This window comes from Ursus maritimus, unplaced genomic scaffold, assembly GCF_017311325.1.
Source record: "Ursus maritimus isolate PB19 unplaced genomic scaffold, ASM1731132v1 scaffold_18, whole genome shotgun sequence".
NCBI classification, from domain to species: domain Eukaryota; kingdom Metazoa; phylum Chordata; class Mammalia; order Carnivora; family Ursidae; genus Ursus; species Ursus maritimus.
Genome location: NW_024424230.1, coordinates 225,275 through 294,551, shown reverse-complemented (window position 1 = coordinate 294,551; position 69,277 = coordinate 225,275). Strand labels below are relative to the sequence as shown.

The following is a 69,277-nucleotide window of genomic DNA, read 5'->3' as shown; positions in this document are numbered from 1 at the left end:
CCTCCCCTCTGAAGCCCTCAGTTTGTTTCTCATAGTCCACAGTCTCTCATGCTTCATTCCCCCTTCTGTTTACCCCCCTTTCTTCTTCCCTTTCTTCTCCTACTGATCTTCCTAGTTCTTATGTTCCATAAATGAGTGAAACCATATGATAATTGTCTTTCTCTGGAAAAAAATACTCTTAAACATGATAAAATTAAACTGCAGGAAAGTTGGTTTTAAACAGAATCAATTTCCATTATATATACATACTCATTAGAGTTTGGTTAACACATAGTTAAACATACCAGACCATCTCATGTTCCTGAGTCTGTATCCACACAGGGGGAGCCAAGTGTTCAGAACCGAGCTCACGGTCAAAGGTTAAACACACAGTACAAACACCTCAGGGAAGCAGTCTAGTCGCACTGACCCTAAGGGTTAGTACTTGCCGCGTGTGACTCCCACGTGTTAAAAGCTGCACGGCGGGGTCGTTTGTGTCAGTGCCTTGATGAGTAGGTGCTGTTCGGAGTAGGGTCTTTCAGGACCTTCTGGCTGGCGCTCTGGACCCCACGTGCAATTTTCCTTGACGTCGTACTGGAAGAAATGGGAAATCGCATTGAGGACTTACAGAAGAATGTGAATGACCTAATGGTGCAAGCTGGGATTGAAAATCCTATTAAAGAACAGATGGTAAGGTCATCATTAGGAAACTAAATATGTTTGCCTTTTGCATATCTTTTGATTGCTTTCATCTTGAAAACTACAATCCCATATTCATTCACTGGGGATTACTGCCTTTGTACTGCATGGAAAACCTTCAGGAATAATAAAAGGCATTTACAAAGGCTCTTTTCTAAATAGACTAACTGGGACATTCCTCATCATAATTCCTTAAAAAGTGTACATTTTAAATGACAAGCTCTATTATTTAAAAATTGGCTTTTATGAAACTACTTTTCACCACTACCTCTCAAGCTGGTCTTCAATCAAGACACAAGATAGGATGAATTAGAGATTGGGGAGTATAACTAGTAGTTTCTGTTTGAGACTCTGTCCCATTTAAAGAAGATGCATGTGCATTAAGCCCCCAACCCATTTCATGGTTGTTCCTGAGGGTCCCACCCTGGCCCCCACAATGCAAACATTTATTTTCCAGGGAAACATCGCACTTAATCTTGAAGAGGCAAATGTATGCTTGGCTTCAGGTCTCAGACTGGATTTATGTCCACGTGACATATGGAGAGACACAACTTTATTTTATGAGGATACTTACCCATATTTTATTTCCATAATATTCTGATTATATAGGCATATTTTGATTGAACAGTTAGGTGCCTTTGTTTTCCCATTTTCTTTTACAACTGTTATCCTAAGTCCACTGGCAAATGATCCATACTTAACCTGCTAAATCAGAGCTGGTTCACCTACCAGCGACTTAGAAATGTCTCCATCTGGTCTCCCGGTGAAAAAGGTAACGGGAAGCCGTGTCCTGCAGCTTAGGGTTTGCAAAACACTGCAGGGGGCACTCTGTCTCCAGGGTGCATTCGGGGTTCCCGTCCCGCCTGCCCTGAGGCCTCCCACCTCCCCAGACTCCCAGCCACGCCTTCCTCCCACAGGGCTGATTTGGTGATAAGATGGGGGCATGAGGGCAGACACTGCCCACTGCAGGCTGGGGTGGCAGCCCAGGAGCCGGTCCATCCCTCCATCACCCAGACCCAGCTGCTGTTTTAAATTTGGTCAGAACCATGAAATATTAGGCATCAAGGTAAATGATTAAGTGGATGTGGAAACCTCCCTGTTTGATGTGCAGGCAGCATGAGAGCTCAGATATCCAAGTTTGTTTAAAAGGGGTCCTGCCTTTCAAATGAATAGAAAGACCTAAATACACGAGATGTTTGGATAAATCTGTGTCTGTTGGTTGCACGAGGTCGGGGTTCACAGAGGGCTTGTGCCGGGACTTGAGGGGAAAGCCGTGTTCCTGTTGTGGGGAGGGATAGTGGGAGGAGGGAGAGTCAGTGACCCCAAAATGTTGGAAACGCTCTATGTTTGTCTGTGTCCCCATTGAACGACACTGTGGCCCCTTTCCTGCAGTTAATTCCACGCACAGGCAGCGTGTTGTCCCAGGTGTTCTCTCCCAGTACTCGGGCTGGTTAGTCACAGCGATGGAATGTCGATGCAGGAGTCGAGTTCTGTAGTTTCAGGCGTCCACACTGTTTACTCACCTCCGGTTGTGAATCCACACTGACTCCGTCGGTGGAAAAGGAAAAGCATTTAACATTTATGCTCTTCTATATACTGGATTTTTCCTATCCACAGATGTTTTAATAATTATATTTTTATTGAAAGCTCTGGATTCCAGGTTACTTAACTGTGCATTAATTGGTATGTAAATCAACCATTACCTCTTTCAAATTTTTTTCTTACAGACCTGAGAACGGTAGACCAGTCACTTGAGAATGTGATAAAATCAAAACTGTACTTTTTAAATAATAATTTGCATGAGTTCTGATTTTTACTACTTAAAAATTCATTCTAATAAAATGAAAGATTAAAAGAACAAACAATCCAATAAGACATAATTCAGAAAGTGATTAACAAAGATGGTTGTGAAACTTTTCAATGTATATCTTGTATTTATAAATCATGGGAGAAAAGCATAAGCTACATTAGGTCAATTTTTTTTCCTGAATTAAGTTCTATATAAATCTTTTTAAAAAACATCATAAGCTGTTTTCTGATTGAGATTGCTTTTTAAATAACTTCATTCCAACTCAGCTTTTCCAGTCACACAGTGTTTGGGAAGACTCATTTTCATCTGTCTAGTTCAAACAGATTCTTCTCCAAACCAAACAAAACCCCAGAAAACAGCTTATCCAGGAGCTCGGTGCTCAGTTCGGAGGTCAACCTCACCCACTTTGCTCCTATAGGGCTAGTTACCAAGGACAAGCACAAAGATCTCACTTCCCCTTACTTTGTAGGTCGTATAGAGACGATCAAATAATTGTCTGATTCACCTATCTAAGCCAAAGTAAAACAGAGCTGTGATCATCTACAAAGGGGCTAGTAAGCGGCTCTCATTGTAAAAAATAACATTATTCCTGCATCTGAGGTAAATGTTATTCTTCACACAAAAGTCAAAATCACCCAGAATTCTGTAATCTAGAATTAACCACTATAAACATTGTTCTGTGCACAATTTTATACATGGTTGGTCATATTGTTTATAATCTCACATCCTGTTCTCTTTTCATATCATAAACATTTTTTCCATGTGAGAATTTCATACACTTTTCATATTTTTTATGGCTGACTTCTATCATATGGCTGTAATAATTTAAACTTTCCCGTAACTATCCCTTGGACATCAAGGTTACCTCCCACTTTCTTGCTATTATAAATAATGCTAGAAGGAGCATTGTTACCATGAATTCTGTGCGCGTTTCATTAGGGTCAGAAGTGTGAAGGCCAAGTACGTTTGGTCAAACACATCTCAGAAAGGAAGCGTCACTTTATACTCCCAACAGTGGGTGCATGTCTTTCTTTTTTTATTTTATTTTTATTTTTTAAGATTGTATTTATTTATTAGAGAGAGAGCGAGAGAGAGCACGAGCAGGGGGAGGAGCAGAAGGAGAGGGAGAAGCAGACCCCCCACTGAGCAGGGAGCCCGATGTGGGGCTCGATTCCAGGACCCTGGGGTCACGACCTGAGCCGAAGGCAGACGCTTCTCTGACTGAGCCACCCAGGCGCCCGTGTCTATCTTTTTAATTCAAAGTTTTAAAATGGCATCATTTAAATTCAGTCTTCTCGGTGATTTAAAATCATGATGGTCCCATTGGATTATGTGAAAAATCTTGAAGCATCTTAGGTGCTGTTATAATTTCAGCAGAAACTAAAGTGGATATTGAATTGAAGTAACCCAAACAGATTTGAGTCCTCATTAATAACAGATCACAATTCAAAAGCCAGGATTTTTAAGAAATTAACTAAGTAGAAAAGAGACCTTCTAGGCACCTGGGGGGCTCAGTTGGTTCAGCGTCTGACTCTTGATTTCAGCTCAGGTCCTGATCTCAGGGTCATGGGATCGAGCCCCACACTGGGCTCTGCGCTCAGAGGGGAGTCTGCTGGAGATTCTCTCCCTCTCCTCCTGCCCCTCCCCCTGCTTGCATTCTCTCTCAGAATAAATAAATAAATAAAATCTTTTTTAAAAAGGGAGGGGAGGAAGCTTCTATTAGTTATTAACGAAAATAAAAACATTAGGGGCTCCTGGCTGGCTCAGTTGGTACAGCATGTGATTCTTGATCTCAGAGTCATGAGTTCAAGCCCCACGTTGGGCGTGGAGCCTACTTAAAAACTGAAATAATAACATTTATGCTGTCAAAAAAAATACTAACTTCTTTCTAAACGAAGTTCCAAGCTGATACCCTTTCCTAGTCTGACATTTAACATCTCAATTATTCACTCAAACCACAGACATCTACCTTTAGAGGTTATTTGGCATTTTATAATATTGTACCTGTTTTAACGTCTTCCTAACATTTTTATAAAGGATTGCTGTTTTCCAGTACCCTGTTACATATATTTAGAAGAAATCAAAATGCTTCCATAAGAAAAAAAGGGAAAGTAGTAGATGGATTTACATACACTTAAACACAGTTATTCTAATATAAACTAGATTAATATGAAACTTTAGTAGCAAGCCGTCTACTCAAAGATTAAGTAAAATGTTGTGAATTCAATATCAAATGCTGTATTCATATACTTGTAATTTAAAACTCATTTAACTCAAATTTTGGGAACTTATGAAAACATGAAGTTTAATAATAAAGGGCTAAATTTGTAAGTCAGCAGTCTGGATGCAATTGTCTGAAGTTTTAAATTCTCACATTTAATTTCCTTTCTTTACAACCGTGGTCTCTTGCCTGATCTATCACCATAGACCTTTAACTCTTTTCCAAATCTCCTTTTAGCTCCTCCAAGGGGACAGAAAGATCTTCTCAGAACTAAAATCTGATCATGTCACACCTGGTTCCGAGGCAAAGCCTCCCACCTGTGCCCTCTCCATCTAACCACACCACAGCTCCCAGACAAGCCCACCTCCCTCCCACTGTGGGTCTTTGCTCCTGCAGGTTCCCTTCTGGAATGCAATTACCCACACACCCACTTAGTTAGCTTTTTAATATCTGACCTCAGCTTGGAAATAATTTCCTCAGAGATTCTTTCCCTGAATCCCCATCTGGGTCAGATCTACTTTTTATGTGATCTCCTAGCACTCTACCTGTTGACTATCACAGTTGTCATTTCACCTTTTACACGATCATTTAGTCATCTTCACAGGGCAGCAAGCAACCAGATTGATTGTGCTCAGCCCTGGGGCCCAGGAGCTACTCAAACTTCTTTAAAAAATAAATTAATGAATGAATTTCAAGAGTTTCGAAATTCTTTGCAATCTTTTATGTGGTGCTTTTTGTCCATGGAGATGTGGGAGAGCTTAACCACTCTACTGAACAAGAAAATCCAAGGCCAGATGGAGGACATGGGCTACAGCAGTGGCTGGGAAGACCAGTGGGGTGTCGCCCCCTACAGTGTGCAAGGCAATACAAATCTCATTAAGATGCTGTTGGTGTTCTTTGTGTAGCTTTTGATGATGAGTGTAAAAATGCCACAAAGGAATACTAAAACCACATGTATTTTAAAAGCCATTAATAAAAATGATGTAGAAAAAACTATTCAAAATGACATCTATATAAAGTGAGTCCTCCCAAAGTTCCCCATTCTGATTTTCAAAGACATGAAACTTTCCCAACTAGCACCTCAACTTTCAGATAAGAAACCTGGTGAGGCCAGGAACACATCCTATATTTTAACTGAGCAACCTAAGGAACCAAACTCTGGGTGCAGTTTTTGTTAACATCGGTGAGTGGTTTTTAGGGTAGTGTGGCTTTGATTCTGTCAGTGCCCCAAACTCCTCATTTCCTCTCTGCATGGGCTCAGAACAGTAGGAAAGAGGCCGTCTACCCCAGGGACCCACACGTAACACTCTACTGCAAACACACATAAAAATCTACTAAAACTGCTGGGTGTTTTAATGTTTCTGATCCTTGTTTTGAATGTCTGAAAACTGTAAGTAAATGACATCATGCCATGGTACCCTTCTGTACCTAGCTTCTCCATCCAGTAGTTTGAAATCTGTCTATGTCGATGTGTGTAGCTCTGCTTCAGTCACGACAGCTGTGTAACAACCCTTTGAATTCTGTTTTCCATTTGACTAATATTATTTCCAAATAATGCTGCAATACACTCCTGCGTATCTCCTCTGTGTCCGTTCCCTTTGGGTACTGGATTACTTACTGCATCCCTGAATCTATTCTGTGCCTCTGAGGCTTGTTGCCTCTGTGTCAGCTGCCAAGACTGATTCCTGGACTTTGCACAAAAACCATCCTGGGGAGGATGGGAAACAGAAGTCATCCAGTGCTCAGAGAACCAGGGGTATGGGTATACTTTCTGCACCAGTTAATTTCAATTTGAATAACGCAACACGGTGCGGCAATGAGGCGAGGTTCAGGAGCCATGCAGATCTGGGTTTGAATTCATGTCCTCTGAATGAGTCATAACTCACGGGCAACCTAAGCTTGAGTCTCCTTCTCTGCAAACTATCTACCTGGCAGGTGGTTGGAAGGATTTGAGAAAATGGCTTGTAAATCACTTAGTTCAGGGCAAGGTAGACAGTAGGTACATAATAATAAGATATAAACTCATAAATACAACAAACTTACAGTAACTACAGGGGTAAATTTACAAATGTGGAGTGTATTTTTTTTTGCTTTTTTTTTTTGTTAACAGCTAATAAAGCTTTATCAATAAGATATAATTCACATGCTATACAATTCACCCAATTAATACATACAATTCAGTGGTTTTTGGTATAACCACAGTTGTGTACAACCATCACCATAATCAGTCTTACAGCGTTTTATCTCAGGAGGAAGCCCCCTCCCATTAGCTATCACCTCCCTCTTTCCCCCTCCCCCTCGTCTTCAGCAACCACTAATCTACTTTCTGTCTCTATGAATTTGCTTATTCCGGATATTTCATAAAAATGCAATTATACAAAATGTAGTGCCTAGCCTCTTTCCCTTACCCTAATGTTTTCAAGGTTCACCATGCTGTAGCCGACATCAGTACTTCATTTCTTATGACCAAGTAATACTCCGCTGTACGGATGGAACACGTTCTGTTTATCCCTCCTGCAGCTGATGGATGGCACGTTGTTGCCTCATTTTGGCTATTATGAATAATGCTGCCACCGATGTTCTGTCCAAGTTCGTGTGGACAGATGTGTTTAGCTCTCTTGGGTATATACTTAGGACTGACATTGCTAGGTCAAATGGTGTTTCCCTATTTTACTTTTTGAGGAACCGCCAAACTGTTTTCCAAAGGGTTCCCCATTCCACCTCTCCACCAGCAGTGTATGAGGGTTCCAATTTCTCCACGTCCTTGACAACACTTGTAATAATTGGACCAGTGGGTGTGAAGTGGCATCTCCAGGCTTTGATTTGCGTTTCCTTGATGAGCCATAATAGTGAGTTTTTCATGTGATTCTTGGCTCTTCTATCTTGGAGAAATGTCAGAAGTAGAATAATGAATGTCTGTTATATGCCAGGTACTTGGGGTCATGACGATTTTCCCACTAGCCCCTCATTTGATATGGCATCACACCCCCTATTTTGTAAATGGAAAAATTAAGGCTGGAGCAATAACGCTGAGGATGTGCATTTGAGTTTTAAATCCACTTAAGGCACCTCTCGTTCGTACGTCTGGTTTGTGCTTGTGTTTCCACCGCAGTCAGTCAATGAGGCCACGACAGGGAGTGCTTTCCCACCACTGAGCGCCCACCAGGCACTATTCTGAGACACACACGGGACAGCAGACACTAGCACCTGAGAGAAAACGGAGTGTCCACAGCAGAGCCTGTGCACACGAGATGTTCCCGGGAAGCTCCCGACCACCCACTGACATGCTGCTGTGATACGGAAACTAGCTGCACGTACTGAAGGGCCATGGTTTCTACAGAAATACAGCTTGCTTGAGTACATTAGATACGGTCTTAGGAGGAATAGGAAACAACTTCTACTCTTTATATTTAAAAGGAAAATTCCAAGAATCATTATTTTATTGCACTGTTTTTATAACAGGATAAAAGACACTTTTTCCCTGAGTGCATATTCTTTCTGATCTCAAGACTTTAGATTCTGTTGTGGGTTGAATTGTGCCCCCACCCCCCTGGTAAATTCCTATGCCGGGAGTTTTGTTTTTTGTTTTTTAAAGATTTTATTTATTTTTGCGAGAGAGAGAGAGAGAAAGAGAAAGAGATGGAAAGAATGGGGGGAGGGGGAGGGCAGAGGGGGAAGCAGGCTCCCCGATGAGCAAAGAGCCCGATGAGGGACTCGATCCCAGGACCCCGAGCTGAAGGCAGACGCTTCACCAACTGAGCCACGCAGGTGCCCACCTATGTCAGGAGTTCTAATCCCCAGCACAATGTGCCTTATTGGAGAAAGGGTCATCACAGATGTAATTAGTTAAGATGAGGTCATACTGCTGCAGGGTGGCCCTCTCCAATGACCAGTGTCCTTATAAGAAGAGGAAATTTCGACACAGACACACATACAGGGAGAAGGCCATGTGAAGATGAAGGCCAGGATCGGGGTGAAGCATCAAGCCAAAGGATGCCAAAGACTGCCAGAAACTAGCAGAATCTGGGAGAGGGGTGGGGAACAGATTCTCAGTCACAGCCCCAAAGGAACCACCCTGACCACACCTGGGTCTGGAGTTCTGGCCTTAGATTTGCAAGACGGCTCATGTCCGTGGTCACCCAGTCTGGGCTTCGTTGTTACGGCAGCCCTGGGAAGCTCACACAGGTCCCCACTGCCAGGCAAACCAAACACAGTGGCCCCACAGGACACACACCTGAATTCCACCCCAATGGGAAAGATGACAAGTAATTTCGGCCTGCCAGAATCAGTAATCTGTAGGGCAAGTTTCTCAGGAAACAAGCAATTATGATTTTCTATCCCTGCATATTTTATTTATTTCAGCTAGGTATTTACAGATATTTGCTAATATAAAAATACAACGGCCGGGCAGGCAGAGAGTTGAGGCCATGCGACCCACACTGCAAAGACCCTCCAACTCCTTCAGCTTCGCATTCTCTTCCAGACGCTTTCTCTAAGGCTTTAAATAGTTTCCGTTATTTCCACATGAAAATGACTCCACACCATTTCTGCGCACGGAGGCTGGGCTGAGCTCAGTATCTGTACTTCGTGGAGTAGTCCTTCGGAGACACGACCAGGCCGCGACCTTTCCGGGCGCCCCGGTACACAGTCTCGATGATGTCGATCATTTCCTGTTTGTCTTCCATGGCCCAGTTGATCTTGTTGTTGTTACCAGTGCCCAGGTCAATCATGATGTGCTTGTTCCTGCAAAGAGGAGACAGGGGTCAATGCTCACAAAAGCTTTCTAAAAGAGTTCCATGAAAAAAATGCCTTGTTTCCCACCATCACAAGCTCGTATTAAACACCAGTTAAGAACACACACAGTCAAGAGGATCCGCCACTATTTAGAAGATGGAAACCTCAATACCATTGTAGAAACACACACCACGCATGGTGCAAGCCCTTTCTGCGTGCGTCGCTGCTCCCTCAGGACGGTACCCTGCAGGACACAGTGTTAGTCACTTGGAAAGTGACATTGTTTTCCAGAGGGTTGCACTAATTTACCTGGGAAACACAATATATGACTTTTTCATGGTGCTCTCCTGAGCACCTAGTGTACAACCTTATTAAAGTCCTAATTGTGAAATTAGTGTATTTTGCATTTCTACATTTAGGGAAGTAAATGACACTTCACGAATTTGTTTTTTAAGAAGCTACTTTAAAAAATGAATTTATGTGTACTTTACAAAGATATTAACCCTGTTGTCCTTGGCGCACTAATTTTTCCAAGTTTGTTGAAGATTAGTTTTCATTTATCGAACTTTTCATTCTACAAGAATGAAGTACTCCATCCTGAAGTCTCCAGCCTGGCCGCCTTTCAACCAGAGCGAGCATCCAAGAGGCAAATTTGATGTTTTTCCTCTGCTGCCAACATTTACTTCCAGGATAACATTCCACATACTCACACGGGCCCAGGAATCTGGGGGTCTGGACCCTGCCCCTCCCTGCTACCACTCTCCCTCCATCACCTGTCAGCCACTCCATGTTCCTACAGGGTCCCCGACACGACCTGTTCATGCCCGTGTGCGCCCCCCCCCCGCCCCGGAACGCACGAGCTCATTCTCAACTTCCTCCAGCTGTCCTTCAGCTCCCCGCTGCCCTGACTCAGTACTTGTGTCTCTATAAATACCCGTCCTCTGGCACCTGTTTCCCTTTGCTCATTTACTCAGCTGTTGCCAATCTGTGAAGTTCGGTGATGGCAGGAACCCTGTGTCATTTGACTTGATGTCCTGGCGCTAGACCACGAAACCTGGCAGGACTCAATATATGCATTTGGCGAAAAAATTAACTCAAGGACTGATGCGCCTTGTCTTAGAATTCTGGGTCACAGAAAGAGCGGAAGGGGGTTCGTCTTCTCTTCTGAGAGCAGCGCCAGACCCAACAAACCAGCATCCACGGTGTGCGGCAGCACTGCCCCGCCTTCTTTCTGCAGCCTCCTCTTCCACCACAGCGTCCGCTGTGCCTCGGCTGGGCTGGCCACAGGCAGCGGGAGGCTGGACCCCAGATGGCTCCCACGAGTTGCACCTGAAGGGTTTGGGGAGAATTTTGAGCAGCACGACAGGAAAGGCCTAGACTGCCTTGAAGAGCCTGTTCGTAGAAGCACGGACTTGGGGAGCACGGCTGGTGGGGCTCCAAAGGAAGCCAGGAATGCGCTGCTGCAGATGGAGGAAAGGGCCCTTGTTCCTTAGTGGCAGGACATCAGGGACACTGTCCTGCAGTTCTGTGGAAAGCAGAAGTTGTAATGATGCACCTGGATGTATACCTGAGGAAATGTCCAGCCAAGTCTTGAAGAGGCTGCCTGCTTTCTCCCTGCTGTGGACGGTCACGACAATGTGGCGTAAGAACCGCTAAGAGAAAGAATTCATTCTCAGCCCCTCCAGATGGCAGAAGAAGCCACAAGGCAGAAACGGCACAGAGACGTGGAAGAGGCCATAGGACCTTGTGCTGAGCCCAGGAAAGCCCCCAAGGCCGAACATTCAGCCACTAGTGAGGGTGCCTTCTGATCTTCGCAGGCGAAAGGACAGGGACCTGGGCTGCAGGGGCCGACGGTGCAGTGAGATGAGATGACGGAGCCCCGAAGTGCTACTGGCTGAGGTAGGCTGAAAAATGGCCCCGCTGCATTCACCTTTCCTGGAAAAGGCAGAAAGCCTGGGCAGAACCCTCCCAGGGCTGGGGCGTGAGCCCCCTTGAGAAACCAGACCTGTTTCCTAAGCTGTACCATGATGTGTGCTGGCAGAGCTGGGGCCACACACAAGGGGTGTCCAGGAGCCTAAGAAGCCTCATCCAGAGCTGACTTTGCATATGGGAAGGATGTGAATCTTTGGGGCCAGAGGGCACACTGTGGTAGACAAAATCCTCAATCCAACCCCGCGAAGTTCCTGCCCTCATCCCTGGGGCTGTGATGTGATGAGACACCAACCACCAGTGACGTTAAGAGAAATGGAGTCTGGCAGATGTCCCAGACTTTAAAATAAGGAGATAATCCTGGATTATTTGGGTGAGTCTGTGCCATTCTCAGCTTCATAGAAGCAGAACAGGAAATTGCGGAGATGGTGCGGGTTGTGGAGACAGAAGGGCCTCCAGGAGCAGGGAGGGCCCAGCACACAGCCAGCAAGGAGTCAGTGACCTCAGACCCATGACCACAGGGAACTGGATTCATCTAACAACCCAATGAGCCTGGGTTCTTCCCTGACTGACGGCCCCAATAAGGGCCCAGCCCGTGACTGTGGCCTCGTGGAACCCCGAGAGGAAACCCACCGAGCCTGCCTGAATTTCGAGCAACAGAACGTGAGCTCATAAATGTGCTGTTTTTAGCCACCAACGCCGTGCGGATCTGTTACACAGAATATAAAGCCAATACACACCTTGGACAATCCACCCAGACACCCTTACCACTTAGGAACGGGGTATGTCTAATGCTTAAGTATTGCTACTTATCAGCCTTTGCAGTAACAATAAACAGAAATTTTGACAAGTAAAAACAATGCCAAATGGTGATTTCTTTCCGAATTAAATCTCCACAACACAACTTTTTTCAACTCATGATGTTACTCAACTTTATTACATAAATGCCATCAGATGGGAAGACATCTTGATTACATCAAACTCCCAAACCAACGATACCCAACTGAGGTGCTAACTTTAGGAGAACGTACCTGAAGAAAAACATGACAGTGCACGGGTCGTATAACTCATACATCTTGTTGAAGTCAGGCACTTCTGTAATATCCACAAGATAAATAACTGCAAAATTCTTAACCTAGAAGTAAGAGAGTGAAAAGAACCCTATAAAATAACACATCAATTTTTTATTCTGTAAAAGCACATTAAAAACAAACACAGGACTTTGTGGATAAGAGGACAATTTCAAACCAACTCCCCAGCATTTTTTCCCAGGAGCGCTAACACACAGGAAGACGATTTAAGCCGTTCGGGGTCCTGACAACTGGCTGTCACACCTGCTCTAATGCTCCCAGAACAGCCAGTTACGCGACTCCCGCAGAAATGCCCAGATACATTAGTCATGCTGATCTAGTAGTAATCCACACGAACTTCCCCAAATCTGTACTTTTCCAAATACTTAATTGCACACAATCAACAACGGCCTTCAAACATGCCTTTGGAATTCAGCCATACATTCCTCCCACTTAGTTTAAACACTGCAAATACTAATAGACTAGTACTCCAAGTAATATTGCGTATAACAAATATTCTTTCATTTTTTTCACTAATTCCAAGTTCATCAGACAGGATTTAGAAAACTCAGAAAACTATTAATAGCATCACCTCCAATCCCAACCACCAGAGTTAATTGCTACAAATATATTTTTAGCAAATTCTTTCCCATTTTTTTTGTTATATATACACACATATAAATCTGTCTATGCTGTTTAAATATGATCAGATCATAGTATCTTATATCCTGCTTTAATTATGGACATTCTCTTATACAAATTATATATTTTCCCCAAACACAGTTTTTATGGCTACATAATACTTTATCAAATGGTTATGTCATTACTTTACCATTCTTCCATTATTTTCTGATCTTTCATGAAAATAATTCAGATTTTTCATTAATACCAATTATTCACCTATAAACATTCTTACCCTTAAATCTGTGTACATATTTCATTATTTCCAAAGATGAATTCCTAAAATAGAATCTTTACAACAAAGGATGTGACATTTTAAAGGCCCTTATTTTTTTTTTTTTTAAGATTTTATTTATTTATTTGACAGAGAGACAGCCAGCGAGAGAGGGAACACAAGCAAGGGGGAGTGGGAGAGGAAGAAGCAGGCCCCAAGCAGAGGAGCCTGATGCGGGGCTCGATCCCAGAACACCGGGATCACTCCCTGAGCCGAAGGCAGACACTCAACGACTGAGCCACCCAGGCGCCCCTTTAAAGGCCCTTATAAACACTGTCTCAATGCCTTCCAGGAAGCTTACACCAATCTGCATGTTGTGGGCTGAGTAGTGTCCCCCATGCAGAGACACGCTGGAGTTCTAATCCCCAGTCTTCAGAATGTGGCCTTATCTAGAAGAGGGTCCTTGCAGATGTCATCAGCTAGGATGGGACCGGCCATTCCGGACAGTGTCCTTTAGAGAACCAGCCATGGATGACTTTTAGGGAGCGAGATACCTGCAAGCCAAGAGCACCAAAGATGGCGGACGACCCCATAGCAGGGAAGATGCACAGAGGCATTCTCCCTAAAAGGTTTCAGAGGCTGTGCAGCCCTGCGGATGCCTTGGTTTGGGGCTCTCGGCCCCCAGAATGTGAGATGACAGACTTCAGTTGTTTTCTCTGCCCAGTTTTCAATGCCTCTGTTATTATAGCCCCAGGAAACACATACAAAACTAATGCTAAAATTCTGAATATAATTTGCAGATGAAATAATGTGGTTCCTTGGATTTGCTTTAAATACTGCAGCATAAAAAATGTCAGGGGTCAGGTAACACAAGACTGACAAAGTATTGGGAGCTGTTGAACCTGAGCAATAGGCCCAGAGGGGTTCACTCTACCCTCCTCTCTGCTTTTGGGGCTATTAACAAATACTCAACATAGAAACTTAAGCCACCATCACCAAAAAAAGTTGACATCTAATGAGGACTCCTTTTGCCCCACAGCACTGGTCAGGGGAAAGCCTCACAAACCCTCAAGCACCAGCTCTCTGTGTGAGGGCGCTGACACCGCCATGTGCCCGCGGTCTACACACTGTTTCCAAAAAGCCTTAATGCAACTCCTTTATATGGTTGTATGGTTGATCCCAATCTCTGAACACATTCCTGAAACCCTGGTTTCCTGTGTCAACAGTGAGATTGTGGTCACCAAAACCCAGTACTATTTTCATGGTTAACTAATCAACTGTATTCTGATTTTATTTAAAAATAAAACAGAAACTGCAGCACAGAAGACTATAAAATCGTGTGTATAAACACACACAAGACGGTCAGGCAGTAAGCCTGACTCATGTTTATCCCTTCAATGCCTTGCTCTGTTGACCGATGTACAAATACCAATAACAATTATTATATTAAATATTAACTTATGGAATCACTATGTAAATATTCAATTAGTCTAAAAATCAAATGGGCAGGGCTATAAATTTTGTACTTGAGGAAAAAAGTAGAATCACAAATTTGTCCTTTTTATTATATGCAAAAAATTTTATTGTTTTGTTTTTTGGTTTTGCTTTACTGATAATTCTCCAGAAACCAAGAATCGTAAAGGACTAACAATAATTTACAAATTATTACTGCAGTCCACTCCACAGTCCCCAAAACTTTTCCTCCAAGATCCACCTCTGGCACCTTGTGTTCCACGGATTCGCTTTGCCACTTTGCAAATTCAAGCCCCCTCTTCCTGCCCCTCCAAGAGGCCTTGAACTGCACTTCCAGGGGACTGTCAGCCTCAGCACACAAGAACTAACCACGGGAGTTTTAGCTACTGCATGGTTCTCACTAACCTCCCAACGTCATTTATTGAACCGAAGCCCTGCCCGTGACAAATCGGACACCCCAAGTCACAATGTGAACTACAGCAAATTTCAAAGTACTCTCTACTCACCCATCCCCTCAACAACACTCGGGAAGCATGAAGCGCCAGGCACTGTTTTAGGTGCTTGAGGTAAATCTGTGAGCAAGAGCAAACTATTGTATGCAAAAAATTTTAAGGAACACAAGGACTCAAACCAATAGACATTTCATAATCAGAAGGCAATCAAATAAAAGTAACTTGTTTAAAGATACAAGTCTGCATCTCCTTTGCCTTCTCATTCTCTCTGGTCTATCTAACCCCCAATCTGAACTCTAGCAGATGCAAAGTGTCATGTCAAGTTCACTTAACCCCAAACTGGAACATGTTCTTCCCTCACCACAGACTGAGAGCCCATTCTGTGCAAGGCACTCCTCACTCCTTAGTTGTAATTCTTTCAACACCCCCAAATAGAGACATTACTAATATTTTGTGTACAATGGAATTAAGGCTCAGAAAGACTAAGTGACTCTGAGCTGCACGGGGAAGCAAGTGGGAAAGCTGAGACTCACCAAGTCTGGCTCTAAAGCCCAACCTCTGGATGGGATTCCCTACCCAGGTGTCGAAGGAATTAGTCTGCCCAAGGGGGGCAGGAGGCCCTGGGGGGGTGGGGAATGTGCCCGGCTACAAGAGCTGCATGTGCAAGATACAGATGCCCGAAAGGACAAGGCAAGGGCAGAGGCAGCGCTTGGGACGCGGGGTTAGAGGTGGAACGTGAGCCTGGAAACGCAGACAGAGTCCTTCTAGGCCTAAGTTCTGGTTATTGACTTGTTTGTTTCCACGTAAGGAGGGGCTGGGGACTCAAGAAAACTAAGGAGCGTCTGGAGAGAAGGTCTTACAAGTAATGCTGGCATGGCTCTGCTCTGGACACCACTGCCGTCTGCATCCAACAGTGGCCGGCCCAGCCAGCCCGCTGGAGAGCCAAGGGCAGAAAAGCGCTGGCCAGGGAGGCACACTCACAAACCAAGTCAAGGGACCCATCCAAGGAGGGAGCTGGGTCAAGTACCAGAGAGCCCATGTCAGACAAAGCCTGTGGGCATTTGTGATTCTGGCTACTGGAAGGTCATCAGTGACCGTGCAAGACCAACACAAGGCATCAAGTACGGACAGGCCCTGCAAGGAGCCTGGCTATGAAAAGGGGGACACCACTGAGGGTCTCAGCTGTAGAGTAGGGCCTTCCCTGGCCACCCCCAATTCCCTCTCTCCCCGGTGAGAGAAGAGAAAGCAGCTGTGCAGTGACGTGGCTGTGCACCACTGGCCCAAACAGCCTCTGTGCACAGTGTTCCTTTCACGTCACCACAGCCCCTCAGACAGCAGCACGCTCCTCTGTAGGGCTTTCCTGGCAAAAGTGACCCTCGAGTTCTTGACCTTCTGAATTTCACTAAGGACAGATACTTTATTACTTTTTACATATAAAACAAAGATACTGTAATTTAAGATTATAGATATTAACATGATAGTATAACCAAACAAACAGGCGTACGTCTGCCTCCTAAACCATAAGCTGCCAATCCAGCGGACGCCCAAGGTACCTTTCTGACTCAATGCGAATTATTTAGCCAACTGGTTCTGGTTCCTCGAACCCCCAAACCTCCAAGTTAAAGCAGAAACCGACACAAGAAACCACATCCTCTTAAAAGTAACCAAAATATATCTCATCTACGTTATATCTGAGGACATTCAACTATCCCAACTCAATGATATCACATAATTTTCACACTATAAATGCTGGTTGTTATAGTGAGACTTTAAGAGCAGGCCCTATTTCCTTTTGCCTCCAACGATGAGGAAGAAAACTGTAGCTCATTCAGGAGTAAGATAAACAGGTGCGCCTGGGTGGCACCGTCGGGTTGAGCGTCCAACTCCTGGTTTCGGCCCAGGTTGTGATCTCAGGGTCCTGAGACCAAGCTGTGTTGGGCACCATGCTCAGCAGGGAGTCTGCCTGAGAGCCTCCCTGACCCTCTCCCCCTCCCACACCGCTAGCTCTCTGAAAAGAAAAAAAGAAGTAAACAATCAAGGGACACCCTAGTACTTAACTCTTTCCTTCCCCTCCATATGAATTACATTATGGTTCTGCAGACAAACTTGAGGCTCAGAACCACGTCCACTGTCTTTACCGATGTGTTCTCAGAGCCAAACAGCACCTGACTCATACAGTACTAGATGTTTACTGAATAAACTTTAACAATAAACTTGTATTTCAAAATGCTAGAAACACATTGTTGGCGCTAAAAATGTGTTTTTGGACAGCATGAGCTTAATTATGTAATCCTGAGTTCAGAGTTCAAACAGACCGGCCTTCAGAGACGGTCTGGTGCTACTTGCTCCTGACAGAGGTTCTCAAGCTCCTGCAGCTCAAGCACTTGCAGAGGAAGGGACCACGCGTCCAGCTGGGTGGCACCGAGTGGCCTTCCTTCAACTCTGTCCCACCCCGCCAGTCTCTTTCCTCTGGAAAAGCTTCCATTTGCCCAAGCTTCTCCCGACATGGGCTACGTGGCTTCTGCCATGATGCCTTCCACAAGGTCTGAACTATTTTGCCTGAACATTTCACACCCATAAAGGAATCTGTGGTTAACTATAAGCCTGAAATGAAGCTAGGTGTCTACTATATTTTCTCCATTAAAAAATGTTCACCTTGAAAATATAGAAATGGAATGGAAAAATCATTTCATTCCATTGTCCGGCCCAGTATTTTTTTTTTAAGTAAACTCTACCCCTAACATGGAGCTTGAACTCATGACCCCAGGATCAAGAGCTGCACACTCTTCTAACTGAGCCAACCAGGTGCTCCAGCCCAGTATTTTTTAAACAAGTTATAGAACTTAAAAATACATGACAAATACAATTAATAGAATATGAGTGTCTTACAGTGAGAAGTGTTTCCCTTTCCCTGGACCCACATGTTCACATGTGAGGGAATCACATACATTCTGCTTTCTCCAGCTGACATCATTAACAAATGCCCACGGTATTTAAAAAGCTTAGAAAATCACTTTTAACGGCCAAATAATATTCCATCCAGTGAAGAGGACATTCCCAGTTCAAATCCCAACTGTCCATTTCCAAGTCTGGACAAATTACTTGGCATACCTACCTCAGGAGTTGTCATGAGGACCACATGAGGGGTGTTTCCTACACGGCAAGGTGACTGTCTAAGTGCTCAGAAGCTAGACATTACAGTCATCACCACGCTCTCCTACCATTAGACATCGTCGTTGCTTCCAGTTTTGCTAGAAATTATAGCAAAAATCTTGTGAAGCACAAAGCTCTGCCTACTGAAGAGGTGGGGGCTGAGTTCCTAAGACTTTTCATACAATGCCCAACTGCTTTCTAAAAGGACATCAGTATTAACTTTTCTACACCACAATAAATACCTTTTTATCTCTGATAGACCTGAGACAACAGTGCACTATTTTAATGTGTATGGGTCTCAAGTTTACTTAACCATTAGAATTTCCTCCTTTTTAAGGTTCTTTGCCTCTCTATCCATGGGAGTCATCTTTTTAAATGGTACTTTAAACTTATTTGCATAAGTCTTCTATATCTAAAGTAGTATTTTCTCTGCTAATTTGCAGTAATTTTAATTGGTTGTTACCAGTATTTTTTAAAAACCAAGAACTCTATGTACAAATTTCATTTCTATTATCAAGTTGTTTCTTAATGTATATATTATTCTGATCATTTGTAATAGTAAACACCCTCTCCAGACCTGTTGCCTACACATTTTATAAGCACGCCCCTTTTTCTTCAGCAAGTCACTGACTAAGCTGTTCAGCAGTCCTTCTGCATTACATGCCACTAAATCTGCAAGTGAAAGTAACTCAAGTGAATCATGGAGACTGAAGGCCAGCCCAGGGTACCAACCACCACTCCAACCTTCTGAACAGAGCTCCTCCTCCAGCTAAGAATCCACCTCATATGCTGGAAAAACATGTTCTGGACTGTTACTGGCTACTATGTATTTTATTTCTGAAGAACCAATTTTTAGGTAATTCATGTCGAAACCATCAAAATACTGCAGGATAACTTTATTTTCCCAAACTATTTGCCAGATTAGCTCTATCACAATAACTCCTGCAAATTTTGTGATGTGAATGATGATGCTGGTAACAGTGGCTAGTGATTATGGAATATGTGACTTGCTATGTGAGAGAAGTGTTCCGGAAGTCTGTTCTATTAACTCCATCCTCACGACTCCCCTATGGGTTAGGCACTACTGTCTCTTTCTTTCTTTTTTTTTTTTTTAAAGATTTTATTTATTTATTTGACAGAGAGACAGCCGGCGAGAGAGGGAACACAGCAGGGGAGTGGGAGAGGAAGAAGCAGGCTCCCAGCCGAGGAGCCCGATGTGGGACTCGATCCCAGAACGCCAGGATCACGCCCTGGGCCGAAAGCAGACGCTTAACGACTGCGCTACCCAGGCGCCCCACACTGTCTCTTTCTTACAGATGAGTAAACGGAGGCACAGAGACAAGTTATTTAGGGTCATATAGGGAGTGAGTAGCAGGAGCTAGCTTGCTGCCCACTGCTAACCAGCACTCCACACTGCCCTCATAGCTTGCTGCGAGCTCCAAAGTTGTCATACCGACACACAAACCCAGAGCAAACATACGCATTTTCTTGGCCCTTATGAGATACCTCACTTGACTGAACATCAACTTCCCTAAGGTTCAATTTACTTTATGCAATGCTTAAGAATGATCCCTTAAAATCATTTCCAAAAGTTCCATACATATATTTGTCTTATATACAACTTTATTAGCATGTGTGATCATGAGTCAATGATAACATTGAGGTTTTGCATATTTTAAACTCTATTTGTATGGTTTTTTTTAACACATAAAAATTAAACGTTCCATTTATTCTTTCCCATCATGGAATGAGCTGTGACAAACTTCCTACAAAACGGCAAGACAGCTCAGAGGTACACAAACATTCTCTCTTTGAGGCTGTGCATAAGATCAGCTGCCGAACAGGACGCTTTGTTATTATCGCTGTACCAAATTCCAGACATCTGTGAAATCGTCACGCACATCTCTTACATCTTCAGTGCAGCTCAAAACTAACCCAGCATGAGGTGAGGGTTGAGAGGCCAGCACTGTCAAAGCATCACGTCAACACACCACATTCCAGGAGAAACAATCGAATCAAGTCCAGCCTGAACAGTGGAACTTTTACTCACTTTAAAACAGCTGGGGTATCCAAACAGGGCTCGTAACAAGATGAGGAAGATCCCCCACTATCTGCCATTTCTGCAGAGGGAGATTTTTAAATAGAGAGTTAAGTTGTTCTTTATACTAAAACCTTAAATTTCAAAAATTCGTCTTGAGCTTTCCCAAAAAGGGCTTCCAGAATTATAAACTCATATTTTGCCTAAGAAGAAAATAAAGCAATAATCTTGTGATGCGTTTGAAGTTTGCATTTTTAATAACTATACTATATAATATTTTATTAAGTTTATTGAACAGAAATCCAAATTTTTGGACAAAAGAAAAAGTACCTTAAAAAAAAAAAAGAAAAATACTCGAAGTGAGCGCAGTTAAGCTGTTCTTATCAACAGGTTCAATACCAAAAAGGAGTGCGTCCACCAACGATAGAGTGATTCAGTCTATAATAACTGACATAAAGGGATGAGAAAAGAACTCCTATAAAAGTCCCTAAAAGCTTACGTTAACACACAAAATCTTGTCTCCTAGCTAAGAGCATTTTGCTGGTTTTGCTCAGATATGAAGAGCCAAATGACCCTCCATCTCTAAGCATCCTGACCTTGTGCTGAGGGCAGCAGGAGCTGGTCATCACCTGGTGTTTATGCCACCACCTGCAACGCAGAATTCAGAACACACACCCTAATTTATTTCAAAAGTAACAGAGCAGCAATGTGGTTCCCAGAAAAGTGCTCGTAGGCAGTTCTTCACTGACCTTGGCAGTATCTGCCCTCGACCACCATAACCCAAGCAACGCATAAATTATTTCCTGGCACCACTTTATTTATGACTTCTGACCGCAACTGGGAGGATCCCCAGTGTCAAGAAACTGCTGCTCTCCTGAGTTCCCCAGGCACCTCCTCAAACTCCCTGAGGAAGGGAATGACTGGTAACCACAGCAGGCCTACTGTGATCCTGACCGCCGCTGAGGGGTTTTTGAAAGTAACATCAGAATTCCCAGGACAGCTTCTTAAAAGGGCTGTTTCTGGACCTCACCCCAGACCAGCAGAATCAGAACCTCAGAGATGCACTTCACCAAGTATCCCAAGTGATGCCCACGGTAACTGACACAAAGAACGGTCTCTAGTGTCCCCAAGGCCACCACCCCTAACCCTCACCTTGCCTCTCCTACCAAATAGGAGATAGTAAAAATAAGCAATGGACAGTCAAAGAGTTGTTTGTTGTAAGTAAACTAACCCCGATGTGGGGCTCAAACTCACGACCCCAAGACCAAGAGTCTCACGCTCTACTGACTGAGTCGGCCAGATGTCCCGGAAGGTCAGACAGTTTCTTCTTTCCTAAATACAAGATATATCCTTACATCTGTTATTCTACCAAAAGACGTTATTTTAACCCCTTATTCCTCTGAAATAGAGCATGGCTTCAATGTTTCCATTACTTTTACTCTTCATTAAAATGGCTTCTCAAATGATTTACGGAATATCAATAAGCTAGATATTTTAACACCCTAATATATTTGCTCTTTGTCCTATTGCTACAATTGCAAAAATCCAAATTAAAGTTACCTTAAAATCACCATGAAGAAACTGCAGAAAAAGCACTAAGCTCCTGGTTATATAAAAGTGCCAAGGACAGCACTTCCCTTATCAGCAAACAAGCACCACTGACAAGCCAGAGTACTGATATTAAATTCTATTTTCTTCTAACATCTCCTGCAACTGAATCACTCGAAGCTATAAACAAGTGACTTACAAAGAGTATGGTAGGGTGGAGGGGAAAAGACGAGAAGAAAAGGAACAGGGTTTACCATCCGATTAACAGGAATGTTCTGTTTCAAACACAAGAGACAAGATACCAAACATGGACAGCCCTTTTCAACTAAGCTATTTAAGTGAACTCCATCGTCCTTGCCAAGGTCTCTAAGTGTGTTTGTTCATGGCAGTGCAGAGGACGACTCATGAACCTCTTTAAAACCTGAAGATCTACAGAACTTCTCCCAGAAAAAGGCAGAAGCTATTGTGTACAATCTTGGGGACCACATCCTCCCACCGCAAGGTAAGAACGCGTAGATGAACCCCGCTTCTTCTCTTTGCTCAGCGCGCTGCGCATTAGCAATTAAGGCGCGAGCAAGGAGCGTTGGACGCACTTGCATCTCACTTTGAACTCCCCTGCCGACTGGCCAGGCGGAGGAGACTGACCACAACGAATTCCCAGGCTGATCCCGGAATGCCACGCGCAGCGGCCGAGCTGCGTTACCTTCTCAGCTATACTGTAGAGCACCTCGTCCATCTTCATACAGGTGGGGTCCCAGTCGTGTCCAAAGCGAATGACCACCACGCGGTCCTCCTCCGAAAGGATGGCCTGATCCACCTGCCAGCCGTTGTGCAAGTGTGGGAGCATATACGACATCTCGGGGGCGGGTCCGGGGGTCTGCGAGGAGAACTGCGCGCACCGGCTCCTTCCGGCGGATTGCTGGGCAAGGGGGGCGCGGGGCTGCGCGTCACCCCTCCCGCGCACCCCGGTCCCACTGCGGGGAGGGGCCGGGACCAAGAAGACCTAGTCCCCCCAGTCCCCCGACCCCTGAGACCTACCCCTGGAAGGGAGACCGGACCGAGAGGACGCCCCGCAGACCCCAGCCCCGGCGCGGAGACCCCTGGGGGTCGACCCCGAATGCTCCCCTCGGTCCCACTGCGGGGAGGGGCCGGGACCATGGGGACCTCGCCTCCCCGCCCAGCCCTACTCCTAAGCCCTACCCCTGGAAGGGGGACGGGACTGAGAGGACGCCCCGCAGACCCCAGCTCCGGCGCAGAGACCCCTGGGCGTCTCCTCTTGCTTCCCGCCCCCTTCCTCCCCGTCCCTTCCCGTCCCTCCCGGCCTTCCAACTCCGTTGGCCCACACCTCTGCCGACTAGAGCGTCCCGCGCTGCGGTTCCTCCCGGCGTGGAGGCGTGCTGGACGGCGCGTGCGCGCCGACGTGAGCGTGCGCGCTCGCGCCGACGTGAGCGTGCGCGCTCGCGCCGACGTGAGCGTGCGCGCTCGCGCCGACGTGAGCGTGCGCGCTCGCGCCGACGTGAGCGTGCGCGCTCGCGCCGACGTGAGCGTGCGCGTGTCCGCCGACGCGGGGCGCGCGCCCGGCGTTGGGAGGGGTGCGACAGCCGAGGTCCAGGTTTGCAGTCTGCGCGGGCGGTGTGCTTGAGGTAGGTGGTCTGCGCCCGGACCCCGCGGGTTAGGTGTTCGGAGGTGCAGCCGCGGTCACGAGGGGCCCGGCTCTGCCCGACTTGTCAGTCCCAGTCAGGCCGGTCGGAGAGACCCAGCTTCCCCCCGGCGCCACGGTGACCCGGGGGCGCGGAGGGGGCCGCTGGCTGAGCGGGCCAACGAGGCGGGGTTCGGGTCCGGGCTGAGAGGACCCCTGGGACTAGGGAGGAAGGAGGGACTGGACAGGGAGGACCCCTGGGACTGAGGGCGAAGGGCGGAATGGACGGAGAGGACACCTGTGACTGGGCGGAGGGCGGACTGGACGGAGAGGACCCCTGTGACCGGGGACAGAGGGGACCGCAGGGCAGAGAGGATGACATGGCTGAAGAAGGACTTGTCCTGTTTACTCCACACCAAGTCCCTCGAAATTAATCGTGGCAGTCATGTTTTCCAGACATATATGCAGTTGATTTACTTGTCAAACCAGTTGGAAGAGTTCTCCAAGCTAAAGCATAAGTTGTTGTATAGAATACATATAATATAAAAGTTACTATTCAACCATCACCCGTGTCCACCTTGAGATGCATCTTTTTTGTTAACAGGCTTATTTGAGAATCATGTACATACTGTAAGATTCGCTCATTTAAGTGAAAGTGGTTTTTCTTAAGAGTGGCAGAACCACCACTGTAATCTAATTTTAGGAAGTTTTCATCACCCTGGAAAAAATCCTGTGCCCAGTTAGCATCATTCCCAGTTCCCTCTCTTCCCTTCCTCCTCTGGCAACCACTAACCAGACGTTCCATCCGAGTGGAAACATGTACGATGGAGTCTTCTGTGACTGGCTTCATTCAGCATCACGTTCTCAACCCTCATAGTGTAGTGGGCATCAGGATTTAGTTCCTTCTTATTGCTGGCTAATATTCCATTGTATGGATATATGCATTTTATTTATCCATCAGCTAATTGACCCTTTCTGTTTCCACTTTCTGGCTATTATGTGAACATCTGGTTAAATCTTTATATGGATTTAAGTTTTCGTTTTTCTGGATCTATGTGAGTGGAATACCTGGGTCAGATGATAACTGTGTTTAACATTTGTGGAATTGCCAAACTGTTTTTAAAAGTGGCTGCATTTTTTTTTTTTTAGATTTTATTTATTTATTTGAGAGAGAGAGTGAGCGAGGTAGAGCACAAGTGGCGGGGACAGGGGCTGAGCAGGGAGCCTGATGTGGGGCTCAATCCCAGGACCCTAAGATCATGACCTGAGCCGAAGGCAGATGCCCAATTGACTGAACCACCCAGGTGCCCCATGGCTGCATCTTTTAACATTCCCAACAGCAAAGTGTGAGGGATTTGATTTCTCCACATCTTTGCCTACACTTGTTATTTGTGTATTTTTTATTATGGCCTCATGGTAGACGTGAAGTGATATTGTTGTTTTGACTTGCATTTCCATAATGGTTAACGATCTATAGAGCATCTTTTCATATACTTATTCTCCATCTGGAGAAATGTTTGTTCATATCCTTTGCCCATTTAAAAAATTGGATTAGTTATCTTTATTATTGAGCTTTAAGAGTTTCATTAGATACATGTCTTTTAAATATTTCTTTCTGTTCTGTTGATTGACTTTTCACTTTTTATTGGTATCGTTTGCAGCACAAAAGTTTTAAATTTTCATTAGTTCCAGTTTATCTGTTTTTCCTTTTGTTGCTTGTGCGTTTGGTGTCGTATCTAAGAAACCATTGCCTAACTCAAGGTTGGAATATTTACTTCTGCTTCCTTCTAAGAGTTTTATAATTTTAACTTCTTTTTTTTTTTTTTTAAGTAGGCTCTAGGCCCAGTGTGGGACTTGAACTCATGACCTGGAGATAAAGAGTTGCATGCTCCACAGACTGAGCAGCCAGGTGCCCCATTAACTTTTACTTTTAAGTCTATAACCACTTTGAGTTAACTTTTGTGTATGTTGGTGTTAGGTGTCCAACTTCGTTCTTTTCCATGTAGATACCCACTTTCCCTATCAAATGGTCTTGGCACCTTTGTTGGAAATCAGTGGACTTTAAATGTAAGGATTGATTTCTGGATTCTCAATTCTATTCCATTGATTTGTAGGTCTAGCCTTATGTCAGTACCACAGTGTCTTGATTAGTGTAGTTTCATAATAAGTCTTGAAATCAGGAAGTATGAGCCCCCCAACTTTATTCCTTTCCATGATTGATTTGGCTCTTCTGGGTCTCTGTAATTTCCATATGAACTTTAGGATTAGCTTGTCAATTTCTGCAAAAAAGGCAGCTGGGATTTTGATGGGGATTGTGCTGACACCGATTTGGAGAGTACTGTATTGCCATCTTAACAATGTTAAGTCTTCTATGGGTATAGGATGTCTTTCCATTTACTTAGGTCTTTTTTATTTCTATAACATTTATATTTTCCAACGTTCACATGTTGTCCTTTTTTGGGGGGAGATTAAATTTATTCCTAAGTTTTTTTATTCTTTTTTTTTTTTGAAGAGTCCATTTATTTATTTATTTGTCAGAGAGAATGCGCGCGTGTGCAAAAGCAGGGGGAGGGGCAGAGGGAGTGGGAGAAGCAGGCTCCCCACTGAGCACGGAGCCCCATGCGGGACTCAGTCCCAGGACCCTGGGATCATACCCTGAGCTGAAGGCAGCCGTTCAGCCAACTGAGCCACCCAGGTGCCCTGGGGTTTTCTATACAAGATCATGTCATCTGCAAATAGGGACAGTTTTACGTCTTTTCTAATCTAGATACTCTTCATTATTTTCTTGCCTAACTGCCCTGGCTAAGATATGCAGTACAATGTTAAATAGAAGTGGCAAGAGAGGGGCGCCTGGGTGGCTCAGTCGTTAAGCGTCTGCTTTCAGCTCAGGGCATGATCCCAGGGTCTTGGGGTCGAGCCCTGCATCGGGCTCCCTGCTCTGCTGGGAGCCTGCTTTTTCCTCTCCCACTCCCCCTGCTTGTGTTCCCTCTCTCGCTGGCCATCTCTCTCTCTGTCAAATAAATAAATACAATCTTTAAAAAAAAAAGAAAGAAAGAAAGAAAGAGAAAAGAAGTGGCAAGAGAGAGGTGCTTGAGGGGCTCAGTCAGTTGAGCGCCCGACTCTTGATTTCAGCTCAGGTCATGATCTTAGGGTGGTGAAGTTGAGCCCCAAGTGGGGCTCCATGCTCAGTGGGGACTCTGCTTGAGATTCTCTCTCCCTCTCCCTCTGCCCCTCCCCCTGCTTGTGCACGCACCTGCGTGCTCTCTCTCAAATAAATAAATCTTAAAAAAAAATAAAAAATAAAATGCTTACGTGTTTCAAAGCAAGAAACCAGACTAGCTTTCTCCAGATTATGCAGAGGAAAGAATAGTTTACACTTTCTTTGTCCATCACTCCTTAGGATATATGAGGAAATATGTTGGGGAACAGTGTGACATCATTTCTTTGGAAGAAATTGTGGAGTGCTGTATATTTCCATTTTCATTCTCTTACCTTTGGAGAAGAAAGAGGTGTTTCCACCTAACCTCAAGCCAAGCAAAGAAGTTCCAAAAGGACCTCTCCCTCTGGGTGGGGTGTGGTCAGGAGGGGAAAGAACCTGTCACCCAGGATTGTAAGTTTGCTTAGCTGCAGAAATCCCTATGTCCAGACCTGCTAAAGGGACCAGAGTTGAACTTTTGGGAGGAACCCTCAAATGTATAGAGTATGGTCTCTGTGAAAGTGACCAATGCTCAACCTTAAAAATGCAATTATCCAACTGCAGAGAAATAGATAAACTGAGGTATACTTGTAAAGATGAATGACTGAGCCTCCGCATAAACAGAGATGAGTCTCACATACTGATGAGCTTAGACAAAAAGCAGGTCACCAAAGACCACATAAGGTATGATTCCTGAGCAAAAAATTCAGAACTATGCCAAGCCAAACCAGGTATTGTTTAGGCTAATTCTACCTCTGTCTTTATCTGTAGGCACATCTCATTTTACTGCACTTCACAGATACTGCGTTTTTCCACAGGTTTAAGGTTTGTGGCAACTCTCAGTGCCGCTCTTCCAGCAGCATTTGCTCGCGTCCCGTCTCCTGTATTTTGGTAATTCTCGCAGTATTCCAGATGTTTTCATTATTGTGATGTTTGTTGTGGTCTGTGGCTAGTGGTCTTCGATGTTAGTTTGTCACTGTGTCACGTCAACAGCAGTAAGCAGGCTTAGTGAGACCACTCGCGGCTGTGGACGGTGAAGCGCAGTGCGACTTTCCACTCAGACCTTGTTCGTGTGCCTTTAAGTCTCTCTGACCCTCCTCCACGGGGAGGTGGATGTGAGGGTTTTCCTCCCGTCCTCGTTTGGCTGCCTCTCACACGCTTTCCTTGCCGCATACTTGATAGCTGGGCATTGGGCTGACGAACTTGGATTCAGTTACAGTGTAAGATGATGAACTTAATTGGTAAATGTGTGTGTTCTGACTGTTCCACCCACTAGTCATTCCCCATTTCTCTCCCTCTCCTCAGGCCTCCCTAGTCCTTGGGACACCACAGGATTGAAATTAGGCCTGTTAATAACCCACATGGCCTCTAAGTGTTCAGCTGAAAGGAAGAGTCATACAACTCTCACTTTAAATCCAAAGTTAGAAGTGGGGATGCCTGGGCAGCTCAGTCAGTTAAGGGTCTTCCTTCGGCTCAGGTCATGATCCCAGGGTCCTGGGATGGAGTCCTGCGTCTGGCTCCTTGCTCAGCAGGGAGTCTGCTTCTCTCTCTCCCTCTGCTGCTCCCTCTGCTTGTGCTCTCTGGCTCGCTCTCTCTGTCAAATAAATAAATAAATAAAATCTTTTTTAAAAATTAATTTAAAAAAGAGTTAGAAGTAATTGAGCTTATTAAGGAAGGCATGTTGAAAGCTGAGATAGGCCAAAAGCTAGGCCTCTTTGTGCCAGACAGCCTAGTTGTGAATGCAAAGGAAAGTTCTCGAAGGCAATTAAAAAGATCTACTCCAATGGACCCACAAATAACAAGAAAGCAAAATAGCCTTATTGCTGATATAGAGAAAGTTTGATCTGGATGGAAGATGAAACCAGCCATTCTCTTAAGCCAAAGCCTTATCCAGAGCCAGACCCTAACTCTCTTCAATTCCGTGAAGGCTGAGAGAGGTGAGGAGCTGTGGAAGAAGAATTTGAAGCTGACAGAGGTTGGTTCATGAGGTTTAAGGAGAGAAGTCATCTCCATAGCATACAAACGTAAGACGAAGCAACATGTGCTGATGTAGAAGCTGCAGAAAGTTCTCCAGAAGATGGAGCTGAGACAATTAACAAAGGTGACTACTAACCAACATATTTTCAACGTAGATGAAGCAGTGTTCTATTGGAAGTGCACGCCATCTAGGACCTTCATAGCTATAGAAGTCAATGCCTGACTTCAAAGCTTCAAAGGACAGGCTGACTTTCTTGTTAGGGGCTCAAGTACCTGGTGACTTTTAGTGGGAGCCAATGACCATTCTGAAAACCTAGGGCCCTTAAGTACTATGCTAAATCGACTGGGCCTGTGCTCTAGAAATGCAACAACAAAGCCTGGATGACAGCACATCTGTTTACAGCATGGTTTACTGGGTATTTTAAATCCATTGTCGAAACCTACCCCTCAGATGCCTTTTAAAATACTGTTGCTCATTGGCAAGACACCTGATCACCCGAGTGTGGTTGGATATGTGCAGTGAGATTAGTGTTATTTTCATGACTGCTAACTGAACATCCATTCTGTAGACCATGGATCAAGGAGTAATTCCAACTTTCAGATCTTATTAAATACGCATTGTAAGGCTATATCTGCCACAGATAGTGATTCTTCTGATGGATATGGGCAAAGGAATTTGAAAATCTTCTGGAAAGAACTCAGTATTCTAAAGATTTTATTTATTTTAGAGAGAGAGCATGAGCTGGGGGAGGAGCAGAGGGGGAGCAAGATGGAGAGGGAAAGAATGTCAAGCGGACTCCATGCCAAACTTGGAGCCTGGTGCAGGGCTCAAACTCATGAACTTGAGATCATGACCTGAGCCAAAACCAAGTTGGACACTCAACTGACTGAGCCACCCAGGTACTCCAAGGATTCACTATTCTAGATGCCATCAAGATCATTTGTGATTCCCAAAAATAATAAAATACCTAGGAATAAACTTAGCCAAAGACGTGAAAGACCTATAGTCTGAAAACTATAAAACATTAATAAAAGAAATTGAAGATGACACACAAAAATGGAAAGACATTCCATCTCATGGATTGGAAGAACAAATATTAAATGTCTATACTACCCAAAGCAATCTACGGATTTAATGCAGTCCCTATCAAAATACCAACAGCATTTTTCACAGAACTAGAACAGACAATCCTAATATTTGTTTGGAGCCACAAAAGACCCCAAATAGCCAAAGCAATCTTGAAAAAGAAAAACAAAACCAGAGGTATCATAATTCCAGACTTCAAGTTATATTACAAAACTGTAGTAATCAAAGCAGTATGTTACTAGCACAAAAATAGACACATAGATCAATGGAACAGAATAAAGTCCAGAAATAAACCCACATTTGTATGGTCAATTAATCTTCAAAAAGGAGGAATGAATATGTTGGAGAAACTAGACCACTTTCTTATACTATACACAAAAATAAACTCAAAATGGATTAAGGACCTAAATCTGAGACCTGAAACTGTAAAAATCCTAGAAGAGAGCACAGGTAGTAATTTCTCTATTGGTCATAGCAACATCTTTCTAGATACATCTTCTGAGGCAAGAGAAACACAAGCAAAAATAAACTATTGGGACTACATAAAAATCAAAAGCTTCAGAAACAAAACAGGATCATAGGGGAAAAGAGGGGAAAAAAATAAGATGAAGTTAGGGAGACAAACCATAAGCATCTCTTAACTATAGGAAACAAATTGAGAGTGGCTGGAGAGAAGGGGGGTAGGGATATGGGGTAACTGGGTGATGGGCATTAAGGAGGGCACATGATGTAATGAGCACTGGGTGTTATATGCAACTGACGAATCACTGAACTCTACCTCTGAAACTAATAATATACTATATGTTAATTAATTGACTTTAAATAAAATTAAATAAAAAGCTTCTGCACAGGGGTGCCTGGGTGGCACAGCGGTTAAGCGTCTGCCTTCGGCTCAGGGCGTGATCCCGGCGTTATGGGATCGAGCCCCACATCAGGCTCCTCTGCTATGAGCCTGCTTCTTCCTCTGCCACTCCCCCTGCTTGCGTTCCCTCTCTCGCTGGCTGTCTCTATCTCTGTCAAATAAATAAATAAAATCTTTAAAAAAAAAAAAAAAACTTCTGCACAGCAAAGGAAACAACCAACAAAACTAAAAGGCAGCCTACTGAATGGAAGAAAATATTTGCAAATGACATATCCAATAAAGGGTTAGTATCCAAAATACATAAAAACTTATAAACTCAATACCAAAAAAACCCCAAATAATCCAATTTAAAAATGAGCAGAAGGCATGAACAGACATTTCTCCGAAGAAGACATACAGACCAACAGACACATGAGCAGATACTCAGCATCACATCATCAGGGAAACGCAAATCAAAACCACAAGGAGGTAAACCCTCACATGTGTCAGAATGGTTAACTCAGGAAGACAAGAAACAGCAGGTGTTGACAAGGATGTGGAGAAAGGAGCCCTCATGCACTGCGGGTGGGAAAGCAAACTGGTACAGCCCCTGTGGACACAGCATGCAGGTTCCTCAAGAAATTAAAAATAAAAATACCCTATGATCCAGGAATCACGCTACTGGGTATTTACCCAAAGAGTATGAAAACACTAATTCAAAGGGATACATGCGCTCCTATGTTTATTGCAGCATTATCTACGACTGCCAAACTACGGAAGCAGCCCAAGTGTCCATCGATAGGTGAATAAAGAAGATGTGGTATATATACAATGGAATGTTATTCAGCCATTAACAAGCCATTAAAATATTGCCATTTGCAACAACATGGATGGATCTAGAGAGTATGATGTTAAGTGAAATAAACCAGAGAAAGACAAATACCGTATAACTTCACTCATATGTAGAACTTAAGAAACAAAGGGGGAGGGGCACCTGGGTGGCTCAGTTGGTGAAGCGTCTTCCCTCGGCTCAGGTCATGATCCCAGGGTCCTGGGATTGAGTCCCACATCGGTTTCTTGCTCAGTGAGCAGTCTGCTTCTCCCTCTCTCTGTCCCTCCCCCCAACTCGTGCTCTCTCTCTCTCTCTCAAATAAATAAAATCTCAAAAAAAAGGGGAGGGAAGAGACAACCCAAAAAACACTCTTTTTTTTTTTTTTTTTTTTTTTAAGTTCATTTATTAGGGATGCCTGGGTGGCTCAGTTGGTTAAGCCTTCGGCTCAGGTCATGATTCCAGGACGTTGGGATCCTTGCTCAGCAGGGAGCCTGCATCTCCCTCTCCCTCTGCCTGCTTTGTGCTCTCTCGCTGACAAATAAATAAAATCTTTTTTAAAAAAGGTTCATTTAAGTAATCTCTATACCCAACATGAGGCTCAAACTTACGACCCCGAGATCAAGAGTCATGTGCTTTTTCAACTGAGCCAGTCAGGAGCCCCCAAACATTCTTTTTTAAAAAAATTAATATTATTTTTTTTAATCCCCAAACATTCTTAACTATACAGAACACACTCCAGAGAGAAGGTGGGTGGGGGATGGGTGAAATAGGTGAAGGGTATTAAAAGGACACTCGATGAGCACTGAGTAATATAAAGGACCGTTGAGATCACTATACTGTATACCTGAAACTAGCACTGTATGCTAACTACACTGGCATTAACATTTTTTTTAAAGATTTATTTATTTATTTTTAGAGAGAGAGTGTGTGTGTGTCCGTGCTTAGTGGGGAGAAGGGCATAGAGAGAGGGAGGGAGAGAATCCCTGCTGAATGAGGAGCCTGATCTGGGGCTTGATCTCATGACCTTGAGATCATGACCTCAGCCAAAACCAAGAGTCAGTGGCTTAACTGACCAGGCACCCCTGGAATTAAAATTTGGGGAAGAGGGGGGCGCCTGGGTGGCACAGCGGTTAAGCGTCTGCCTTCGGCTCAGGGCGCGATCCCGGCGTTATGGGATCGAGCCCCACGTCAGGCTCCTCTGCTGTGAGCCTGCTTCTTCCTCTGCCACTCCCCCTGCTTGTGTTCCCTCTCTCGCTGGCTGTCTCTATCTCTGTCGAATAAATAAATAAAATCTTTAAAAAAAAAAAAATTGGGGGAAGAGGTCCAAATATCAACATTAACAGGAGTGTTGATGATGTTGATTCCAAAGTCATGGTTGACTTTGAGGAGTCGAGGACTTCAGTGGAGGAAGTCACTGCAGGTGTGGTGTAAACAGCAAGAGAATGAGAGTTAGAAGTGAGCCTGAAGATGGGACTGAGTTGCTGGGGTCTTAGGATAAGACTTGACAGGGTGAGGAGTTGCTGCTGCTGCTGTTTTTTTAGAGAGAGAGAGCGCACGTGCACGAGCAGTTGTAGGGGAAGGGGCAGAGGGAGAGGGAGCACTGAGTGCAGAGCCCAATGTGGGGCTCCACCCACGAACCCCAGATCATGACCTGAGCTGAAATCAAGAGTTGGATGCTTAACCGAAAGCCCAGGTGCTCTAGGAAGTTGCTTCTTACAGATGAGCAAAGAAATTTTTAGAGATGGAATCTACTCCTGGTGAAGATGCTGTGAAAATTGTTGAAATGACAACAAAGGATTTAGAATATGACCACGTTTAGTTGATAAGGCAGTAGCAGGGTCTGAGAGGACTGACTCCAGTTTTGTTTTTTGTTTTTTGAAAGATTTTATTGATTTATTTGACAGAGGCAGCCAGCGAGAGAGGGAACACAGGCAGGGGGATCGGGAGAGGCAGAAGCAGGTTTCCAGCAGAGGAGCCTGATGTGGGGCTCGATCCCAGAACGCCGGGACCACGCCCTGAGCCGAAGGCAGACACTCAACGACTGCGCCACCCAGGCGCCCCTGACTCCAGTTTTGAAAGAAGTTCTACTGTGGGTAAAATGCTATCAGATAGCATCATGTGCTACAAAGGAATTGTTTGTGAAAGGAGGAGCCAGTCGATGTGGCCAACTGCACTGTTGTCTTGTTTGAAGAAGCTGCCATGGCCGTCCCAGCCTTCAGCAGGCACCGTGCTGACCCGTCCACAGCCATCAACATCCAGGCAGGACCCTCCAGCAGCAGAAAGATTACGGCTCACAGCCCAGATGGTGGTTCTCATTTTTCTGGAATAAACTATTTTAAAATTAAGGTACGTACATTTTTTTAGACACAATGCTCTTGCGTAGTTAATAGAAAGTTACACAATACTACAGTATTGTGTAAACATAATTTTTATATGCACTGGGAAAGGAAAAAAATGACTAGCTTTATTGTCACAATCGCCTTATTGCAGGGGTTTGGAACCAAACGGGCAGTACCTCTGAGGTATGCCGTGTCTCACTGCATTCACAGTAGGGGTTATCTCTGCACAGCAAGGAGCGGCACAAAAACTTCAAAAGTCGGGGTAATGCTGTATTTCTTAAGCTTGGTGGCACATGACGGGCTCATTTATTACTATTTTTATAACTCACACACGTTATACATATTCTTATGTGCATTTAGTAATAAAGTTAAAGCCAGTTTTATCAAATTCTTCTTATTTTTTTAATATAGTGACTTCCAACTGAACACAGCAGGGCTTCTGGCGATCTGGATTGTTGCTGAACTGAAGTTGGTAGAGCACTCTGGGTGGGTTATTTGGATACTGATAACATCCGTTTTTTGCAAGTCAGTGCTTGCTTAAGACCTTTGTTATGATCTTGAGATAGAAGTAGTAAGACTCCATGTGCTCTTTCGGTCTGTACGTTCCGGGCATTTCTGTTTTGGGAAGCTTCCCTTCCTTTCTTCACATTTAATTCATTCCTTAGTAATTCAACAAATCTTTATTGAGTGTATATGTGTGCTGGACAGGGTATGGAGTGCTTGAAATGGACTTCAGCACGTCTGAGTTCCTGCCCTCATGGAGTGGGTCTAGCAGAAGGCCTGATCTTACCAGAAAATCAAACATTTAACTTGGATCTGTGACAGAGTCTATGGGGGAGAGTCCAGGGTGAGCACATTTAGCAGGGGGTTTGGGAAAGGCTTCCCCTAAGGGATGACCTGCAAGATGACTGAAGACTAGGGGAAGGTGTGGGTTTGGGTCCAGGCAACCTGGGAGCAAGTCCAGGGCCAGCCGCTGGCAGTTTGAGGCGACTGGCAGAAAATATGCAGCTGACATGGTAAGAACACACAAGGGGTTTGCAGAAGTGGGCAAGCCAGGAAATGGGGGTCTCCGAGGCTGTGCTCAGGATTTTGGACTTGACCTATGAGCAAGGCGAGCTGCCCAGGGGCTTTAGCTGGAGGTGAACATACCAGCTTTATGTATTTTTCAGTCACTTAGGCTGCCATTTGGGGGGGGGAGGATAGCAAAGGGAGTCCATGAGGAGAGGGGAGTCAGGTGGTGTCCAGAGGTCGGTGAGACAGGGGGTAAAAACTTGAGAACCGTCACAGTAGAGGCGGCAGGTAAAGTTAGGACTGGAGGACATACTGTTCACTAAAGAGGCGATGTTAACCCCAACCCTAACCTGTTCTTAGTAGTACCATTTGGTCTTTAAAAAAAAAACCAACATAATTAGCCTAGACGTTTCCCCAGATAGTATTTTTGACAAAGTAAGTGAAAATTAATAAAGGGAAATTTCACTAAAATGGAGTTGGGAGGCCAGAAGGGGGTGCTCCCCCGTCCTACCCTGAAAGGTCAGTTACAGGAAGAATCATCAATTACAGGCCCAGCAGGAAAAGATGCGTGTTACATCTCCTACAAGAAATCGGCTTTTCCTGCAGCCTAACCGATGGCAAACTGTCATTTCTCTAAGGGACTTTGTCCAGCTTTCTCCTAATTTGTTGGACCAGCCTATGGTTTTTGCCATAGTTTGCTTGTCTTCAGTTGCAATTCCTCCCCAAAAAGCCCTTTTTGCTGGCCTAAGGGCTTGGCCAGGCGGCCTCGGGGTGGGTCTGGCATCCTGGGGGCGGGGTGAAGGGTGGGTTCGGGGTGGGGCCTGTGGACTCAGGGCAGGGCCCGCAGAAGGTGGTGCTGGGGCGAGGTGGGGACTGGGGCGGAGAGCTGGTGCGAGATCGCTGTGCTCCTTGACCTGTGCCGTTCACTGTCAAGTAGGTGCTCCAGAGGCTAGGGTTTTTTTTACCTTTTCTCTTTTTTTAAAGTAGTCTCCACGCCCGCCTGGGACTTGAACTGACTACCCTGAGATCGAGTCGCTTGCACTACGCACAGAGCCAGCGAGGCGCCCCTGCCGTCTTTTGAAAAGGTAAATTGTGCCCCTGGGATTTGGCCTGGGCCAGAGACTGGATCAGACTCTGCCACATGGGTGTGGCTGTGACCTTGGACCTCACCTGGAACAGGTGGGCCAAGTAGAATTCTGGTGCCCATCCAGACCTGCATTGCTCAATCCTAAAGATTTAGCAAGGGAAATCCGATCTCATTATTTATACCTGCCTGCTGGAGAGGATTTAAGGTAGCCTCAGGGACTCTGCCAGAATCTAAACATCAGTTTGGACAGGTATTTACTATTTTTCTAAGCTCTCGGCAATGGCAGATTAAGCTTTATTTAATTTATTATTTATTTTTTTAAAGATTTTATTTATTTATTTGACAGAGAGATCGTGAGCAGGGGCTCCCCCCTGAGCAGGGAGCCTGACCCAGGAGGGTCTCATCCCAGGACCCCGGGGTCATGACCTGAACCGAAGGCAGACCCTACACTCACTGAGCCCCCCAGGTGCCCCATATGGCAGATTAAGCTTTAAATAGATAGGATTCAGATACTCGTATCAGATTTTAGTTCATAATTTACTTCCTTACATGAATTCAGTTATTTCTTTCTTCAGGGTTTAGCAACCCTGCCAGGCCATTTCTCTCTCTCTCTCTTTAAGATTTTATTTATTTATTTGTCAGAACATGTGAGCACGAGCAGGGGGAGCAGCAGAGGGCAAAGCAGACTCCCCGCTGAGCAGGGAGCCTTGTGTGGGGCTGCATCCCAGGACCCCGGGGTCATGACCGGAGCCGAGGGCAGACGCTACACTGACTCAGCCCCCCAGGTGCCCTGACAGGCCATTTCTTAAAGCACCTGTGTTTGCTGGTAGTTGAGACACATTTTGATAGTATTGATTTTAAGTCATGCTGGATTTGCTGATAACTGGTGACTGGAGAAAGCTCACAGAAAAGCTGTAAATGATGCATTTCTCTCTAACCCTGAACCAGCAAGGAATCTGCAAGCTGTTTGGCATATCTTAACTTTTTTGGGTCCCCTTATCTAGTCAAGTGCTGATTAGATCATTCCCATCAAATCCAGAATCTCCTGCTGGGGGTAATAGGAAAGGAGAGGGGCTGACCATGGTACCACCTACCCCTCATTAAGGAGAATTCTTGTTTTTCAACCTGTTTTCTGAGCCCCTTTTGTGCACAAGCTGGGCCCGTGGTCTGTGTGGGGGACCGAGAAGAAAGGACTTTAGTTTTGGACTCACAGAGAGAGCGGGACTGCTGGTAGAGAGAATGGACTTTCACAGGGGTTGGAGAGAAGATCAAAGCCAGGGGCATGGGTCTGAGGCGAATCTTGCACATTGGGGAAGTGAGGATGATTTGGGGGGTATTGGGCCCATCTATCCAATATTAAGGGAGAAAGACGCATGAGGAAATAGGATTTTAAGAAATTCTACTGTGGGGGCACCTGGATGGCTCAGTTGGTGAAGTGTCCGACTTCAGCTCAGGCTGTGATCCCGGGGTCCTGGGATTAAGTTCTGTATCAGGCTCCCTGCTGCTTCTCCCTCTGCCGCACACCCTGTTCACGCTCTCTCTCTGAAATAAATAAGTTTTTTAAAAATCTTTTTCTTTTAATAATAATTTTTATTATATTATGTTAGTCACCATACAGTATATCCCTAGTTTTTGATGTAAAGTTCCATGATTCATTGTTTGCATATAACACCCAGTGCACCATGCAATATGTGCCCTCCTAAATACCCATCACTGGCCTATCCCATTCCCCCACCCGCCTCCCCTCTGAAGCCCTCAGTTTGTTTCCCAGAGTCCATAGTCTCTCACGGTTCATTCCCTCTTCTGTTTACCCCCCCTTCATTCTTCCCTTCTTCTCCTTCTGATCTTCCTATTTCTTATGTTCCATAAATGAGTGAAACCATATGATAATTGTCTTTCTCTGCTTGACTTATTTCACTTAGCATTATCTCCTCCAGTGCCGTCCATGTTGCAGCAAATGTTGAGAACTCGTTCTTTCTGATAGCTGAGTAATATTCCATTGCATATATGGACCACAGCTTCTTAATCCAGTCATCTGTTGAAGGGCATCTCGGTTCCTTCCACGATTTAGCTATTGTGGACAATGCTGCTATGAACATTGGGGTGCATATGGCTGTTCTCTTCTTAAAAAAAAAAAAAAAGGAATTCTGTATTTTTCTTTGGTGTAGTCTGTTAATTTTTAGAGACTTGGGTAAATGTCCAAGTTGTTCTGTTTGAAATGTTAGTAACTTTTGTTCATTGAAAGCTTACAGTTGGTTCTCTGGGCTCTGCATGTTCTCTCACGGTTGGGGCCACCAGCAAGGCTGTGTGTTGCCCTCCTTTTTTGTTTGAGGAAAGTGAGTTTCAGGGAAAGGCCAGCCCAGCAGAGCAGTTGGTCTGAACCCAGATCCCAGCTTGTCTATACCTGATCCTACTTTGCTTGTCTATACCCAATCCTTCTTTGTTTTCCTTTTGGAGGAAAGTTATAAAATATTAAAAATATCTTTAGGAACAAGGATCATAAAGCCCTATTTAATGCATTTGGCAGACAATAACATATCTTTTACTTTCACAGTAAAAAGTGATCAGTTTTATTAGTTAGTCACTGCTGCATACATAACAAATTACCTGAATTTCAGTGGCTGTAAAAACAAACTCTGCGACCTCCCAGGTTTTTTTGGGTCAGGAATCCAGGAGTGGCTTACCCAGGTGGCTCTGGCCCAGGATCTGATGAAACAATAATCGAGGTTGGGCCAGGGCTGTGGTCACCTCTGTGCTCACCAGGCTGTTGGCAGGCTTCTAGAATCTGCTTCAAGCTCACTCACAAGCACAGCCCTACCCACCGCCCCCCCCGGAGTGGGAGAAAGAGAGCCCCTTTGGTGACCTCCGATTGCTTCTGCTGTATTCTCTTCACTAGAAGCACCAGGGTTGGGATCACGCAAAGATGTGGTTGACAGGAGGGGGATCTTTGAAGGTTGTCTGAGAGGCTGCCACCACGGCTGCAGGGTAGAAATAAAGAGCCAAGTAGCATAGGGAGGAAAGTGGGCGTGATGGAGATATTGGTAACTTCAGAGGCATGGGTGCATTGCCCTCAGGTATTACAGGGATTTGTCCAAGGAATAAAATGAATTCCAGGGTCGATGTCATTTAGAAAGTCTAAAGAGTAACTGCAATATAATGATTAATGAGAAATATGTATTCGGTGGTTCAGAGATCAAAATATACCTCAGATGTATTTGGTCTTCATCCACTTCCTAGAAATGCTTATAAGCCAGAAAGGTGACATGGATGCCTTCATGAAGGTGACCTTGGGACCCCACCCCCGGGCAGGGCTGACTGCCAGGAGGACCAACCTTGTGATCAGAGGTTGGACGTTTCAGCCCCACCCCCGACCTCTGGGGAGAGGCTGGCGATGGACTCAGCCAAATGCCAACGATTTCATCAATCCTGGCTATGCCGTGAAGCCTCCATAAAAACCCAAGAGGTCAGCTTTTCGGTCCTTTCTGGAGACCTTCCATGCTTAGGGAAGCGGCACTCTTCCACGACGAGCCGGCCCCAAGCTCCATGAGGACAGAAACTCAGTTGTCTGGCACGTCCCTCTCGGTGTCCTTTATCATATCCTTTGAGGAACTGGGAAGCACAAGGCAGTGTCCCCTGAGTTCTGTGAGCTACTCTAGCGAGTTGGAGAACCTAGGAAGGAGGTGGTTGGAAACTCCAGTCTGCCAGTGGGTCAGAAGCACAGGGAGCAGCCTGGTGCCTGTGACTAGTGTTGGCAGGTGGGGACGGGGCAGCCTTAGAGCACTCAGCCCTCAACCTGTGGGATCTGATGCTATCTCTGGGTTGATAGTGTCAGAATTGAGTTGAATTCTGGGACACTCGGACACTCAGCTGGTATCCTGAGAATTGCGTGGAGTTGTGGGTGGGGGAATCCCCCCATGTTGGAAATTGGGCACTCAGAACCCTAAAAGAGCAGTAGAGGAGCATATTGATCTTTTAAAGACTTTTTGACAGCAAACACTGTGCTTGTCTTTCTGCAGGCCATGGGGGATCAGGACTTACCTGGCGTTTTGGTGGCTGGATTGGAAGGGTCGTATGGTATATGTGAAGATCATGTTGGAGATCTGCAGAAACACTTTAATCTCATTACCATGCAAGAATTTTTGGAAAATAAAATGCAATTTGGCCCAAAGATCCAAGCTGTATATATCTGGGGAGGAAAGCCGGCCGTTGACCAGGAGCTCCTGGGGAGCCTGCCATCACTGAAGATAATTGCCAGCGCAGGAGTAGGTCTCGATCACCTGGACCTGAAGCTCATTGCCAGCTTTGGTGTGAAGGTAGCCAACACACCACAGGCTGTGTCCAACCCCACGGCCGACATGGGGATGGCCTTACTGCTGGCGGCAGCTCGAAGAGTTGTGGAAGGTAAGCAGCCATTGGAGATGCTGGTTTTCCAAAGAGAGCAGATGACAGATACTTAATAACAGAGACGATAACATCATTTTGTCTTCAGACTACAAGTCTTTTCTCGGCCCCGACTTCTTCACACTGTATCCAGGACTTTGCTGCACTTGGGAATCGGAGTCACTCTCGGCAGCCCACTCAGGGCCCGAGCCCAGCTCCCCGGCACATGGCGGCCCGCAGTCTGTCTGACAGCAGCCATGTCCACCCCCACGAGGTTCCTCTCGTTCCCTTGACGGGCGAAGTAATTTCAGTATCTCTGTGGAAATGCCCTTGGGGTCATTCATTGGTCAGTCAGCATGCTCCCCTGGGGTGAAGGCCTCCAAGTGAGAAGGCAGAATCTGACCTCTGCACACCCTGGACATCTCTGGGAGGGTCCCCAGGAAGGGCAGCGTAGCAGTTCAGCCCTCTCCCCTTCCTCCTGGTGGAGCTTGGGGACGAAGGCGCTTGAGGAAAGAGGAAGCGGGAACCAGGCTCTTCCTGGTTCTGGCTGAGGGCTCATGCGCACACACACGTGTACATATATCACCAGCAAATTTTAACCACAAGTGCTTCCTTAATGTAAAAGATGTTGGCATTTTAAAGCTTTCTACCAGGATGTTCTGGTTTTGTTACGAGGAAACTGCCATTTGTCCCCTCCCTTCAGCCCTTTCAGAAACCTTTGTTTGCAGTCGGGGAGGCGTGATGCTGCGGTGTCAGAAGAGCCCAGGAAGGGTGTGGGCTTTCTGTGTGTGGTGCCATCCCCACTATTCACTCTGTTCCTTATATATTTCAGGTCATATGTTGGCTAGTGCACTGGATACAGAGGAATTTTCTACAAATTGGATGGGTCAGGAAGTGACGGGGGCCACTCTGGGAATCATCGGCATGGGCAGCATTGGTTACAAGGTTGCTCAGAGAGCCAGAGCATTCGAAATGAAGATTCTGTATCGCAACAGGAGACGCAGGTAAACGTTCGAACATGGGCCTGAAATTAACCAAGCAGAACTTTGCAGCATCACTGCCTTCAGTATGGCTCAGATATAGGACCCCTCCCTTTTCATAGAACTTCCTGCTCTTTCTCTCCAAAAAATAAGAATGATGGTCAAGAAAGTGATTGTGATTACCTAGGAGTGTGACTGAGACTTTCTTTATTGAAAACATTCACCAGAAAAGAGATTTTAAATTTTAACTCACAATTGTATTTTTCTAAAGTGAAAGGGAGAAGCTGTCCATACTCACTGAGCAACTTGACTGAAGGACGCGTCAGCACTCAGTGAAGGGCCCGCTTCCTTGACTGTGCGGGCTTCTCCCTCAGCCCAATGCCCAGGCTTATTGGTTCTGTCTCCAAACAGCCTTCAGACCTGCCTGTTCTCTCTCACTTCATCAAGGCCACTGGCTCAGGCCCCGTCCTTTCTCACCTGAAATACATATTCTCCTACGGGGCTGCTCACTTCTGCCGTTGACCCTCCAGGCCTCCTTACAAACCAGCCCGATGATGGCCATTGTTTACACCCTTTCAGTGGCTTCCCACTGCCTGTGGACCACATTTGCAGCTGCTGAGAGACTCATGGAGGCATGGTGAGCTGGGAGATTGTGTTTTCAGTCAGTGTTTGCACCATGGGCAGTGAAGAGACTTAGGTGTGGTAACTTTCCTTGTGATGAACACACACCCAGAGGCCGCGGTTCTTCCAGGACCAAGTGTGTGATGTGGGCAGGGTGTTCGTCTCTCCTCGGGGCTGTCCCCTGACCTAGATGGGTGTTAGGAGAGAATTCATGTAGTTTGGAATTCCATATTTGTAGAGCCATGGCGGCTGCCCAGGATGCTGTGACCTCTGGGATCTTGGGGTCTCTGCTGAATAACCAGAGCAGGAGTTAGGATTGGACCAAAACAAAACACAAAAGTCTGCCTGCATCAGACCCCGGATCCTTGCTTTCTGTGTGATAAGCAGCATTCCCAGGCCCTCTCCTGCTCTGTTTGTGTGTTTTCTGGAAACCCGATGTGTTTGCCCACATCAGTGATGCTCTGTGGTCAAGGAAGTACACACTCACGCTCTTACTTGGAGTGGGACTTGCTTCCTTTCAGTCACGTTCCGTTGCCACTGAGCAGGTGTGCACCGTCGGGCTTGTACCAGGCTCTGGGGGGGAGAAACAGCTCCTGGCCTCAAGGAGCCTCCGTCTGTTGAGAAATCCCACAGACCCCCAGGCCTCCCCTCAGAGAACCCAGGGTTACCCACGGGGTTCCCATGGGTCCTGGACCCAGCAGTGAAGGCCGTGTCCTTGGCTCCCCTCAGAAACTCCTTCCTGGGGCGATGTGATGAATTTCTGATTAGAGAACATGGTTTTTCTTCCTTGTTCCCTTCATAGGACATTAGAGGAGGAGGAAGCTGTGGGGGCCACGTATTGTGAGAGTCTGGATGAGCTGCTTCAGTGGTCAGACTTCGTGCTGTTGGCCGTGGGCCTGACACCCCAGACCCAGAGGCTGATTGGGAAGAGGGAGCTGAGTCTGATGAAGCCCACGGCCATTCTCATCAACATCGGCAGAGGTACTGTCTCCACCGAGCGTGCGCCCGCGGGGCTGGACAGTCACGTGGGAGGAAGCGTCCCGGCCGTAGGGCTCCTCTCATCTGCCTTTCTCCTGATGGTGGCACGTCCAAAAATGCCATGTAAACTGGCGGGGGCGGGGGGTGGTGGTGCTGAGTTTGAGAGAGTCTGCTTTCTGTTTAGAAATATTCCTGATTTTTGTTTTCACATCATTTTGAAACTCAAAGTAGTAACAAGAAGGATGAGCATGGTACAATATAGGACTTTCACATCCCAATTTGGGCATCTACTTGGGGTAGAGGCATTACGTTTGGTTTTCCAGGTGTAATTAAGCAGAATTCATGGGGATGAATTTTCTGAGCCTTCACTTTAAAAAGTAGGTAACTTCGTGTTAGTTTGGTTATTCAGCATTTATGTGGTGCTTTGTGTTTATATACAAGACAGAGTTGCACGTGTTGTGGGTTTGTTGGTGTCACATTTATAAGGAATCGAGGGTCAGCGCTGACATCAGACATCCAGGCCACGCACCTTTGTGGGGCTCGGGGCCAGAGGACATGTGGCACCTGGGGCTACCAGCAGCCGCCCGTGTCTCATCTGTAAAAGAAGGAAAATAATGCTTGCCACCTGAGACTGTAATTTGTAAGAAATACATATTTGGTCATTCAGCGGTGGCCTTTATCCACTGTTCTAGCTCTCTGCTCCCCCAACCCTCAAAATTTTCTAAGCGTTGAGAGTGACAAAGGTGTCTTTTGTTAATGAAGGTGACTCTGGAACCCACTCACTCAAGAGCACGGGCTGCTGCCAGGAGGTCCAACCATGCGATCAGAGGGCTGGAACTTTCAGCCCCACGCCTGACCTCTGGCGGGGGGAAAGGGCTTGGAGGTTCAATCAGCCAGTGGCCAATGATTTAATTGATGGTGGCCATGCAAAGAAACCTTCATAAAACCCCAAAAGGACTGGGTTCAGAAGCCTCTGGATTGGTGAACACCTGGAGATTGGAAAGAGAGGCTGTCAGGAGAGGGCATGGAAGTTCCACACCCTTTCCCCAGACCTCTCCCTGTGCACCTCTCCATCTGGCTGTTGGTTCTTACCCTCTGTCATATCCTTTAACAAACAGGTGAACGTGAGCGTTCCCCTGAGTTCTGTGAGCCGCTGCAGCCAATTACGGATGAGGTCACTGGAACCCCCAATCTGCAGCCAGTTGGTCAGAAGCACAAGTCACAGCCTGGGACTTCTGACTAGTGTCTGAATTCGGGGGGCAGGAGGCAGTCTTATAGGACTGAGCTCGTAACCTCTGGGATCGTATGCTATTTCCAAGGTAGACAGTGTCAGAATTGAGTTGAATTCTCAGACACCTTGCTGGTATCCTGAAAATGGCTTGGTCTTGTAGGAGGGGCCCACCCCCCCATGTTGGAATTGGGTCTGGGAACCCAAAAAGAGTTGGTGACGGAAGACAGAAAACTGCACAGTGCTGAGCTAATATGCTTGAGAGTTCTCTAAAAATTCAGACCTTCTAGGTGAGGAGGAAGGACCAGTGCATGCATTAGGTGGTTTCAGTAATGTCAGAGGCTCATGAACATGCCCAAGATTCTGGAAAAACAGCCCGGGAGAGGGCGTGGGACGAGGCTTCTCCAGCAGCAGCCGCCGCACACCAGGGGCACTCTGTGTCCTGACCAGCGGACCAGCCCCTCAGTCGGTCAGTGGAAAGGAGGCTGTCATTGGGCTCCTTGCTGGTCTCTGCCTCAAGGAAGGGATTTTCTTCTCAGCTTCTCCTCTTCCGTATTTGAAGTGACAGTTGTGGAGTGTGCTTGTGGCTTAGTTTTCAATGTGAGTTTGCAGATTAAATGTGGGGGGTTTAACCTGGGGGCTGTGTCCCTAACCTGGGGAGGTGGTGTGTAAAGTGAGACAGGCCCAGGCCTGAGGTTAAACAAAGCGGGGCTCAGATCTGGGTTGACGTTAGTAGCTGTGTGACCTGGGGTCAGGCCTCAGTCCCTCACGTGTGGGATTCAGTGAGATAGCGTGTCTGTGGGGCTTAGCGTACTGCCTGTCACGTGGCTCACCACATCTAATAATGAATTGGCAGAATGAAGCTTGCATGCTCTTTGTCAAGACGTTTGACAGAATCAAGACGTGTTTGGAATAGCAGCTACGGTGACCAAAGCATCCTTCCTGGGTCCTGCCTGCCCGTAGTAACACAGAGGCCTTGTCTCATTGACTCAGGTCTGTTAGTCGACCAGGAGGCACTGGTGGAAGCTCTTCAGACTGGGGTCATCAAAGGGGCAGCACTGGATGTAACGCACCCGGAGCCCCTGCCCAGGTAAGGAAGCTGGACAGAACCACCATCTCTCTCGAGGCATGTACGGCACTCCTCCAGCAGTCACTGCTTTTGGCTTTGCAGCTGTGTTAAGTCACAGACCGGCAGGGTCTTGGCCATGGAGGGGCCTGAGCGGGCCTCTGGTGGCCTGACCAGTTCTGCAGATGGCCAGATGTCTGTTTCAACACCTCCGTGCACAGGGAGCTCTGGGCTCTTGGGCAGAAGCCCCCATGGGTGGACACTGCACCGAACAGTCTTGCTTCTGTCCAACCAAAACAGTCCTTGCCTTACCCAGTGACCCTAGTTTGCCCCCTGGAGCATCAGAGTCCCTGACCATTTTCTTTTTTTTTTTTTTTTAAAGATTTTATTTATTCATTCGACACAGAGAGAGAGACAGCGAGCGAGAGAGGGAACACAAGCAGGGGGAATGGGAGAGGAAGAAGCAGGCTCATAGCGGAAGAGCCTGATGTGGGGCTCGATCCCATAACGCTGGGATCACGCCCTGAGCCGAAGGCAGACGCTTAACCGCTGTGCCACCCAGGTGCCCCCCCTGACCATTTTCTTTACAAACCTCATGTATTGTCCAACAACCGCCATGTGTCTGAGGTTAAGTATCTTCAGGTCCTTTAATCACAGCCTAAGTGGTAGCATTTCCAGACACCTTGTCATTATTGTTGCTTCCGGCACTTTAGTTTTTGAGGTCCTTTGAAAATGTGCTCCCAAGACCTGAACACAGCATTCATGTTGTCGTCTGACCACACGAGTTGGTTTTGCAGCATGTATTCCTAGCAGGCCTATTGCACCCTTAGTTCGTTACATTTTTAGTCAGCAAAAATTGAAATTACTCCTTCAATTGTCTTTTTTTTTTTAAAAGATTTTATTTATTTATTTGACAGAGAGAGAGAGACAGCCAGCGAGAGAGGGAACACAGCAGGGGGAGTGGGAGAGGAAGAAGCAGGCTTCCAGCAGAGGAGCCTGATGTGGGGCTCGATCCCATAAGGCCGGAATCACGCCCTGAGCCGAAGGCAGACGCTTAACCACTGTGCCACCCAGGCACCCCTCCTTCAATTGTCTTTTATGCACAGAATTTTACATTTATTTCTATTTAATGTAATTTGCTTCTGTGTCTAGTTTTAAGAAAGGACATTTTGTTTTTATTTAAAAGATTTTGTCAGGGAGCAAGCGCAAATGCGCGTGCACATGAGCAGGGGGAGGGGCAGAGGGAGCTGGATACCGGTACCGGCCTGGATCCCAGGACGCTGGGATGACCTGAGCTGAAGGCAGACCCTTCACCAACTGAGCCAGCCAGGCGTCCCTGTTTGTTTTTTGAGAGAGAGAGGGAGCATGCATGCATGCATTGGGGGGGGGGGGGGGGGGGGGGGAGGGTGAGGGAGGGAGAGTCTCACGTAGACTCCAAATACTATGGACAGGTGTTGTTACAACTGGCCACGACTCCGTTATTTCTGAGTTCTGAGTCGTGGGGACAACCTCATACTGAGACTGGTGTCCAGCGTGTGCTGTTAGTAGGGCCCACCTCCTTCCTAGCAGGAGGACAGATGTGTTTTCTGAGTAGTTCCTGCCCTTGCTAAGCGTAGGCTCTGTCTTCACTTCGATCAGCCCTGGGGACAAGGACAGTCGTAGTGCATTGATATACATTTCAAGTGGCCCCAGAGAACTTCCATAGGTTTGGGCTCTGTAAGATTCCCAGAGGATGGAGGGTTACTGCTGCATGTCTACTTTGGCCTTTGTATTAAAACAGTCAAGAGGCCCTGCCGGGTTCAGGTCACTGCCCTTTCTTAGTGCTGGTTGCTAGGGTTACCATCATTGTTTTGAATCCCCCTGAGCCCCTTCAGTAACACTTCGTTCTTTTTCCGGGCTGACTCCCATCCTCTGCCTTCTTCTGGGAAGAGAACTCCCCCTAATCTAATTCCAGTTAAATCTTTCCCCTCTGAATGCCACTACTCATTAAAGGCACTTCCAGCCTGTCCTACGATGCCTAGACTAGCACGCAGATCCCCAAGGGCCCTCTTCTGTTTTGTGGGCCAGTGTTACTTAATGCACCCCGTGTCGTCCCATTGTCTGCTAATGGCCTGGCTGTGGCTAGGGTACTTGTTTTTGCGCCCCCCCCCCACTGGGGTTAGATGAGCGGTGGTCCTGCTGTAAGGCCACCCACAGCTTTCCCCTTCCCAGCATGAGGGTATCAAAACAGAATGTGCAGTTAGAGACAAACCATGGGGAATGGTTCTCATCAGCTAACCCCCTTTCAGAGACCACCCTTTGTTGAAGATGAAGAACATCACTCTGACACCTCACGTCGGAAGTGCCACTCACCAAGCCAGACGACTGATGATGGAGAATCTGGTGGAAAGCATCCTGGCTTCTCTCAGTGGCCTTCCCATTCCTAATGAAGTGCTACTTAAATGATCTTATGTGGGCTAATCAGTGCGGTGACATTAAATGGGGGAAAATCTTACTTTGTGTCTTTACGAGCGTCCATTATACAGAGTGGTTTAATGTTCTTTTGGCCAAAGGGTGCCTGGCTGGCTCAGTCGGAAGACGTCAGGGTCCTGTCTGAGCCCCACCTTGGGACTGGAGATCTCGTAAATTAATAAAATTTTAAAAAGTTTAATATTCTTTTGGCCAAAAAACCTTAAAAGCAGTGATACTGTGTCCTGAGAGCTCGCACAGAGCTTGTCCCCCTCTGGGCAGCTCTGAGGGAAGCTGGCGTCCCGTCCCAACAGCAGGCACGCACCCGCCGTCGGGGTGAACCCCGGGCTCGGTCTGCATCTCCCCGGGGCCCTGCCGCCTTCCCTCGTGCCGTGCGTCACAGTGTCCCCGACACTGACCAGCCAGCGACAGCGCCCGTGCGCCGAGTTCCCGCGGGGACTGCGGCCCGGGCCGTGCGGGCGGGAGGGGCGCGGGCGGCGAGCCGGGCGGGCCCCCGGGCACGGGGCGGCCTCCTCTGGAGCGCACGGGAGGCTGCTGTCCGCACCGCCCCTCCCCTCTCTCCCCACCTGCAGCAGGGTGGCGCGGGCGCCGCAGGCGCACTTCCCCGCTTCCCGCACCCGCTCTACCGCCGTTCCCGGCCGCTCGCCTTGAGGCGCCGAAACCCCCGCACTCCCTGCCGGCCACCGGGCCTGCAGGCCCCGCCCCCCGACGTCGCCGCGCGGCGCCGCGGCCTCTAGACCCCGCCCCGCTCTCTGAGCAACTCGCGTGCCGCACGGCGCCCTGAAAGGACGTCGTCCCGCCCCTACGTCGCTCCGTACGCGGGTCGCCCCGCCCCAGACTGCACTGCGTCACCGAATTCCCTTCGCTCCGGGTGCTTCCGTCTCGTCCCACAGCCCCGCCCCGAGCCCCTCACGTCGCCCCGCCCCCTCACATCGCCCCGCCCCGCGTCCCCTCACGTCGCCCCGCCCCGGCGCTCTCGGTGCCGCCATGTGGGCGGTCACGCTCCCTCTGTGGGGGCTTCGCGAGGGGCTCCCGGCATTACTTCGCGGTAGGCACGCGGCCCTCCTTCCGGGTGGTGCGCGAGGCCTGCATGGCTCCTCGGTCTCATGCGGCAAGAACCTACTCAAGAAATTTGCTTCGAAAACCAAGTAAGGCGCACCTAGTGCGGGTGGGGGCGCTGGGGGTGGGGGCGGTGCCCTTTTGGCAGAGGGCGGCGCGCTTCAGGTAGGGGGCAGGGGAGGGGGATCTGTTCATGTGCGGAGGCGGGGGGCAAGGGGAGGGCGTCCACGGGACAAGGGCAGCACGTCTATGGGCCTGAAGAGAGGGGTCGGCGGTGCCCACGGGACCAGGGGCGGACTCCACTGGGCGGGGTTTGTGTGTACCTGGTCAGCAAGCGAGGCCCTTGCTTCTCAGGTTAACGATTATTGGAGAATTGCCAGTAATCCCGCTTGATGAGGGAACGGAAGGCAAGCTGAGGACAAAGCAGAAGCTGACACCCTGCAAACACCGCCCCCCCCATGGGATGTATGTGACATTCCTCAGGCACTCCTGGCTGCCCTAAAGGACAAAGAAACAGTCCTCACTACCTACAGCCCATTGACAAGTCCTTGAAACAGGCATGGTGACATTCCTCTAGGAACTCAGCTGCCTCGATGTTAATACTTTGCTAAGGGCAAAAGGCGGTCCTAGCCTGACCCCCTCCCCTCCACCAAGATCCTGTAAGTCTACTTTAACGTATAAAAATTCCTTTGGAAACTTCCTTTATCTATAACCCCCCAAGATACATATTGGCAATCGTCCCCCAAGCCTATGGCCCACCGATATACATCTGAAGGGTCTCATGACTAAGGTTTTATTAGACGGTAATAAATGACCCTTTCCCAACAGTAGCTAGCCCCCTCAAGGTCCTGGAAACCTTGCTTCCAAAATTCCTTAGAGACTTACGCTATCCCTAGCCCCCTCCCCACTTGAGGGTATAAAATAGGCCATTCCTCACAACCCCGGTGCAGCAGCTCTTTCTGCCCACGGGTCCTGTCCCCGTGCTTTAATAAACCACCATTTTGCACCAAAGACGTCTCAAGAGTCTCAAGAATTCTTTCTTGGTCGTCGGCTCCGGGCCTCACCCCACTGAACCTCACGTATATTCACCTGAACCTCATCACTGCTCATCGCTGTTTTTTGTTCGGTTTCCCACTCAGCCCTTTTCTCTTTATTTTTATTTTTATTTATTTATTTACAGTTGAGGTATCACGATTTTAGGTTTGCGAAAACCTAACAGTATGTCAGGAGCGTTTCTGTCGATTCTTGTTATTAGCAGTTTCTGGGAGTAGATTCATCAGAGAGGGAAAGATACCTGAGCGTTTCTGTCCACCTGAATGCTTTTTTCTGTGGGCTTCGTTTGACGATAGTTTTCGTCCGGTGAGAGGGGTATAATAATACAGTGATGTCCGCACCACACTTTGAACTCTGTAATAGATGTACGTTTGTTTTAACGGACTAGATTTTGGAAACAGTTTTAGATTTACAGCGATGTTGGAGAGAGTGCGGAGTTCGCAGATGCCTACAGTGCCTGCTCTGGGATGGTTCGTCTGGCACGCTCATCACGTGAATGAGCCAGTGTGGATACCCCACTGTGGACTAAAGTGGACTCCTTATTCCGGTTTCCTTCTTTAACCCAAAGTTCTTTTTCTGCCCCAGGATCCCCTCCAGAGACCACGTTGCACTGAATCGTCTTTTCAGGCTCCCTGGACTGGTGGTTTCTGTGTCTGTGTCTGATGGCCTTGATGGTTTTGAGGCGCACTGGTTAGACATTCTCTAGGGTGCCCCTCCGCTGGGATTGGTGTGATTTCCTGTTTTCTTGTCGCAATTGTGCTGGCATTATGGGGGCTTGGGAGGAGGGCCACAGAAGGATGTTGGTCACCCTTGCTGTTGGCCCTGATGACTGACTGCAGTCACGTGTGTCAGGTTTATCCATTGTCGAGTTACCCACCCCCCATTGCGCCCTGTCTTCCTTAGGGGACTTCACGGTGGGCAGTTCTGCGGGAGAGGCTCTAGTCTTTTTTTTTTTTTTAATTAATTTATTTGAGAGAGGGAACACAAGCAGGGGGAGTGGGAGAGGAAGAAGCAGGCTCCCAGCAGAGGAGCGTGATGTGGGGCTCGATCCCATAACGCTGGGATCGCGCCCTGAGCCGAAGGCAGATGCTTAACGACTGCGCCACCTACGCGCCCCTGAGAGAGGCACTAGTCTTGTCCAGCACTTACTGATTTACGTCAGCCTGGACTTCTGGGGGTTCACCTAATATTACTTTATTTTGCTCAGATTGTTTCATCTTTGACCATTGGGAGCTCTTTATTTAGCTCCTATATTCTTTGGCAAACTCATCATTATGGGGCTTTGTGGCGGCTTTTAAGTTTAAAAGCTTTTTTTTCTAAAGATTTGTGAGAGAGAGAGAGAGAGAGAGAGAGATGGAGCATGAGCAGTGGGGAGGGGCAGAGGGAGAAGCAGACTCCCCGCTGAGCAGGGAGCCTGATGCGGGGGTCGATCTCAGGACCCCAAGATCATGACAGCCTAAGGCAGACACTTTACCAACTGAGCCGCCCGGGCGCCCCTAAAAACGTTTTTTGGCACTTCCTTTCTCAGCCCTGGAGTCAGCCATTTCTTCGAGACGCTCTGTGATAGCAGGACGCCATCAGAGATGATAATCTGAGAGCTGGGGAGTCTGTCCCTTAGGCCTTTTCAGCTGACAAAGCAGAAAGTACATTTTTGTTAACCCCTGCACATACACTCGCCTGTAAACGTCTCTGTATGTGACCACTGCATGGATACTCAGGGACACTTGAGTCCATACTGATGTCCAGCTCCAGTTCACCACCACACGGCTGGTCCAGCTAGCGTCCTTGCTTATCTGTAATCTCCCAGCAAAGCAGTGAAGACTCCCTCCCCTACCACCGGTTTTCCTCGTCCAGTCCAGCAAACGCATGGCTGCAAACCCCGGTATAGTGCTCGCGTGCAGTTTGGTAGGCGTTCTTTTGAGATTGTTTTGTCTGCCTTGAGGATTGAAAGTAGACCTTAAGTAAACATTAGGAGGTTGAGTTAAAACTGTCTTCTATCTCACTTACAACCCATGCTTTAAAGAAAATTCTGAATTTCTTGGTCCTCCAGTAACATCATTTCTGTGCCGAAGTTTAGCCCCTTAGGAAGGGTTGTGGTATTGTAATGTTGAGTTGGTGTATGTGGTTTTGTTTTCTTTAATTTGCCACCAGTATCATAGTTCTTATTTTCTCCCCGTAGAAAGAAGTTTTGGTATGAAGGTCCTTCCTTGGGCTCTCACTTGGTAAGTACAGAGTAACCGCAAGAAGCTGCTTTAGATTCTGGTGGGCATAAGGTTCCAGCAGTCGGCAGAGCTCCAACCTGGCAGTGCTTCCATTTCCATTCTTGAGGACACAAGGTCTGCAGGGGTGGGACTAGAGACATCGGGAGTGTGAATTTTTACTTTTTAAAAGATTTTATTCATTTTAGAGAGAGGGAGACAGTGCAAGTGAGCAGGGGGCAGGGGCAGAGTCGGGGAGAGAGAGAGAATCCCAGGTGGGCTCCCCGCTAAGCATGGAGCCTAGCTTGGGGTGTAATCTCACCACCCCGAGATAACGACCTGAACCAAAACCAAGAGTCAGACGCTCAACCGAGTACCCAGGTGCCCCTTGGCTTTAAAAAAAAAAAACTATTCTGAAGTTTTCTGGAATGTTGTCTGTGTTATCAGATAGTAATATCAAAACGTCCATTTGGTTTTTAGCATCTGTATATGACGAATGTATGTGTGGATGAACTGTGAAAGTTTATGTAGTAACTGTCTCTTGTTACAAAAAGTACATTCTAAACAACCACTAAATTGTTTAAGAGGGAGAATTTTACACTATGTGGATTATGTTTCAGTAAGATTTTTGGATGGAGAAACATATACTGATGGTACTTTTAATTCCGGGGGGGGGGATGCTAGGTAAAATCTAGAAGGACCCAGGTCTGTAAATTGTATCTCGATGAAAGCTGAGATGGCTGAGAGTAACGTTGGTTTTTTTTTATCAAGGTGTTAAGTCCTTCCCAGCCCGCTTTTTGTAAGTTAGAGAAAGTTTAATGTATAGTTGGAATGTTGGCCTTTTTGTCTGTTCTTCCGGATGGAGATTTACAAGCCATCCCAGTTGGAATTCCTAACGAAGAGCACCTCAAAGAAGACCAGGAGGGATGACCATGTGCGCCTGAGGGCCCTGAATGGCCTCCTCTACAAAGCGCTGACGGATTTGCTGTGCACCCCTGAAGTGAGCCAAGAGATCTGTGACCTGAACGTGCAGCTCTCCAAGGTAGAATTGGTCGCAGAGTGGGAGGAACGGGTGAGGCTGGCAGCCTAGTGGTTAGGAAGGAGGCCCCATATCAGTCACGAGGTCTTTGAGTTCAGAAGCCACGTTAAGCGTGACCATCTAAGTAGTAAAGATGGGGTGCATGTGTGTGTGGTGTGCAAGCACCGACGGCGTTGTCAGGTGCCCAGTACGTGTGTGGGGTGGATGCGTCTGCACCTGTCTTCCTACGATCTGTGTTGCCCTAGAGTGAGTTTAGCCAGAGGGACGTACGGAGGATAAGAAGGGGCAGGTGAGGCATTTCTGATGCGTGCTGTGGGATAAGAGTCAGGGACACTGAGGTTTTGGATGCGGGGCCCAGCCTCCTCCCTTGTGAGTGAGTGGCAGGAGACGGTGGCTGCGGCGGTACCTGCTGCAGCGTCCACCTGTGCGTGGTGGGTCCCTGAAGCTGAGGGCTGCTGACGCGTTCGTTTTTGTCTCCTGAGTGTTGTGTACGGGAAACCCACAGGAGCTGAGAGTGATTCGCGGCTGGGGTGGGTGGGACTCAGGTCTCTCTGACTCCAGACTTCTCCGCCTGCCGCGTGTACTGGAAGACCACGGTCTCTGCTGAACAGAACGCGTACACAGAGGCCGTCCTGCGGAGGAGCGCTGCACACATGAGGTGATGGCGCCCTGCTCTCTCAGCCTGTTTGCTTCTGCTTGCACCTTGAACCTCCCGCTTGTCGCACTAAGTGCTTTTGGTTTTAAGGAAACTCTGGGAAGCATATTCTTAAATTTCAAAATGTAAGTTACATTTTCATGCAAGACATAATCTGGGACAGTGGTTCTTAAAGTGTGGTCCTAGACGTCTAGGGGCTCCTGACAGAGAAAGCTGTGCAGTTTTACTCAAGAATATCCTTGACAGGGCCCTGGGTGGCTCAGTCGTTAAGCGTCTGCCTTCTACTCAGGGCGTGATCCCGGCGTTATGGGATCGAGCCCCACATCAGGCTCCTCCGCTATGAGCCTGCTTCTTCCTCTCCCACTCCCCCTGCTTGTGTTCCCTCTCTCGCTGGCTGTCTCTCTCTCTGTCAAATTAATAAATAAAATCTTAAAAAAAAAAAAAAAAGAATATCCTTGACAAATAAGTAGAAGCTACTAATTTTATTAAGTCCTGACCCTTGGGTGTGTGTCATCTCAGTGTTCTGTGTGGTGGGGAGTAAGCCTAAACTAGCCCTGTTGCTGTGGGACAGTGGTCTCGGGAAAATACGCAGTTGCATGTGAGCTGAAGCAGACGCTTGTTCACGGAGAATAACGAGTGAGCTAGCTGTGCTTTTCAGATGGCGGGTATTTGACCGACATCTTCTCTAAAATGAGCAAAGTGAACCTGTCATTTCAGGGGAAACAACTGACCGTACTTGTTGCCAGTGATAAAATTCAAGCCTTTTTTTTTTTTTTTAAGAGTTACTTATTTGAGAAAGGGGTTGGGGGGGGCAAAGCGAGAGAGAATCTCCAGCAGACTCCCCACCCAGCACGGAGCCTGACAAGGGGCTCGATCTCCCAACTCTGAGATCACGACCTGAGCCCAAACCGAGAGTTGGATGCTTCACCGACTGAGCCACCCAAGCACCCCAGAATTCAAGCTTTCAAATGAAAATTGACTTTAGAAAACTCGTATCTACCACCGTGAGTCTGATGGCGTTTGGATACTTGAACACCCTGGATGAGACTGGTGGTAACGCTGACAAGTGTTGTAGTGTTGTGTGGTACCGTGCCAGCACATGAAATCCTGGGTCACTCGAGGAATCCGTAGTCTCCAAGTGAGTTCAGGAGGCTACAAAAATCAGGCATAGGGAAAGCCTGATTCAGAGTGCAGGAAGACCACTGGATTTTCGTATAAAGCAAGCGATGCTGGCCTGTTCCAGGTTCCACGGTGCAGCCAACCCTTAATAAGCCATCACTGGTTGACTTTCTGTGGGGTAGCAGAGAAGATCTTTCTTTTCTCAAGTGCTGTTCACGTACTCGTTTTCTAGTTAGGGATCCGTATGAAGCCAGATTTTCCTGTTTCAGCCAAAATAACAGAACAGCTTGAATGCAGGTGGAGAGATGAGAATCCAGCTAACCTAGGCACTGAGGAAATTTGTAACCATGTAAACAATGCCATGCCTCTCAATTATTTTTTTTAAAGTAGTTATTTTTCGGGATGCCTGGATGGCTCAGTCGTTAAGCGTCTGCCTTCAGCTCGGGTCATGATTCTGGGGTCCTGGGATCGAGTCCCTCATCGGGCTCCCTGCTCAGCGGGGAGTCTGCGTCTCCCTCTGCCTCTGCCTCTCCCCCTGCTTGTGCTCTCTCTCTTTCTCTCTCTCTGACAAATAAATAAATCTTTTTTTAAAGAAGTTATTTTTCATTAAAAATATCCACATGAACACTTAGTGAGTTTGTTATTTGAAATTAATTAATGAATATTTTTCAAATTCTGAGTTTTAATTTATAGTATGATAGATATGGATAGGTATAACCCACGTTAATGGAAGCGCCTTGGTGTCCTCAGTGACTTTTAATGGTATAAATGTCTGCATGCATGAGTGATGACGCAGACGCCGATGTGTGTCTGACTCCGTGCTTGAGGACTTCGGTGCACTTCTGCGGCCTTGTTGCCAGGGAATGTCCACTGGCTGTTCATGCGCAGGCCACGCAGCCCACCACCACCACCACGCCCAGGAGGCATCCAGGCTAAGATCCAGTTATTCGTAAGGATCTCAAGAGTCGCATTTAGGCAATTAGAAACAGTTGTGATGATGTGTTTGGTGTCCCTTGTGTGATGTGGCAGTTGGCTAAGGAAGACTGTCCTGCGCTGACATGTTCATGTTTGAATAATGTGAGAGCAGATCTCTCTTCATTCTCTGTGAGATGATTGCGTGTTTTCCTTTCTGCTCAGTGTCAGCTACAACTGCACCGTGTGCACTGTCTCTCTCCAGGCATCTCTTGATGTCCCAGCAGACCCTGAGGAATGTGCCACCAATTGTGTTCATTCAGGACAAAGGAAATGCAGCTCTGGCTGAGGTACGGCTCTGACGTAATTCACTTCCCATAATCTTCCCGTACGAGTAATATTTTATATTTAATCTTCAGATATTCGAATGGTAATGTGTGTAGTTAAAAGAAGTAATCAATCCCCAAGAGTATAAATGGAAGGTAAGCGTCCCGGGCACCTGTCCCAGCCACATTCCCCAGAGGTAACCGATTTTTCTGGCTTTTAACGTTTACCACTCAGTCTCTAACTACGAGGGGCACCTGGGTGGCTCAGTTGGTTAAGCGACTGCCTTCGGCTCAGGTCATGATCATGGAGTCCTGGGATCGAGTCCCGCATCAGGTTCTGTGTTCAGTGGGGAGTCTGCTTGTCCCTCTGACCCTCACGCCTCTTGTCCTCTTTCTCACTCACTCTCTCAAATCAGTAAATAAAATCTTTAAAAAAAAATAATAAATCTCTAGGAAACCAAATTTCGGTTTCTCGACTTGCAAACTGCCTTCCTCTCTGGATTCAACCTAAGTTACTTTATACTGAAGGTTACGTTCTGTTAATTGTAAGTTATAAAGGTTACAACCAGTATGTTTATATAGGTTTTCTTTCTGTGTGGTAATTACCTGGTAGTTATTAAGGTGTGATATACTTTTAAAAACTACAAAAAAATCCAGTCAGTAGCATTTATGATATTATAGTTAGGTAGCTGTTACTCACCACGGGACTAGATGACACCTATTTATTTTTATTTTTTTATTTATTTAAAAGATTTATTTATTTGAGAGAAAGGGTGGGTGCACGTGAGTGGAGGGAGGTGGGGTTAGGGTTAGGTACGAGAGATGCGCCCGGAGTGCTGGCCGCAGGGATCCCTTAGTCAGACGCCCCGGTACACTCGCGGACTCCTGGGTACAGGTGGTGGGTGGACATGGCCCCCTCACCTTGCAGCTGATGCGGAGCCAGAGAAAAGACTATGTTCCTTGTGGTCCTGTTTACAGAATGTTCCAACAAGTGGGACTAATCTTTGGTGATGAAGGCCAAACTGATGGCTGTCTTTGGGGAAGGGAGTGAGCGGGAGGGATGTGAAGAGGCTTCTGGGGTTCATTTTTGCAACGTCGGAGACGGCTGTGGGTGCAGTCCATTTGAGAAACGTCATCGAGCTGTACACGTCACGATTTGTGTACTTCTCCCGTGTGTTACGTTTCAGTCAGGTGTTTTTTTTTTTAAGATTTTAATTTAATTTATTTATTTGACAGAGAGACAGCCAGCAAGAGAGGGAACACAAGTAGGGGGAGTGGGAGAGGAGCAAGCAGGCTCCCAGCAGGGAGCCCGATGCGGGCTCGATCCCAGGACACCGGGATCACGCCCTGAGCCGAAGGCAGACGCTTAACGACTGAGCCACCCAGGCGCCCCCAGAGGGTTTTTTAAATGTTGATTTTATCATGATTATAAAGGAAAAAATGTTAATTTTTAAAGAAAATGCTTAAATTACGGTACCGGTATTGTGATTTATCACACATTTGCTTGTCTTCCCGCTGACGGTTGGGCGTCTGAGAAGCAGGTGTCAGGCAGAGCACGGCTAACCATGCGGACTGCTTACTCTGGTGTAGTCGGGCCTGAGTCTTTCCTGGAAAGGGGGTCTGGGCAGACTGATTTCTCTCTCAGAGGTCAGCGTGGAGCAGCTGCTGTCTCTGCAGTCTCTTGGACGTGTCAGGATTTGATTGCATTTGCATTGAGTGCTTGGTTAAGGCTTCAAAGAGAAGCTTTAGTGAAGCTTGATTTCTAGGCAGTGCACCGGATGGAGGAGGACGTGCCTTTGTGCCCCCGCACCCCAGTCCTCACCCTCCCTACCACCGTCTGTAAATTAGTTTTGCCTGGTTAGATTTCTGGAATTCCACATGCATAGGAGCAGACACCTGGCTTTGTTTGCTCAGCGCTGTTTTTGAGATTCATGTTGTTTCATGTGTAAGTGGTTGCTAAGTGACATTTGTCTCTCTTCTGGTTTTTGGCCTCTGTGAGTAGAGCTGTTGTGAACCGCTGTTACACATCTTTGCGTGTTTTAGGTCGGTATGTAGGGGTGGCAGGTATGTCAGTTTTCAGGGAGCTGCAGGTTAGGTGGAACTGTCCGGTCCCCCGTGAGCTCCCGCGTGATGTTAGGGGTCTTGCTGCCCTTGCGGTGGCCCTTCCGGTGGCCACGCGCGTTTGCTGGATGACTGATGCGCATGTCTTCCCATGCACCTCTTGGCCGCTCTTTGTTTCGTGAAGTCTGTCCAAGCTGCGCAGGACAGTCGAGTGTCCAGGTGCGAGTGAGCGTGTTCTCCGAGCTACCCTGGGAGACGTCCAGTCACTGCTCATTTTGTGGCGTCGTCAGTCCTGTTTCTGTTTTCTGTGGACTGACGTTTCTCCTGGTTCTGCTGCTTTTTACATTTGTGGGTTTTACTGGCGTGCCGTTGGTTTGTGATGGTGCTTTGTGTTGCTGTGGGGAACGACAGGCGCTGGTCCTGGACGTGGGCTCTCCTGGGCTTGCTTGCAGCAGGGTAGGGTCTCAGGTGCACATCCTGGGCATGTAGGTAGGCAGGTAAAGGTGTGAGCCGCCCTCAGTGTCCAGGGAGCAGGGCTCAGTGTGGTGCCCCCACGGAGGGAGAGCTTTCGTTTCCAGATTAGGCCCCTCGGTCACCGTGGAGCTGGATTCGCACGCCACACCCCAGACTGTGACTTGATCACTACGCCAGGAGGCTTTCTTTCCCCAAACACAAATTCTGTGGCAAAATTAAAGTATTTTACGCTTTGTTAGGAATTACTTATTTGGATTCATATTTGCCTGGTTTTTTTGTAAGTTTGATGTTTACAGGTTTAAAGTGTAGTTTTAAAAAAGCATCAGTTGGTTATCAGAGAACACATAAGTAGCAGGTGTTTGAAAGCGTCACCACTGCGAGGTGTCAGCAGAGGGCTGTGACGGGCACTCGGAAGGCCTGTGTCCAAGCCAACACGGCGAGGCTTCACACGGGCTCACTTGAGCCGGGCTCTGATGCTGGTGCTGGAGGTGTGGCTTACCGAGTTACCCACTGTCTGTCCTTCTCAGGTTGACTGGTTACTGGCCAGTGCCGATTTCGGACCCCCGGATGAGAAAGAAGACTGTGTGCGAGATGACGTCAGGTATGTGGGGATGTGATTTTGCTACTTTGGGCAGACCTCCAGGTGTGGAATTGGTGGTTGCCATGGCTGCTGCACAGTCCTGCACCCTCAGCCAGGGGTGCCAGTCGGGCCTGGCATTGTGCCCTCCGGCCTGTGGCCATTCCCAGTGGCAGCCTGCAGCAGTTCCTGGCACTTCAGCAAGGTGGCTGGGAGGGCCTCCATGGTCCCCCCCAGACGTTGCTACAGCGACTTACCAAGGGAGGACAGGTGTCCCTCCCGCATCCTCTTTATCCACTCAGCACAATTTTCTGTATCCCTGTTCTAGCATCTAGGGTGCTTACGTGAACAGAACACACAGTGGGGTCTTTGGAGCTCGCGTTTTGCTGGGTGAGGCCAACAGGGAGCCACAGATGATTGTAGGTCAGGAAGGTGTGGTTGGTGCAGCAGGAGGCGGATGGGTGGGGCAGCGTTGCGGTTTTCAATCAGCTCATCATGGTCTGAGAAAGAGTCGTGAGGACTCGAGGGGTGTATGTGGAGGGGCCCCATCACAGGCCGGGGAAGAGCTACAGCAGATGCTCAGCGTCTGTTCCTTAGACTGGGTGCCGCAGCATCTGGGGTCCTGTCGGGACCTCGGGCAGGTCCCACGATCACCAGCCCGAGGACCACGGAGCTAGGGCAAAGGCCCGGAGCCACAGGGAGCCCAGCCCGTGGGTGTGAGACCTTCCAGAGCTGAGCAGGAAAGGACTTAGAGGCATGACTTGGCCGAATTTGGGTTTTGAAAGGGTTGCACCAGTTCTCTTTTCCTTTGGTTTCTCAAGTAACCTGAGTGATAGATCTAAAAGGCCCCAGCCGTAATTCTGTGAAACTGGCCTAGCACACTAGCTGTGTTTAATTGGGGAAAAAGAGATGGAAAACACATCTCGTGGAGGGGCCGTGCGGGGACTGGGCTGGCCTGCACCACATGCAGACTCCAGGAGCGCCAGCAGAGTGGTTCTGGGCTGGGGAGCCCTGTGCCGTTCTCCCCAGTTTCCCTCAGCAGTCCACAGGCAAGTGGAGGGGGAAATGGCAGCGCTGGCCCAGGGCCCCACGCCCTCCTGCTGCCCCACTTGTGCTTCACCGGATGCCTCTTCTCCCTCCAGGGGCCCCGGGGCTCTGGACGCTCCTGCACTGCAAGGCACCCCGGCCTCTGCCCCATGCTCAAGTCTGTGTGGGATCGATCATGAGGCGCTCAACAAACAGATCATGGAGTACAAGAGGAGGAAAGGGCAAGGGCGTAGGACCGTGAGTCCCGAGGAGTCGCTGCTGACGGCTCATCTGGCAACGCAAACGAGAGAGGGAAAGGTGGCAGCGGCGCCCTGTGCAGATGGTGACCTCTCCCCCAGGAACCACCCATTGGGGGCAGCGAGCAACAACCCCAGCTCTAACCTGGGTGGCGCCCAGGTTGTGGACAGTAGCCCAGAGCAGGAGGCGGCAAGGGGCGCAGGCAGGAAGGGTGGCGGTAACTGAGGGGCAGGGAGGGGGTGGATCTTGAGGCTTCAGCTCTGCTGGCAGAACCGCGGGCTCCATGTGTGCAGTGCAGCCCGACAACACAGGTGGAATTGGAACTTCGGTTGAGAAGGAAGGTGGCCGTCGGAAGTGTGTGAAAGTCCTTTAGCATGATGGCAGCAGTCGGTCCTCCTTACTCTGGGCACTTGCACACCCTTCTCGGACGTGCACAGCCGTGTGCTGTACAGGCTTCCCGTTAGGAAGGCAGAGCATCGTTGCCTTGTTTGCACGTGTTTCGGCTCACATTCCGAACACCGTCCTCAGAGTCTACTTCAGAATGGCCCCAAGTCCAGTTTTCCCCAGGGCAGGGCAGCTGTGGGGAGCCTTGCCAGACTAGTGCTGTTGGAAGGAAGTAAAATAAATCCTTATTTAAGTCTGACCTAGAGAAACATGCACCTCTCTTTCCCAAGTATCATCAGTGTCAAAGATGCTGAAAATGGTACCCACAGGGTTTATGTGATCAGACATGTGTTAGTGAGATGGAGCAAGGAAGCTGTGGCTTGGCTCTTTGGGGAGCATGACTTGCACTTTTGTAAACAGCCTCAGGAAGGACTGTGCGGGCACGCCCCCTGTGAGCCTTCTGTGCAGGCAGGTGGCACCAGGAAGTGCTGCCTTTGCCACACGGTGGCCCCGTCAAAGGCCGCATCACAGGTCACAGGCAGGACCACCGCAGCAGCTCTGGGTGTGTTGGTGTCTGGGTGGTATTTGCGTGATCCCACCTGTCCCGGAAGGCGCAGGTCAGGAGGCAGAGAAGGCGTGGCTCCTGCTGTAGGAGGAGCAGTAGGCTCCGGGCTGTGGGCGTGCTGGCCCTGGGGGATGCGCGCCAGAGAACCAGGTAAAGGAGGCGGTTGGAGTGTGGACTCTGGGTTGGTGGGTTTGCGTATAAAAGGTGAGCTTACCAGGTAATTGTTTACTGTCTTTGGGAGTTAGCCCTGGGAGGGGCAGTCTCTCCTAGGCCAACACGGCCCCCGAGATGTTAAAGCATCATAAACACGGACATAAGAAACATGACTAACACGGGACCCTACGGTGCCAAGCTGCCTGCTTACTGATGGCCACGTCTGGGTCCACACTGCAGGAGGTGCCCAGACCCCAAATGCAGAGCAGCGGGCGCAGGGGCAAGGCTCCTGCACTGTGAGGTCATGAATTATGCACCGCAGATTTGGGTGTGCCCATCGCTGCCTCGCAGAACTGGGGATGTGGGGAGGCCGGTACAGGGTGTGGCTTGTTCTCTTTCTCTTCCCGCTTGTGCTTGGGGCTCAGTTCTGTTGAAAGACAACAAATGGCCGGAACAAGGTGTGTTTTCAGACCCGGGAAGCTATGCTCCAGACTCTTAAGCTTGTCTGAGGTACTCCAGTAAGTACCAGTAGAAGCGTGGGAACGGGGGGGATGAGGGGGCCACGACTGGAGTGGAGACGGAAGGACAGCTTCCAGGTCAGGAGGAGCCTGTGGCGTGGCCAATCCCGCCGGCGTCCTCCACGGACGGCATCCTCCACGGTCAGGCCCTGATGCTGCGGCACCAGCAGTTGTATTCTCGAGGGACAGGAGTACGACCACATGATCACCTCTGCATTTCCTGCCAGGTGCCCTAGGTGGTGTGGACCGGGCTTCCAGGGGTAAAAATTGACATGAACAGCATCCGTGTTAGCAGCTGGCGTGCAGCACTCTGCACATTTTTTTTTTTTTTAAGATTTTATTTGAGAGATGGAGAGAGAGAGTGAGCAACAGCACAAAAGCAGGGGGAGGGAGAAGCAGGCTCCCCGCTGAGCAGGGAGCTCGATGCGGGTCTCAATCCCAGGACCCCGGAATCACGACCTGAGCCAAAGGCAGACGCTTCACCGGCTGAGCCACCCTGGCGCCCCTCATCTCTGATTTTGTTAAAAGGACTTGGAATTTCAGTTACTTGATCTGCATTCACAGAGTTTCTGGGTTGGTGTGCGTGGAGGTTTGGGGAGTGGGCATGGCAGCTCTGCGCCCTCCCCACCCCTTCCTTTGGCTGGTCCCGGGTTATTTCCTCTTAACAATAAGCTGGCAATCTACACAGGAGCTTGGGGGCACGGTCCCACCCTTCACTGAGGACCGACTGGAAATCCTAGAAAGAACTGAGTAGCCAGAGAGCAGAACTGAAAATAAACATTAAGCAACTGAAACACCTAATAGGGAAGAAAACTTGACAGGCTTCCATGGGAGGATTGCCATGGAAGACAGCTTTGTTTCAGTTTTTGGAAACTCCACGTTTTCCCTCAAGTCTCCATCTGACATTTTGGCCTTCTGGGTCCTACCAGTAAAGTTCAGAATATCTCCCGCTTTTTTACGGCATCTTCTCCGTTCAAGAGTTTGTGATACATGCAGTTTTTTAAAAAATAAAAATTATTCGTCATAAAACGTATTCAGAACACCACGTCTATGATGCATGCACCTAAGCTCTAGAGTAAAAGAAAGGATCTCATTGCTCCATATAATCCATAGGATTGAGAACAGCCTGTGCCATCCCAGGACTGACTTCTGTTCTGCGCCAGCCTGTTGAAGTGTGGAGACCTGGTTCTGAGACCCGGTGTCCCAGGGTCTGCTTGTTTCTTAATTGAGGGTTATTGGAATTATATGAAGTATAGCACTGGGAACAATATGTCATACGACAACATAGAACTCAGAGTTGTCTTTCAGTAGATTGAGATAAAGAACCAAACCAACCAAATGAAGTTTGACAGGGTTCCGTGTAAATTCCTGTGATTGGGGTTTAAAATATTACTTACTGAACTACAGCATTGCAGCCCCAGCGAGAAGTCTGGTGGTTGCAGCGTGTGTCCTAAGCAGAGCCTGGGGCAGGTGCGGCTGCCGAGGGCGGGACATGGTGGAGTGGTGCAGGTGGGGTGGCTGGCCCAACCTGCACTCAGGTACCCACAGCTGGCTCCTGACGTTCTGTTTGTGGAACTGTGTTTAAAGAGGACTTTGGTTGTAGGAAAGGTTGCCCTGGGAAGAATTCGTGGGGGAGGCGGAGTCAGGGCCCTGAAGTGGTGTGGTTACTCCACAGTAGCAGGGAGCCACAGCTGGGACTGGCCTCAGACGCCAAGTACAGGGCAGATTCAAAGTGCTGTCAACCTGAACTCCCAGCCTCACCGCCCCCCCCCAAGTCAGAGTCAGCTTTGCGTCCGTGGGTTTGCCTTGGGATGTTCCTTCTGTTCGAGTCAAAGTTTCCTTGCTAATCATTCCCCTTTCATGCTTACCCCCTTCCCCTTTCAGATGGGAGCCCCAGTCCACCATCTGCACCGGCCCCCCAGCCAGCTTCTCTCGGGACTCTGATGGGGTCACCTGTGCCACAGCCTTACTTGGTCACCTCACTGCATGTAATCCTGTTCCTATGACTTCATCTTGGCACATTTTCTTCCCCTCCTTTCTGCCTCACCTGGGGGCCACCTCCTTTGGGGAGCTTTCTGTGAACCCCCAAGTCTTGGTAGCAGCCCCCTACATTCCCGCAGCTGAGGCCTCACCGCACGGACTGTTGAGTCAGCCTCTTGCCTGCCTCTTGCGTAAGGTTTCCCAAGCCAGAGTGTAGCACATGTTGATTGACTGACTAATGGACTGTTGGGATCTGCTCCAAAGCCAGGGGCAAGTGTTGTTCTGCCTCAGAGGAAAACATAAGCAGCAGACAAAGGCACGGCCTGTGGCCCCTTTTCACCCTGGGCCTGAGAAAAGCTGAGGTAAAGCAGAACCGAGGGCCAGAAAGAAGACTGCAAAAGAGCCACTGTCCTTGGGATTGTAGCAGAAAATCAGGGTTTGGAGTTAAGCAGAAGGCAAGGTGCGGGTTTCGTGTATTCAGGGAGAACACAGGCGTGCTGGACCTTCCAGATCTGACCACGGAGGTGAGGCCCTCATGCTGCGGAGAAGCGCTTTCCGGCCATCTGGCTCCTGAGCTGCGGCTCCGGGGTGAGCACTCGGATCTGCCGCCAGCGACCTCTGTTCCCCAGGACCTGTCTCCTAAAACTTAGAAGCAGCAGCCTCCATGCAGCTTCTTTCCCTGGAAAAGCCCAAGTTCGCTACCCTGGCACCTGCTAGGGTGACCACGTGGCAGCAGAAGTGTGGCTCGCAGCCTCCAGTGTCTCACTCTGCTCCTGTCTGTGGTGCACATGGTGCCGGCAGTGGTCGGGAACCTACTTCCTCTCTTAGCTCGGAGTGGTCTGCTGGAAGGTGGACGTGGATCATCTCACACCAGATAAGCCGAGGAGACACACAGTCATTACACTGATGCCCCTGAGATCAAACCCAAAGTATCTGCTACATAGAAGAGCAGTCTAGTTTCCATCTATTTTTTAAAAAAAAAGATTTTATTTATTTACTTGAGAGAGAAAGAATGAGTGAGGGAGGGGCAGAGGGAACGGGAGAAGCAGACTCACCACTGAGCAGGGAGCCGATGTGGGACTGGATTCCAGGACATAGAGATCATGACCTGAGCCGAAGGCAGACACTTCACCGTCTGAGCCACCCAGGCTCCCTCCATCTATTTTTTTAAATAATAATTTGTTATTATTATTATACAGTACATGCCTAGTGTTTGATGTAAAGTTCCATGATGCATTACTTGTGTGTAACACCCAGTGCACCATGCAATACGTGCCCTCCTTAATACCCATCACCAGCCTATCCCTGTCCCCCACCCCCTCCCCTCTGAAGCCCTCAGTTTGTTTCCCAGAGTCCATAGTCTCTCGTGGTTCATTCCCTCTTCTGTTTACCCCCCCTTCATTCTTCCTCCATCTATTTTTTAAAGTAAGTTTTCAGCAACTGAAAGCAGAACAGAGCATTGTTGCCTCCAATATTTTGTTTAGATCTGGATAACACTTCCGAGTATTCTAGAATGCTTGTCCCCGTAGCACCATTTTCTGTGTATTTTCAAATTCGCTTGTGATATCACTTCTCAACATGAACTGTGAGGTTAGGCACAGCCTTTTAGAGCATGCTGTTCTGGGAAGAGTATGTGTGCAAGAAACTCCCAGATGTCCAGTAAATCCTCGTGACTCAGCCCCAGACATAAGATTCCCTTCTGTGCCACCATTCTGTATGCAGACAGCTCACACGCTGGGTTTGGAGAAGAGCCAGCACATCAGAATGACTGACAGGATGGTGGTATTCACCTTGTGGGCTGGACCTTCTGTTTGAATTCCTGCTGTTGGTCCCTGCTCAGGCCTGAGACTTGCAAATTGGTACATGGGCTGCATTCCTGCATCACGCATCATTAGGATCAAGAAGGGTTGTGAGGAGTCAGTTGCCCTCATCCTGCTCCCATGCTCGACTACTGGGTCTTCAAAGCAGGTTTTATTAGAGTATGTTAATTTTGGTCAAGCCAAGAATAATTGCGTGTATTTTAGTTACCAGGAGAAAATCAGAGGAAGAATCATTAGAAATGTCATTGAGAAATGACAGAAGATCTGTGGCAGGTTCTTGCCTGAATTCTATTGATAGAAACCAGCAGATCCTGGAAGTGTGCCACATACCGCCTCAGAGCACTCTACTCAAATATGTGTTTGCACGTGTGTGAGTGCATGTATGTGTGAGTGCCTGTTCACAAGCAACTAGGCTAGGAGGTCGTCTTTTTTAAATATTTGAGAGCATGCACGAGTAGGGAGAGCAACAGGCAGTGGGAGAGAGAGAAGCAGACCCTCCGCTGAGCATGGAGCCCAATGTGGGGCTCAGTCCCAGGACCCCGGGATCATGACCTGAGCCGAAGGCAGACACTTCACCGACTGAGCCCCCCAGGTGCCCCAGGCTGTGAGGTCTGAAGGCACAACATACATAGCAGGGCCATCTGGCCATTGCCACTGACATTTGTCTTGTGCTTTTGGCTCCATTTCAAGAAGTCTCAGAGCCATCAAGGTTAGGGAGGAGGCAGGATTTGAAGATTAGGTCCTATATTGTTAAAAAGCTGTACTTTTTGGGGTACAAACACACTGGAGGCTTCTAACCCTTTTCTGTAATGAAATAATGTTGAAACTTCTGATAGACAGCAACGTCTAGACACCCCCCCCCCCCCAGGATCTGTGGTAACAAGTTGGGTCTGGAGTCTACCCTGATTCTTGGGTCACAACACCTCTCCTCTTATAGGGGCCTGGTCTTTGTGCACGTATGACAAAATGGAGGACACGAGGGTATCAGAATTGAGAGAGGGCTTGGGGGAGAGATTTTGCTGATCCTTGGTGCATAGACACCGCCTTCAACAAGGAAAAAAAAAAACTCCAGGGAAAGGGGAGAATCTGATTTCCAGAGTTAACACATGGTTAGAGTCAAATGTCTAGTTTTCAACAAAAAAGTCACAAGGCACACAGAAATAGCAAAGTGTGGCCCATTTAAAAGAAAAGGGAAAAAACAAAAACAAAAACAAACCTCCCTGAAGAAGACCTGGTGGCAGATCTACTTGACAGACTTCAACACAACTGTCTTGATCCTCAACTGATGAAAGATATGGAGAAAATCAACAAACAATATATGAACAAAATGGAACCATCCACAAAGAGAAAGCAAAAAGGAACTGTGAAGAAATTCTGGAGTCGAGAAGTACAGTAATGGAAATGAAATACTCACTAGAGGAATTCAGAAGCAGGTTTTAAGCACAAGAAGGAAACTGGATTGTAACATAAGACAAAGGAAGTTGAGTTTGAGGAATAGAAAGAAAAAAAAAATTAAGTTAATGGGACCTAAGGGACCTGGGAGATTCCACCAAGCAGACCAACCTATGCATTGTGGGGGTCCCAGAAAAGAGAAAGAGGTAGAGCAAGTATTTGAAGAAATAATGGCTGAAAAAAAGTAGCTCAGAGCTTCCCAAGTTTGAGGAAACATCCAGGAAGCCCAATGAACTCCAAGTTAAGATGAACTCAGAGACCCACACTAAGAAACACAAAAGCCAAACGAAGAATCCTAAAGCAGCAAGAGACAAGTAAATCGATACATACAAGGGATCCCAAGCAAGGTTAACAGATTTCCATCAGAAACTGGAGGTCAGGGGGCAGTGGGTTGATATATGCAAAGTGCTAAAAGAAAAATGTTCAACCAGGAATTCAAGATTCAGCAAAATGTCCTTCAAAAGTGAGGGAGAAATTAAGACATGCATCAGTAAATAAAAGCTAAGGGAATGCTTTACCACTAGACCTACCCTTCAGGAAATGCTGGAAGGAGTCCTGCAGGGTGAAATGAAGGGCAGTAGACAGTAACTTGAAGCCATATGGAGAAATAAAGATCTCAGTAAAGAAAAATACATGGCCAATTATAAAAACTAGTAACAACAGTTCGTAACTCCACATTGTTTTCTACATAATTTAAGAGACTAGTGCATTTAACAGAATTGTTAGCTTACGTTTTGTGACATCAACAACTAAAAGGCTGGGGACAGAGATGTTAAAGGTGCAGAGTTTTTGTGTGTTATTGAAATTAAGCTGGTATAAATTCAGATTAGAGTGTTACAGTTTCAAGATGTTAAATGTAATCCCCACGGTAACCACAAAGAAAATAGCTATAGAATATACACAAAAGGAAATGATAAAGGAATTTAAATGTTTCAGTACCAAAAAAAAAAAAAATCTAAACACAAAAAAAGACAGTAATACAGGAAATGAGTGACAAAAAGAAGCTGTAAGGCACATAACCAATAGCAAAATGACAGAAGTCGTTCCTTATCTGTAATTACTTTAAATATAAATGGATTAAACTCTCCTGTGAAAAGACAGATTGGCAGAATGGATAAAAACCATCCTCCAACTACATGCTGTCTTCAAGAGACTGGATCCAAAGACACAAATACATTGAAAAGTGAGAGGATGTAACAAGATGTTCCCTGCAAATAATAACCAATGATAGCAGGAGTGGCTACACTAATAATCAGACAAAAATGAGTTTAAATTTTTACAAATTACAAGAGATAAGGGAGGGCACTGTATATTAATAAAAATTTCCATAAAACAAGATACATAATTATAAACACACACCTAATGACAGGTCACTGAAATATACGAAGTAAAATTTGACACAACTGATGGGAGAAATAGTTTTAAAATAATACTTGGAGACTTTAATATCCTTCTCATGATAATGGATACAAAACCCAGACAGAAGTAGGGAAATAGAGGACTTAACACAATAAGCTAACTAAATCTAATACATTCAGGACCCTCTACCCAGCAAGAGCACACACATTGCTCTCAAGTGTACATGGGACGTTTTCTAGGATAGACCATATGTTAGGCCACAAATTCAGTCTCAATGAATTTAAAAACAGCTGTTCTACAGTCTTCTATGACCACAATGGTATGAAGTTAGAAATCAGTAACAAAATTGGAAAATTCACAAATCTATGGAAATGGAATCAACACACTCTTAACCAGTAGATCAAGGAGGAAATCACAGGGAGGTTAGAAGATACTTAGAGATGAATGAAAATGAAAACAACATATCAAGACTTATGGGATGCAGCAAAAGCAGTGCTAAAGGAACATTTATAGTTAGAAATGCTTACATTAAAAAACCAAGACCTCAAATCAACAAC

The 69,277-nt window shown here is 47.3% G+C and overlaps 4 protein-coding genes across 23 annotated transcripts in view; 3 read left to right on the top strand and 1 right to left on the bottom strand.

The window, feature by feature from the left end:
- HSBP1L1 (heat shock factor binding protein 1 like 1) overlaps positions 1-772 on the top strand; it is a 2,794-nt gene extending 2,022 nt beyond the window's left edge. Inside the window, exon 3 of the mRNA XM_040632357.1 lies at positions 575-772. Within this exon, the coding sequence (XP_040488291.1) occupies positions 575-693 (119 nt within the window). The 3' untranslated portion in view covers positions 694-772. The remainder of the gene's footprint in view (positions 1-574) is intronic.
- An 8,267-nt stretch (positions 773-9,039) lies between these two features.
- On the bottom strand, positions 9,040-23,482 carry TXNL4A (thioredoxin like 4A). 9 transcript variants are annotated; one of them, XM_040632405.1, is made up of 7 exons: positions 22,705-22,843; positions 21,685-21,785; positions 21,050-21,101; positions 20,466-20,535; positions 12,404-12,507; positions 10,635-10,772; positions 9,040-9,452 (listed from the first exon to the last, which is right to left on the bottom strand). In XM_040632405.1, exons 5-7 carry the CDS (start codon positions 12,445-12,447, stop codon positions 9,281-9,283), a joined length of 354 nt encoding a protein of 117 aa, XP_040488339.1. In that variant the 5' UTR covers positions 12,448-12,507; positions 20,466-20,535; positions 21,050-21,101; positions 21,685-21,785; positions 22,705-22,843; the 3' UTR covers positions 9,040-9,280. The 9 variants fall into 9 exon arrangements, with proteins under 9 accessions (XP_040488339.1, XP_040488342.1, XP_008684131.2 ...); XM_040632408.1 differs by having other exon boundaries at positions 21,742-21,785; XM_008685909.2 differs by lacking the exon at positions 10,635-10,772.
- An 82-nt stretch (positions 23,483-23,564) lies between these two features.
- LOC103658437 (glyoxylate/hydroxypyruvate reductase B) lies at positions 23,565-47,757 on the top strand. Of its 11 annotated transcripts, none has more exons than XM_040632396.1 (9): positions 23,572-23,644; positions 33,765-33,919; positions 34,064-34,398; positions 35,911-36,008; positions 40,027-40,411; positions 41,223-41,394; positions 42,794-42,972; positions 45,191-45,287; positions 47,552-47,757. In XM_040632396.1, the coding sequence occupies exons 5-9, from the start codon at positions 40,030-40,032 to the stop codon at positions 47,706-47,708; spliced, it is 987 nt and encodes a 328-aa protein (XP_040488330.1). In that variant the 5' UTR covers positions 23,572-23,644; positions 33,765-33,919; positions 34,064-34,398; positions 35,911-36,008; positions 40,027-40,029; the 3' UTR covers positions 47,709-47,757. The 11 variants fall into 11 exon arrangements, with proteins under 11 accessions (XP_040488332.1, XP_040488330.1, XP_040488333.1 ...); XM_040632395.1 differs by lacking the exon at positions 23,572-23,644 and having other exon boundaries at positions 33,557-33,919; positions 34,064-34,174; positions 34,324-34,398; XM_040632397.1 differs by lacking the exon at positions 33,765-33,919 and having other exon boundaries at positions 23,628-23,644; positions 34,324-34,398.
- A 922-nt stretch (positions 47,758-48,679) lies between these two features.
- RBFA (ribosome binding factor A) lies at positions 48,680-61,132 on the top strand. Of its 2 annotated transcripts, none has more exons than XM_040632389.1 (7): positions 48,680-48,880; positions 52,024-52,066; positions 52,908-53,084; positions 53,627-53,739; positions 56,033-56,117; positions 59,156-59,229; positions 60,348-61,132. In XM_040632389.1, the coding sequence occupies exons 1-7, from the start codon at positions 48,720-48,722 to the stop codon at positions 60,712-60,714; spliced, it is 1,020 nt and encodes a 339-aa protein (XP_040488323.1). In that variant the 5' UTR covers positions 48,680-48,719; the 3' UTR covers positions 60,715-61,132. The 2 variants fall into 2 exon arrangements, with proteins under 2 accessions (XP_040488323.1, XP_040488324.1); XM_040632390.1 differs by having other exon boundaries at positions 48,781-48,880; positions 52,814-53,084.
- Positions 61,133-69,277: the final 8,145 nt, after the last annotated feature.

What these genes read in the sequence shown, in the direction of transcription:
- RBFA (XM_040632389.1), top strand. Translation starts at nt 48,720, where the DNA reads ATGTGGGCGGTCACGCTCCCTCTGTGGGGGCTTCGCGAGGGGCTCCCG. An exon ending in TGAACGTGCAGCTCTCCAAG is followed by an intron (nt 53,085 to 53,626) that starts GTAGAATTGGTC and finishes GGTGGGACTCAG; the next exon opens with GTCTCTCTGACTCCAGACTT. An exon ending in TGTGTGCGAGATGACGTCAG is followed by an intron (nt 59,230 to 60,347) that starts GTATGTGGGGAT and finishes TTCTCCCTCCAG; the next exon opens with GGGCCCCGGGGCTCTGGACG.
- LOC103658437 (XM_040632398.1), top strand. Translation starts at nt 40,030, where the DNA reads ATGGGGGATCAGGACTTACCTGGCGTTTTGGTGGCTGGATTGGAAGGG. An exon ending in TCTCATCAACATCGGCAGAG is followed by an intron (nt 42,973 to 45,190) that starts GTACTGTCTCCA and finishes TCATTGACTCAG; the next exon opens with GTCTGTTAGTCGACCAGGAG. An exon ending in CACCCGGAGCCCCTGCCCAG is followed by an intron (nt 45,288 to 47,551) that starts GTAAGGAAGCTG and finishes ACCCCCTTTCAG; the next exon opens with AGACCACCCTTTGTTGAAGA.
- TXNL4A (XM_040632401.1), bottom strand. Translation starts at nt 22,857, where the DNA reads ATGTCGTATATGCTCCCACACTTGCACAACGGCTGGCAGGTGGATCAG. An exon ending in TCTACAGTATAGCTGAGAAG is followed by an intron (nt 12,508 to 22,704) that starts GTAACGCAGCTC and finishes TCTTACTTCTAG; the next exon opens with GTTAAGAATTTTGCAGTTAT. An exon ending in ACTGTCATGTTTTTCTTCAG is followed by an intron (nt 10,773 to 12,403) that starts GTACGTTCTCCT and finishes CAAACCCTTCAG; the next exon opens with GTGCAACTCGTGGGAGCCAT.